The following is a 72,089-nucleotide window of genomic DNA, read 5'->3' as shown; positions in this document are numbered from 1 at the left end:
TTACAGAGAACAATGCAAATGACGTGGCTTGCTTCTATAGGTTCAGACATCAGATGGGTCCAGGCTAAACAGGTCATAGGCTGATTCAATCTAAGGAATCCAAAGGTGGGGGTCGTCTCTCCAGGGGATGAGCTCCTTTCTTCCCGCCAATGCTCCAGTTACAATTAGCATTTCATAGCCAACATCATACAAAGGTTTATTCCCTAATATCAATAACTAAAGTATGCAATGTGCGATCTCTTCGCCGACTGCACCGGACAGCTGCTGATGATTAGGGTTTCAATATGATACTAGGCATGATACCTTTCCTATAACCTGAACCTTGAATATCACTGAAGTGTACATATAATCATTATATATATATATATATATATATATATATATATATATATATATATATATATATATAGACAGACTAATAATAAACCAAATACTATCTGCTCATAAATTACAGTGTAACGGAACCAATATGAATATGAATTATATAAATAATTAAATGTTGTAATGCGAGTGTGTGCGTGCGTATTTTACGTGTTACGTGGCGTACGCTTCGCAATCGCACGGCAAAACAATAATAACCAATATACTTTCGTTCATCCAATTATACGACTTTGACAGTCCACCCTTTGATAGTATAATAAACTATCACCTTAATGATGTTATATGCAGGATCTCAGTACCACGTTTCATTGTTATGTAATACAAATCCCCCTTGGTGTATGACCACGCTGTTTGTAGATCTAAACAAGTTATCATAAGAGAGAGTCTTAATCCTCTAAACGACTTCTTCTTTTACTATAAACCGTACACTTCTGGAGCTTGGAGATAACCTTTTGTATGCCCTTCAAGGGTGCAATAAAACACGTAATACATTATTTGGAAAGGTACAAGGTACAATAGAACATGTATCAGCTTTACAGAATACTCTACTACAGTTCTTCAAGTTTAACATGTTCATCTGTCCAACGCATGTCTTTAAGCTCAGAATACATTTAAACACTTCATGTTCATCAATAGCATCATCCTATGTCTATCAATAATGTCATATACAATCTCCTTCAGCTTGCTGAACCCGGAAGTGCGGCATCCGAACAGCGCGGCGGGGATCAGGTAAGTCCGTTACATTACCTCTGGAACATTATTACTATTGTTGGGAACTTTTTGATTTTCTGCGCAGAAAAGGTGTATGTCGTGTGATTTGTTGACTTTAAATACACTAAGGTTTTTTTTGATCTATTGTTAAATAGAGTGTCAGTTGCTGTCTGACGAGGCAGGTGCCCAACTGGTGTATGGTATACAAGGCAGGTATACTGGCGACGTGCACCCAAGGGTAATCGCATCGTTTACTGATAATCAGTATCTGTAAGCGTTACGATTACACCGCACGGCACCCTATATTGTGGCAGGATATTGTTATATTCCTGAGACCCTATATTGTGGCAGGATAGTGTGATATTCCTGAAACCCTACTGTTCAACATGGGTGCTAAGCATGCGCTAGAGATGGCCAATGTACTGCCTAAAGAAGGCCTTAGGGATTCAGCAAGGTTTCGTATGTGTAATAAATATGGTGCATACGCAACGGCTTATTGCGACACAGGGGTCGAGATGACCAAAGAGTGTGTTAGGCCTTTCCCAACAATAGGGAGTTTTAATGCAGAGGTAATAAATAACGTAAAGGATAAAGTATGGTTGATTAAGTCAACGGAAGTGAGAAATGCACATAATGATTGTTTAAATTCGTGGCAAATGGAAGGTAACACGTGGCAGAGCAGCGAATGCACAGCGGAAGTAAGTGTAGCGAAAAGCAAGCGCACAGCGGAAATCAGCGTACCGGAAATGAGCGTTCTGGAAGTGTGCGTTGCAAAGCGTGGAGAACTGGGCGCAAGCACGCCCCTGACAAATTCGGTCGGGGCGGAAAGTACAGCCAATACCAAAAATGTGAAAACTGTATCTAGGAGAGCCAGAGTAGTCAAACAGGCAGAGATCAGCACACAGGAAGACACAGGAGACTGGAAGACACAGCAATCCACGAAGCACAGGAGCCAGGAACAGGTAAGTGTTGCTCTGACACTCAGCGAAATATTATCTGCTCATAAATTACAGTGTAACGGAACCAATATGAATATGAATTATATAAATAACTAAATGTTGTAATGCGAGTGTGTGCGTGCGTATTTTACCGTGCGATCGCACCACGCCACGTGTACGGATCGCAATCGCACGGCAAAACAATATTAACCAATATACTTTCGTTCATCCAATTATACGACTTCGACATATTATATCCATGACAATTATTTTTGTTATAAGATTTTACCTAGCTTCTATGGTGGTGTTAGTAAGTGTACAAGCACAGTTCTCCAATGAGTAAAGTTACTATTGTATATCTTTCTCCTGAGTAACTTTGCACCTTACAAAACTCTGTTGCATTGAAGGGGGAGGTAAATTTAAAATGTGGGGACAGATTTTTAGTTGGGGTAAAGCATGTCCTAGATCAACTTTAAATTTCAGTGTAAAAATAAAGCTATCAAGTATTTGTGTGCTACGTGAAAAAACAGCCAGTATTTAACTTATGTGCAAAATAATAAACTAATATTCACCCGTTGCATTGTAACATGGTTTCGTCCAGGAGAAAACGTACTCATTTTTTTTAGCTTACTTTCCTTAATGAATCAGGCCCATTGTCTCTATATTGAGTATGATCTCTCAAGTACTCTATCAGAGGGGCAGCCATTGCCACAGTTTCATGACTATCAAGAGCAGCAGCAGCACCATCACCAGTGATATTATCCCTATAGCCATTGTTTTGCTGCATAGTGGTTAAACATATCTGAAGGAGGAATATGAGAGTGATTATCAAATTCATAGCATCATTCCCCCCACTGACTGCATTAGTAGTCGCCTCAAAGAGTTCGAGCAGTCAACATAGGTTTCTCATGATTTTTCATTGCCTAGGATGTAGGTAGGACCCATACAGTAGCAACTGCATTGTTGGTTTACATAATTGTTGATGGCATATTTTTGTGGACAGGTCGCGAGGAATAATCCAATAGGGTTATCAAACAACCCAGACGATCCATACAACATGCGCGGTAAATAGAAGATTTTTTTTTTTCTTCTTCCCCTTTATTACTGCTTCTTTCAATCAAATTAGCTTGTCACTTTTTATAATGAAATAATGCTCAGCTTAGCCTACTATAGGAGATATTAATGATGAGGGTGTGGGGAGTTTCTTGATTGTAGGTGGCAATTATGTGAGCATTTTATTACATTGCTTGCAGTATACTTGGCACTGCGCTTCTCTGCCAAAGCGCATCAGGAAGGCTCAAAAGGTGCCCTGTTAAGATAAAAGGATGACATTCGGTCTCTGCCAGGCCTAGGTTAGTCTTTTGTGAAGTGGCACAAATCCTGTAAATGTGCTCTCTCCACCCATTTATATTATTTCAATAATCTTTTGTTTCAGCACTGTAAGTACACCAGTGAACATACTCCTACTTCATTAGACACCCCACCTAACTCCTGTCTGTTCAAAGTGATTCTCTTCCACAAATGCAGTCCTCTTGCTTCATAAACCTGTGCACACTGGAGCAAGCCAAGGAGCACTTGTGGAAATCAAGGTGCATTGGCGCTGTGGAGCAGGCCTATTGTGGTTCATAAATGAACTCCAGGAAGTACAGACAATGCCCATAACATAATTGTCCCCATTTACAACATGTAGTAAATGCGTCACAGGACATTCTACCACGACAGATGTTCTAACACCGCAGCAGTTTAAAAATTAGACCTTTCTAAAGGATGGCAACCCTTACATTTGTTTTAGAGAATTAGAATGATACTCTTTGGGTCAGAGCCGTAATTTTAAATGTTAGTGCCTGGGGCGAGAAGGAAAAACTAGCACCCCACTTGCCCTCAATTTTAACCAAATTAACCTAAAATATTCAAAAACTGCACCCCCCCCCCCCCCCCCAGTTCAGACTGGTGGCTCTAGAGAAGAGCATAAAAGGATATAGCAGTACACCGTATATAAGGTAAAACTTGAAAACTAGAGATGCTTCAAATTGTTTTAAATTGGTTCTCAAAATTACAATTTTGCAAATTTAAAAATTGTGAGCTAAATATGACCAAGACAGACAGGTCCTACCATACAGGGAGCAGGTTCAAACATATTTGAAGTTTTTGAAACCTAAATGGCCACATTGTGTAGAAGGAACATAGTAATGTTTGCTGTTCAAATTTTATTTAAAAAATCCTGTAAAATGTAGTCATTTAATCTGAACCAGGCAGAAAAGTCGACATTTTATAGCTCATTTTAATATATTTTAACTTTGAATGCTACTTCAGACTTGAAATCTGAACTGAAACTTTCAGTTTAAATTTCAAATTTGAACTTCAAGTTTGAATTTTGAATTTAAGTTATAAGTTACCAATTATAAAATGTACACCATGATGGCTGAACTAAAACTTAGTTTCAATATTTACGAGATTGGTTTGACCAATATTTCGAGGTCATAGAATCATACCAGTTATATTGAATTTGAAACTGCCTTCAAAAATATGAGCAATGCTACGCAGATCCTCAATAGCCTTATAAGAAGTCCTGTTTCTAAATAAGTTATTGACTAACATATTTACTGTCTTATTCTGCTATTTATGTGACTCCTACTAACCATTGAAACTCAGATTCATCAAATGACGGTAATCCTAATCATAGGGGGCTACCTAGGACACCAGCAAATCAGGTACTTTATGTTTCCAAATGATATTGTACTGTCTTCCTTGAAAGTTAAGTTATTCACAGATGTATACAGAAGTAGTCTGCTCTAGTCTTTAGTACAGTACTATCTGTTAAACCTAACCATTCAAAATATGTTCTATCAAGTCACCAATAGCTCAATTTTGAACATAATAATACATTTTTATTTTCATAAATTGAAGTAGCAGGGCTAAAAGTAGGGTTTTGCCAAGGGGTTTCTAACTTTGTCTTTTATTCTACAATAATGCATTTAGCTCTGGTAAAGTATACAGATAGCATTTCACTGCAAAACGGGGCTAGTGTAAGTGAGTGTACAGTGCTAAAAATGGCTGTGAAATAATGAAAAAACTATTTACACAGTAGGTATGGCCTACAGCAGTGCTTCTCAAACTTTTGCCCATACTATTACCTGCGATATTGTATGTAGTATAAATATAAAGAATATTGCCATACTGTGTGAAAATAACAGAACAGCAGCAGTCATTTTGCTTGTGCTAGCTAATGTAATTACCATTTGTCTCCAATGTCCATTGTTATGGGGGGCAGCTGAGACTTGGTTTGTAATCAGAACAATGTCTGAGTTAACTAGTTGGCAGCCCATGTTAATTAGCTAGGTCAACAGATAACCTGAGAGGTAATGAGGTTAGAACTTCTACTCATATGCAATGTGCCTCCACAGTAATATATTGGTTGAAATAGCATGAGGCAAATGTATCAATATGTATCAATATAAATGTAATTGTATCAAAAGGTATCATAGACTTATATTGTGTAACACTGCTGATATAATGTGTCAAAAGTCTTATTGTTCCATGTAAGCGTGCAGTGTCATTCCTTGATGTACTATTGTAACCCCATGTGTAGTGTATCCAGCCAAAACAGCTAATTGAGTCAAGCCATTCTATTGTCTAATCAAGGTAACAGGGACAGTATGTCTAGCAGCTAAATTGTTGACTGGGAGACCCCTTCTGTAAAGGGGAGGTTTGAGACATTGGACCCTACTTCCTGTGTATACAGAAAATAATATAGGGCGAGGAGAATGCCAGGGGGGCTAGGCTAGTTTGGAGGATCCTGGTGTAGAAGACATCAGTGAAAAGGACTCTGGGCCAGGCATCGTGGTGCCACTGGAGGAAACCCTACCAGGACAGGGTCGGTGTGAGCCAGTATCCCAGGCTGGGGGACACCCTGACTGTTTTGCTAATCGGTAGTGGTAATATTGCGGGAGGATAAGACCCTGAAAGAGACAGAGATTATTACTTTGGAGTGCTGACTGCAGGAGACTGCTGGAGGATACATGCTACCATTTACCCTGTAACTTGTGAACGTCTTGTGGTGTTGTGCTGTCGTAATAAAGTCTTATTTTGGATATATCCTGGTCTACCCGAGTGAGTTGAATCCCACAGAGGGTAACTTCCATCCCAGCTAAGGGTGGTATCCTCACATGCGGGATAAAGTAGAGAGGGACCAAGAGTCAGAGAGGAGAGCTGATGTGACAGCCAGGGACCCGGGACAGTGGAGAGGAGGTCCTGGGCTCCCCCCGCATTGTCTGGTAGCTTGTGCACCATGGCTGCTGTGTGGAGACAAACTCTACTGTCCCCTAGGTAGGAGTGTGGGAGCCACATTAGGGAGAGAGTCCCCATATTACTCTCTCCCTAATGTTGAGATGTTGCTATAGGCAACATCTCCACTTTTTCAAACCTGGAGTTTAGCAAATATACCGCCAGGTCTGGAAAGACCAATATAACAGAGAGCACAGAAGTGGCAGTTTGCTTACAGCCTGAATACATTGAAAACATAAAACTATGTCTAGCATTTTTTATGTTACTGTTCCTTTAGTGAATTTATTTGTGGCATACACAAGACTCTTTAATGGCCAATATTTGTTTTATTTACAGAATAATACAGAAAGTGAGTATGAAACCATTTATGAGGTAAGCCACTATTTTGTTTTGTTTTTTGTTTTCTTACCATTTTACTCTATAGCAGGCGTGCACAACCCTTCAGATTGAGAGATGGGTAGTGGCAGCAATAAATCTTAACTGGTGTAAAAATATAAAATACAATGAGCATCTTGCAGGAGAAGAGGAAAAACTTTGCAGTTAGTAAATGTCAATCAATAGTGTCACACCGCCCCATTGGGAATAGGGGGCATGGTTATATCATATAGGGATAACAGATATGTCCCCTAATCACTGTAACATATTTATTCCTCTCACCCCCTTGTATCCCGTTACCTCATGTATCTGTCCTTATTGGTGCGGGCTGTAAAAAATTGCCTATGCGGGCCTCATGTGGCCCATGGTTTAAGCATCAGAGCTCTACAGGACATTGAAATTTGTACCAATACAGTAGATATTCAAATTCAGAATTGAAAATAGTAGGAGGTCAATGTGCTGATTTAGACAATATGCTATATCTGATACAGCATAGACACTAAGGCTGGAGCAACCATGATTTGAACCTAGGCAGTGGTTATCCAGTAACATACTGTAACTCATCCTGTGGTTTTAATGCCCCCAAGTGGAGCGCCGGCCGCTGGCAGGGAGGGGGAGTAGCCAGCAGCTTCTTACCTGTGGACCTGTCGGCTGCTACTCCTCCATGTCTGTGATTGGCTGGATGTGTAGCTTTTGGCTATGATGTCACAGCCAATCTCCATACCTACTCCGAGGAGCAGAGAATGCTGCCCCCCTCCCATCTTCAAAGGTAAAAAGCAGCCGGGGTGGGGGCACAATGCCCAAGAGGGGACATCATTTCCGAGGGGGACAGGAAACCTTATAGGGCTACCACTGTATAGGCGCCAGTCCTGAAGAAGAGGTTTAATGGATTTGTTTAGGCACTGGATATAGAAGTAGCTCAGATGGTGGATGCATAGTGGAGATGATTAACTTGGGATGCTAAAAATGCATGACACACAGAAGGTAAGTTGTCCGTCTAGTGCACAATTTACATTTTATATGACATATGCCTAGAAATGTTCTGCATAATCACATATAAAGAGTACCTAGAAGGAATAAACAAAGTCCAATTGAGAGGACGGGTCAACACCAGATTTGTAGCACATCACTTAAATAATTCTGTCCCTCAAATCCAGGAACTTTTTTGTACCTAGTGTGTACTCAGCATGAAACGCCCCAATCCACACAGCTTCTCCCATGAAAACATTTTGCAAACCACACAGAGAACATCTTGGCCTCTAAATCCATAAAAGTCATCATGGAGTTCCACGACCTGTGTAAAAGAGTTTGCCTGCACCTTATGCCTTTATCTGGTCATGGAACTATATGAGATGCTTAGATTTTATAGTAGAGGGTTGTATTATAATACCTGAGTGGTGTGAATGTCAGCATGAGCACCTGTAAAATATGTTATAGCCAAAATCTACATTGCCTGTCTCCCTAGGGGGTCACACTGCGATCATCCTGACACCTATATAATGTTTCTTGCAGCTCTCTCCTCCCATTTCCATTCCTGCACAAATATATATATAAGATAGCACACTATGGGAAAAGCCCAGCCTGCCCCTGGGCGTGGACAGAATGCCCAGGAACACAGTGATGTGGACGGATTGCCCAAGAACACACTGGCGTGGATGGAATGCCCAGGAATACACTGGTGTGGATGGAATGCCCAGGAACACAGTGGTGTGGATGGAATGCCCAGGAATACACTGGCGTGGATGGAATGCCCAGGAATACACTGGTGTGGATGGAATGCCCAGGAATACACTGGCGTGGATGGAATGCCCAGGAATACACTGGTGTGGATGGAATGCCCAGGAACACACTGGTGTGGATGGAATGCCCAGGAACACACTGGCGTGGATGGAATGCCCAGGAATACACTGGTGTGGATGGAATGCCCAGGAACACACTGGTGTGGATGGAATGCCCAGGAACACACTGGCGTGGATGGAATGCCCAGGAACACACTGGCGTGGATGGAATGCCCAGGAATACACTGGTGTGGATGGAATGCCCAGGAATACACTGGTGTGGATGGAATGCCCAGGAAAACACTGGTGTGGATGGAATGCCCAGGAAAACACTCGCGTGGATGGAATGCCCAGGAACACACTCGTGTGGATGGAATGCCCAGGAATACACTGGTGTGGATGGAATGCCCAGGAACACACTGGTGTGGATGGAATGCCCAGGAATACACTGGCGTGGATGGAATGCCCAGGAACACAGTGGCATTGATGGGATAACCAGGAAAACACTGGTGTGGATGGAATGCCCAGGAAAACACTCGCGTGGATGGAATGCCCAGAAACACACTCGTGTGGATGGAATGCCCAGGAATACACTGGTGTGGATGGAATGCCCAGGAACACACTGGTGTGGATGGAATGCCCAGGAACACACTGGTGTGGATGGAATGCCCATGAATACACTGGCGTGGATGGAATGCCCAGGAACACAGTGGCATTGATGGGATAACCAGGAACACACTGGTATGGATGGAATGCCCAGGAATACACTGGTGTGGATGGAATGCCCAGGAAAACACTGGTGTGGATGGAATGCCCAGGAATACACTGGTGTGGATGGAATGCCCAGGAATACACTGATGTGGATGGAATTCCCAGGAATACACTGGTGTGGATGGAATGCCCAGGAACACAGTGGCATTGATGGGATAACCAGGAACACACTGGTATGGATGGAATGCCCAGGAATACACTGACATGGATGGTATATCCATGAACACACTGACATGGATGGAATATCCAGGAACACACTGACATGTATGGAATAACCAGGAACACACTGACATGGGTGGAATAACCAGGAACACATTGACATGGATGGAATACGCAGCAACACACTGACATGGATGGAATACCCAGGAGCACACTGGTATGGATGGAATAAGCAGTAGGACAATTGGAGAAAAATTCCCAGGATTACACTAACAGAGCCAGGAGCCAAGTAGTCAGGACAATTGACTCAATCTACTGGCACCATCTTGCTGTAGCAGGTGCCTTATATAGTGTGGAGCAATAGGGGTCGGGGTGGAAAAGTCCAACAGGGGATGCAGTCAATCTGTCGATGCAAAAACTGTCGACAGTTCGACAGTTCGACTGTTGACACCAAAATCAAAATGCGTCCCCCCACAAACAGATTAACCCTAGTGCTGCCAGCCTAGGCTGGCACTAGCAAAACTGGCGTGGGGTCTGCCTGATTTTACCAACAGCACTAGGCATTGCCAGCCGTTGCTGGTGGCACTATTGCAGGGAAACCCATAGCATGCGGTCCCCCTGCCATAATGACAACCAACCCCAGGCTAGGTCAGTACGGGACTCGATTCCCTAGGGAGATGTGGCCCAGAAAAAACTGGTAGATTGAGGGATATAATTTTATGGACATGGAGAATCATGGATTACAGATGAAGAAGCTGCATTTTGGTGAGTATTACAGGGTTGGGTGTTTTTTATTTATTTCATTACTACTGCACATGCCCAAGAAAACCAAAAACTCCATCTTATCATACCACGCCATCTGAACAAAGAAAGAAGTGGTGTGACCCAGGAAGTGTATGGGGGGGTCCGGCATGTGACCTAGTGCAGCAATAAAAATAGAAGTCAAGAGCTGCCAGTACCAGGTGGTACTGGCAGCTCTCTAGGCCAGGAGTGATCTCCTGGCATAGTGATGCAGATAATGCAAAGCAGCGAGGGACAAGGTAAGTGTGGAAACACTTATTATAAATCAGGTTGAATTAATTATTGTTAATCAGGAAGGAAATATGATGAAATGGTTTTATATTTGGATAGTAGTGTATTTTATTACATATAATATGAGATGAAAGATATACAGTAGGGAACTGTATTGTAATGAGTAAAACCATTTATGTAATGTGGAGTGCTATAAGTTTGAGGATGGAGGCAGGAGGCACAATATATTACGTTCGAGTGGTAGAGTGGACTTTGTTTTCATTGTGTGTATTACTTGTGTATCATGAAGGAACAATGCGCTCCCCTAGTTTATATCATAAGTATATTAATTAGACACACTTTGGATTTTTTGTGACCTGTATATGATAAGGCAACTCTTCTGTGATATCTAATATTATTACAACTTAAAGTATGGGGACATTATAATATATATATATATATTTACATATTCACTATGTCTAATTGTGTACTTCATATTTTAGAAACAAATTCCACGGAGATAGGATAACGAATAAATGAAAAGCACCAATTAACGGTTAGAACCTTTTCTTCAAGTATGTGTCATAAATAAAGTTGTGTTGGTAAACCTCTCTATAATGACAGTGCAAGCAACATTGACTCTCCAGCTGTTTCATAAAGGGGTTTCCCACTTTTGCTCTGCTTGGGTCATTTACAAATATGAAAGATACAGTACCATGGGCACTATTGTTGTATATATAATATATATATATATATATATATATATATATATATATATATATATATATATATCAGGGGCGGGCTGGGCCGGGGGGCATCGCCCCCCCCCGGGCCGCTCACAACCACAAAATTCCTGCAAGATACAGTTTGTTTGCTACACAGACACAGACTCACAACATGGCAGAGGGGGAGAAGGAGGATTTTATACTGCTGACAAAGCTCAGAGGGATGTTTCAAAGCCTCTTTGCTCACTACATCATATGCCATGTGACTGTGGTTACCATAGTAGACTAGAATCATAAATAATTTATAGCAGGCTAGAGAATGGTAAATACCAACATTCTTCTTATAGCATGCCACAGTGAAGATTGGTAGACTGTGGCCATAAATGGATACATATGGTCAGCAGTAAAAGGTAGACTGTGGCATTTAAACAATGCTCAATTGGTATTAAGGGGTCTAATGTGTGCCAAGAAAACATTCCCCACACAAGTACAGCACCAGGACCAGCCCGTTGATACATGGCTGGATGGATCCTTGAATTCATGTTGTTTACACCTAATTCAGACCCTACCATCTGCATGTCGCAGAAATCAAGATTCGTTAGACCAAGCAATGTTTTTCCAATCTTCAGCTTTCATCATCATCATCATCATCAATTTATATAGTGCTACTAATTCCGCAGCGCTGTACAGAGAACTCATTCACATCAGTCCCTGCCCCATTGGAGCTTACAGTCTAAATTCCCTAATATAGACACACACTCACACACAGACAGACAGACAGACAAAGAAGGAGACTGACAGACAGAGAGGAAGAGACTAGGGTCACTTTTGATAGCAGCCAATTAACCTACCAGTATGTTTTCAGGGGCGGGCTGGGCCGGGGGGCATCGCCCCCCCCCGGGCCGCTCACAACCACAAAATTCCTGCAAGATACAGTTTGTTTGCTACACAGACACAGACTCACAACATGGCAGAGGGGGAGAAGGAGGATTTTATACTGCTGACAAAGCTCAGAGGGATGTTTCAAAGCCTCTTTGCTCACTACATCATATGCCATGTGACTGTGGTTACCATAGTAGACTAGAATCATAAATAATTTATAGCAGGCTAGAGAATGGTAAATACCAACATTCTTCTTATAGCATGCCACAGTGAAGATTGGTAGACTGTGGCCATAAATGGATACATATGGTCAGCAGTAAAAGGTAGACTGTGGCATTTAAACAATGCTCAATTGGTATTAAGGGGTCTAATGTGTGCCAAGAAAACATTCCCCACACAAGTACAGCACCAGGACCAGCCCGTTGATACATGGCTGGATGGATCCTTGAATTCATGTTGTTTGCACCTAATTCAGACCCTACCATCTGCATGTCGCAGAAATCAAGATTCGTTAGACCAAGCAATGTTTTTCCAATCTTCAGCTTTCATCATCATCATCATCATCAATTTATATAGTGCTACTAATTCCGCAGCGCTGTACAGAGAACTCATTCACATCAGTCCCTGCCCCATTGGAGCTTACAGTCTAAATTCCCTAATATAGACACACACTCACACACAGACAGACAAAGAAGGAGACTGACAGACAGAGAGGAAGAGACTAGGGTCACTTTTGATAGCAGCCAATTAACCTACCAGTATGTTTTCGGAGTGTGGGAGGAAACCGGAGCACCCGGAGGGAACCCATGCAAACACGGGGAGAACATACAAACTCCACACAGATAAGGCATGGTCTGGAATTAAACTTATGACCCCAGTGCTGTGAGGCAGAAGAGCTAACCACTAAGCCACCGTGCTTTACAGTTTTCTTTAGCCTCTTTCCACTGTAACCTCAGTTTCCTGCTCTTAGCTCACAGGAGTGGAACCCAGTGTGATCTTCTGCTAATGTAGCCCATCCACTTCTAGGTTCGACGTACTGTGCATTCAAAGATGACCTTCTGCATACCATTGTTGTAACACATGGTCCCTGCCAGCTTGAACCAGTCTGGCCGTTCTACTCTGACCTCTCTAAGCAATTATGCATGTTTGCCCACAGAAGTGCCACCCCCATCTGGCACCATCACTCCTTCCACAAACAGAGTCCCTTAAACCATATTTCTTCCCCATTCTGGTGTTTAGTCTGTACAACAACCGAATCTTGGCTATGTCTGCATGCTTTTATGCATTGAGTTGCTGCCACATGATTGGCTGATTAGATATTTGCCCTAACGAGCAGGTGAACTTAATAAAGTAGTCACTAGATCTACATTACACAGACATGCTTTATGCTCAACATATAAATTGTACTTGTGCATGGTGCTCAGTACATACATTCCACCCATGGGTACTGCCTATTAAATACACTACACATTGGCTAATTAGATATTTGCCCTAACGAGCTGGTGTATGTAATAAAGTGCTCATTAAGTGTATTAGTGGTGGTAACAAACTATGTTATGTTTTTTAGGAGGAGAGTTTGTGAGTGTGTTTGTGACTTATGTGTCAGCCTTCGCATGCATGTGATATAGAAACTTAATGGACAAATAAGATATCCATTGGCTTACAATTGTCTTACATATTTCAGGATTTGCAACATGAAGCAGACAGACTGTAGACCCGGGCAACAAAATAATAATCTATTGAATACTGTGGAGACTGATCATTGCTACAAGAGGACATGCTCCAAGCCATGAACCTTTTCCAATCGATCACAAAGGGAAAGAAATGATCACAGGAATTGGGCTTCTCACTATATTCTATTGTTGTATAAATATTCTATATTCAGTATATCCTAAAAGATAAAGAAAAAGTAATTTCTGATTTGAAGGCCAAATATGTTGTTAGATATAAAAGCTATAGTTAGGAAAATAGTGACTAAGAATTAGAAACGTTTCACTAATAACCTTTGGATTTCCCATCATCTTGTTTTAAGTATACACTGTGTATCTATATTGTGTCTTTTATTCAGATATCACATTATCACTATTCATGAGACAGATATCTTCCTGTATATTTCTGAAAATTATCTGAATGTAAATGTATTTATTTGTATTATGTCAATAAATCTATATTTCTGATGGATGGTCCTTGTGTCTTTGTTGAGAGTTGACTAATCTACATCCCAGTAAGTATATTAGTATTAGAATAGACAATTTAATTCAGATCAATTTTCTTGGGTTACTGGGTATAACTATAGTTACTAGTAATAGTGTGGCCATATTATTTACTTTAATTTGTTAGTATCTCAATAAACAAAATGTACTAATCCCAAAGTTATTAGATAATACATTTTGTCCAAAATCACACACATGCCAGCATAGTGGCTAAGTGGTTAGCACTTCTGCCTCACAGCGCTGGGGTCATGAGTTCAATTCCCGACCATGGCCTTATCTGTGAGGAGTTTGTATTTTTTCCCTGTGTTTGCATGGGTTTCCTCCAGGTGCTCTGGTTTTCTCCCACACTCCAAAAACATACTAGTAGGTTAATTGGCTGCTATCAAAATCGACCCTAGTCTCTCTCTCTCTGTCTGTCTATGTATGCATGTTAGGGAATTTAGACTGTATGCTCCAATGGGGCAGGGACTGATGTGAGTGAGTTCTCTGTACAGCACTACGGAATCAGTATCGCTATATAAATAAATGATGATGATGATGATGATGATGACATGCCAAATCTGTAGATTTCAACCATCAATGGAATAAGCTAAATGTCCTACTTCAATTTTAAACTAAGGACACATTCTCTTCTGTGCCAAATTAGTATTTTAACGGTCATTAGTTTTAATTGGTTCAGCCAACTTTATCCATTAGAGTCTATAACATGCTTACCCAGCATGATTAAGGTACAGTATGTGCATATGTGTGTAGAACTTAGGCCTATGTTAATAGACTCACATTAAATACTAATACATTGCACAGGAGTATTATAGATGTTTAACAAAGTTGCTGGTAACAAACATAGTTTGTGGTTATACTAAGATTTGGAGTGAAATTAAAGCTGTCACTCTTAGGGGCATATTCAATTGACGGCGTGATCACCGAAAATCGAGCGCTCGAAAAATATTACCGTTAATACGGTAATTATTCGCTGAAATCCAGCGAGTAAATTACCGTATTAACGGTTTTTACGCGCAGATTACCGTATTAACGGTAATATTTTTCGAGCGCTCGATTTTCGGCAATCACGCCGTCAATTGAATACCCCCCTTAAAGATCACTTCTAATGAGGACAATAGAATGAAACTGTAGAATGTCTCTTTATCCCTGTTGTTAAAGAGAATCCACTTCACTGTACTATTCTCACTTGTTCCTTATTTGATTGAAGCTGTTAATCTTGATTTCAGCAATATATGACAGAGTAAATGCTCCTCATACTGATTTAAGTAAAAAAATATATATACTTTACTTCTTTTTAAAAAAAAAATATTATATTAAAATTTGTAAATTAACTTTATTTATTAGTTTGCATGCGTTCTTATTTGATATTGTACGTATGCATGTGCATTCAAAGATAAACGAGGCTCTATGTGTGTGATGTAATTGGTAATGCTCCATTGTACACCAATGAACTCCCAGTTTGTGTTTATACACCGTAGAAATTAAGACGAGTACAGAATTGCTATGTTATGAGCCATGTTGCAACAAATTTTTGATTTTCAATGATAGTATTAGCTCTCAGCATTTGGTTATCACATACACTGAACTGCTAGGCACCGTTAAGCACCCAAAAACAATATAACTAATATTAATTATACTACTATTTGCAGAGATAATATTGTGAAGCTGTAGTTCCATATATCTCAGTACTTCAAACGTTTGCATTACCATCTGTATTTCATCCTCATCCATACTAATATTCATTATAAATTGTTCTGTTCAGGCTAGTGAGCTTTATTAAAATTATACTGCACATAGTAGATTATACCCATTGTTTAGTGTTTAATTTTATTTTTCTTGTCTTGGAAAAAGTTAAATTATGATATCTTTCTTTTGGCTCTTAAATTCTTTCACAGAGAACTGAATATATTGTATGCTGTAATTCACACACACTGCATACCAGTATTAGTTATATCATTTCCTTATTGCAATGAGTAATATTGATCACAGGGCATTCATTCCTTCATTCAGATTGCATTAACTTGAAATTATTTCAGTGGTCCAAAATATGCCCTGACCACTGGAATGATTCTTAATATTCTGTCATTCTGTTTGTACTATTACTAATCTCATTTAACGTCTATTTCAGGGACAAATGCAGGAATTCTACAAGGGGAGGTATCATAATCACAGCACCAGAGTCGGCATGAACAGCATGCAAGGGGTGCGGGTATCTTTTTAAACAGAGCTAAGGTGCTCTCCAACTCTTCACATCCCCTTCAAATACACAGGCAATGTTGCTTAAATTGCTTAAATTACTGTTAAATGCATGCAGCTCCCCCTGCAGTGTGAAGCTGGACATACCTCCCAATATCCCTACAGTTCGGACAAAGTGCTCCCAAAATCAGTATTGGCCCAACAGAATCAGGACTGTAAGTAGAGTGCCCTGCTCTCTCCTACTTGCTCTTGTAGCTTTCACTACTGGTTGTTGCTGGAATCTGAAGCTCAGTTGATGATTATCTGAATCCTGGAATGTTGGGTCCCTGTTTGGAAAAAGGATAAGTACATGAAATATGGAAAGCCGAGCAATGAGTGAACCTCAAGGCCTTTCTCCCATAAACATTCCAGACATTGAATGAAAAGCACCCACGTTTAATATTTAGGCCTCTCTCACTGCAGCCAGCCACATCACTAAAGTAATGGCATTCACATTTAATAAAATGAAAAAACTGATAAGCAATAAAAATGAAGTTTATTAAAAATGTATATAAAATGTATATAAAACCATTGATATCATACCATGAACATTGTTTAGACACTTGATTGTACAGTATTGTTATACGCCACACAAATATGGTAATGTGACTCATTTACTATTAACACTAACAAACTACATCTCTAGGCTATTGTGGGGCATAGTTATACACACTTGCTTCATTTGACATAGGTTTGGTGCAAAAACTACTGTTTTTGAGATGCATCCTACTCAACATATGCATGAAAATATTCTGTTTATCCGTGGGTCTTATCCCTGCATACGTACTGAACGCCTATAAATCGACTCTAAATGAGCCCCTTAGTGTACAAAACATATAAGGCAATACAAGGTAATTTTGAGACATCTGCTTCCTGTACTTCTGTAGGGGAGAGTATAAGGGGTGAAAAAGAACCTTCTGTCAAAGATAATTATATTTGAATGTAGTTAACTAAGTTTGCATTTAATAGTAGATTGTAGAATCAATAGAGTTATCTTTATTTTGAAAATGTTTCATTTATGTGTTTTATTAAGAGGACTCTAGAGGCCACTAGGTGTTCTTATACATGTATATAATGACTCAGAAAGAAAAGTTTATGTGCTATAAAGCTAAACTGGCTTTGGCCAGTCTTCAGACTGTTGGACAAAGGAATTATTTTTCAGAAGAATGTCCCAGAATGCCGAGCAGCGAGCCATAACCACAGATCAAGCCCAGATGTAAAACCTAATTAATGCATTTTGAAGAATTAAGAATGATGGGAATGTCTTTATTTTAAACCACTCCTTACTCGTGATTGTACCAAAAGGGAAATGTTGTGGCTAAAGAAGTCACTTTACAGTAAGCACCTCTATCGCCTCCATGGCCATTAATACAGATGGGAGGCAGGACTGGTGGACCCCAGATTTACAGCAACACAGCCTGCACTGCTGCTTACTGCTAGGGGGAAGAGCCAGCGGGAGCTCTCATTAACTTCCAGTTGATAGCTCCCGGCATTCTGATTTGTTCGCAACGTCAGACAGGAAACTGTATAGTTTTCTGATTGACACTATGAACAATTCAGCACAGAGAGCTGTCCATTAGACATAGCCAACAGCCTCCAGTGGCTCTTTAACCGAGCAACAAGTAAGTTGCAGAGTATGACAGACAGTACGTACATAATAGGCAGAGAGGGAGGGTGGAGGACATGAGGTCTGCTAGCTACCAGATATTGGAAGTCGGCTATACATTGCCCTCCAGATCTTTAGGTCTGTGTTATACACCAGATTTAAGGTATGTTATAGACTGGCCAGCAGAGACTAGAGATCGTCCTTATACACTGATCATCATTTTAAACACTTAACCAAGATTGAATATCTAATTTATATACTAGCCACCAGAATGGAGCCTGCTTGGTAAACTATCTACCAGAAATTGAGAGATGTCCTCCCCATACAGGCTTCCTTCCTTATTAAGCTGTGCAGTGTACTTTTGTAATAATAAAAAGAATAGATTTTAAGTTTGCAAGTGGGACCCTCTTACTTCTCTGTCTGTCTTACCCAGTATTGTTTTACTGTGTTTGTTCCCTATTGTAAAGCGCTACAGGATTTGCAGGACCATATAAAAAAATGTTGATGATGATGATAGATCAATGTACACCTCTTGTAGAGCTGTATTTTAAAGTACAAGTGAGGCATGCTCTAGTGGAGACTGGAATCCACCTTCTCGAGGAGTGGATTCGGCACTCTACACTTTTAGAAATAGACAAGCTGTATCTCCTTTAACGAATTATTCCAAAGCAAAAAAATGGCAAATTTATAATTATAGTAATCTTTTAGCATCCAATACATCTGATTTGGTGACGGTTACCAGAGTTTATTATTTCATATTGAAGGGCATGGGTCTTAGGTATATTGTGAATTTAAATGGAAGTGAATTAGAATGATTTTGAGATGAAATGCATAGATAGAAAGAAGTGAACAAATTCCGGCCAAAAGTATTTTGGAGGTTCAAGACATAGCACCCCAGACATTGCACGACTTTGTGGCACCTTACAAATAAATGATGATGACGATGATGTCCAACAATCCCAAATCCTTCCTGCTTGTACAAATTATTAAGCCACACATGGTCTGAAAAATCCTGCCTTTGCTTCTCCCAATTTCTGGCAATACTTCAGAAAAAGAGTGTCACGGGCACTAGGAGTCTTTGCCCAGGATATCACCAGATGTAGTCTTACCAGAGTAGTGTATACACACAGTGGTCCTCTGATAGCAGGGTGACCAGCGGAACAGGAGAATCAGCAGATGGTGAGAGGATGCTAAAGGAAAGTCTATGACTAGCAGCAACTGGTTATAGATTAGGCAGATATGAACACGAGGATCTTGATGGATGTGAAGACGTGAGGAAAGTCAGTGGTCTGCGTACAGCAAGTTGTACCACTGCTATAGTGAGAGGAATGTCCAGGGATAGATAGGAGATAGTGAAGTCAGTGGTCTGCGTACAGCAAGTTGTACCACTGCTTGTAGTGATGGGACTGGTTCCCGGTGCAAGTAGGTAACGGGGAAGTCAGTGGTCTGCGTACAGCAAGTTGTACCACTGCTTATAGTGAGGAAACTTGTAACTGGTGCCAATAGGAAACTGGGAGTCAGTGGTCTGCGTTCAGCAAGTTGTACCACTGCTATAGGTGAGGATAGGCACTAGTGTAGATGAGTGGAACATAGAAGGTAACACGGAGAGCACAAGGAACTTGATCCCAAATGGTATACACGATACAATAGCAAATGACAAGCGCTGCTTGAGAGATACAAAGTCACTACTGAGATCCAGGTCAAATGAGACAAAGTCAATAGCATCTATATCTTCTGAAGATAGAGGACTCCGTAGATGAGCAGGACACAGTCCAAGCGGATATGCAATAAACTAGTAAAGTCAATAGAAGGTAAGCATACCGCGATTCAGTTGAGCAGGCTGTCACGAGAGAAACACAGGGATAGCTGAGCGGCTGAACGCCGACACGAGTAGAGGCCACAGGAGAGTGGTAGCGGTAATCCGTGTCTGTGTAGCACACAGGCAGAGAACTTGACACGAGTGGAGCAATGATTATTCATGCAGAAATCAGCAGGAACTGTAGACACGATGAAACACAGGAGAGTTGAGGCGGTCTGGAGACCGGCAATGTAATAGTCAGGAATCAGCTGGGACTGAAGACACGATGAAACACAGGAGAGTTGAAGCGGTCTGGGAACCGGCAATGCAGTAGTCAGGAATCAGCTTGAACTGAAGACACGATGAAACACAGGAGAGTTGAGGCGGTCTGGAGACCGGCAATGTAATAGTCAGGAATCAGCTGGAACTGAAGACACAATGAAACACAGGAGAGTTGAAGCGGTCTGGGAACCGGCAATGCAATAGTCAGGAATCGGCTGGAACTGAAGACACGATGAAACACAGGAGAGTTGAAGCGGTCTGGAAACCGGCAATGCAGTAGTCAGGAATCAGCTGGAACTGAAGACACGATGAAACACAGGAGAGTTGAAGCGGTCTGGGAACCGGCAATGCAGTAGTCAGGAATCAGCTGGAACTGAAGACACGATGAAACACAGGAGAGTTGAAGCGGTCTGGAAACCGGCAATGCAATAGTCAGGAATCAGCTGGAACTGAAGACACGATGAAACACAGGAGAGTTGAAGCGGTCTGGAAACCGGCAATGCAATAGTCAGGAATCAGCTGGAACTGAAGACACGATGAAACACAGGCGAGTTGAAGCGGTCTGGAAACCGGCAATGTAATAGTCAGGAATCAGCTGGGACTGAAGACACGATGAAACACAGGAGAGTTGAAGCGGTCTGGGAACCGGCAATGCAGTAGTCAGGAATCAGCTTGAACTGAAGACACGATGAAACACAGGAGAGTTGAGGCGGTCTGGAAACCGGCAATGCAATAGTCAGGAATCAGCTGGGACTGAAGACACGATGAAACACAGGAGAGTTGAAGCGGTGTGGGAACCGGCAATGCAGTAGTCAGGAATCAGCTGGGACTGAAGACACGATGAAACACAGGAGAGTTGAAGCGGTCTGGAAACCGGCAATGCAATAGTCAGGAATCAGCTGGAACTGAAGACACGATGAAACACAGGAGAGTTGAAGCGGTCTGGAAACCGGCAATGCAGTAGTCAGGAATCAGCTGGAACTGAAGACACGATGAAACACAGGCGAGTTGAAGCGGTCTGGAAACCGGCAATGTAATAGTCAGGAATCAGCTGGGACTGAAGACACGATGAAACACAGGAGAGTTGAAGCGGTCTGGGAACCGGCAATGCAGTAGTCAGGAATCAGCTGGAACTGAAGACACGATGAAACACAGGAGAGTTGAAGCGGTCTGGAAACCGGCAATGCAATAGTCAGGAATCAGCTGGAACTGAAGACACGATGAAACACAGGAGAGTTGAAGCGGTCTGGAAACCGGCAATGCAATAGTCAGGAATCAGCTGGGACTGAAGACACGATGAAACACAGGAGAGTTGAAGCGGTCTGGAAACCGGCAATGCAATAGTCAGGAATCAGCTGGAGCTGAAGACACGATGAAACACAGGAGAGTTGAAGCGGTCTGGAAACCGGCAATGCAATAGAGAGGAATCAGCTGGAACTGAAGACACGAGGAGAAACACAGGAACACCTTCAGAGACTCACAGGGAATGAGACTCCAAGATCAGGCAACGAGGTAATGACCACAGGTGCTTTAAATAGGGAGTGTTGCCTGATCAGCCAATTAACTAAAAGCAACAGGTCTGAAAGGTTCATAGAGGCTGCGCATGCGCAGACCATCAGGATGGCGGACGGCCACGGTTCATAATAACAGGAGAAGAGGCACTTACGGTCCGGTGAGTGACAAAGAGACTGAGTTTGTTGTATGACTAAAAGCAGTCTCTAGCTCCCTGAATTCTTTCACGGTGCTGGCAGCTCCCAGAAAAGAACCATTTGGGTGGAGTAGCTATTAGAAACACACCACGTCCGGCCAAGTCGCTTAGTCCTGAGAGGACTGTTAGTGAGGTACAAGCTGAAGTCATAGGATTGTAGAAGGTAGAATAGTGATTTATGAAGCCCAAGTCAAGGGATTGGAGAAGGTAGAATAGGGGGAACAAAGCCAAGGTTAAAGCACTGGAGAAGGTAGAATCGTGATGCACAGTCTAATAAAACAAGTCTTCTTCAAAGCATTTCTTCACAGAGATTGTTTATATTCTTGCATTGTCTCAAAGCCCATGTAACTCTGCACCAGAATTTCCTCAGACACTGTTTACAGTTCTTATTTGCAACAAAGACTATGTACTGTATATATCTGTATTGAAACAAAACTCTTATGTTACTGCATAAATTCATGCATTAATCTAGACAATTACAAAAACTCATTCAATAAAAGTTAAGTTAAATAATTATCCTATACTTCTTTTTGTGTAAGTTGTTATTCTTTCTTTGTGCTAGTATTTCATGATTCTAATTCACTACATGATAGATTTACAACATAGCCTTCTAATTCCTGTTATTTACTAAATCACATATAGTTCACGTTATGCTTAGAGTACTACTGCCATCTACTGTATAAAGTTTATATTGTATCTGTCTAAAGTTAGTATTGATTAAATAGGTTCTATTAGATTTGAGAAAGTATTTAAAGACAGCAAAGTGTAGAGTTCATTGAAATCTCTCTGCTGAACAAAGATATATTGTGCCCCAATGTCCTTTATGGGAAGACTGTCTTGTAATTTACATGTTTTCCAAATCTTGGGTCGATTTTTGGGATTCTTTGGGGTTGGGGATTATTGCACTGATCCAGAAAACTACAAAAACTCATTCAATTTAAGTTAAGTAAAATTATTTTCCTGTACATTTCTTTGTTGGTTATTATTCTTTGTGCTTAATTCTCATGTGCTTAGTTAATATATGAAAACATCTTTGTAGACTCAAAATCTAATATTAGCAATGTGGCTGAGGCCAAGCCCACCATCTGAGAAACATATGAGAAACATGTGAGAAACACGTGTGATGAACAAATTAATTAATGTAAAACAGATAAGATTGATAGTTAAGTTAGTATGTCAGATGAGGTACTTCCAGCAGTACCCTGCTTCAATTCTAACTAGTATCAATTCATCTGTCTCCTAAACAGGTTCCCTAGGTGCATCTGGATGCAAAAACAGCTATTATATGTTCTCTTTCTGGTAAGGATTTGTCTTTATGTTATCTGCAGGATACTAAGTGCCATTTACAAATGTTTAAAAATATGCTCCCAGGTCACATATAACTTTTTGTTAGGGATTATATTGATCTGCATGCCTTCATGCCAGGATATCCCTAGCTAAAAGCTAATTAACTTACTAGTATGTTTTTGGAGTGTGGGAGGAAACCAGAGCAACCAATGTAAACTCTCACAAATACGGGGAGAACATACAAACTCCACATAGACCTTATTTTAAATGGTCAGTCGGTGAATGGCAGATAGTGGAAGAGCGTGCAAAAAAAAATAATCAATTGCCCTAAGAAAATAAAGATAGCAACTTGTTCCAAAGGTATGTCACAAACCATGTCAGGTGTGACTCTGTATGGGGCTCAGAAGCCCATAGACACATATATATTAAAGAGGCCACTCTATGAGAAGTATGCTAAAAGTTATCATTCAAAGACATTTGGTAGATTGACAGCTGATCTGGGGCAAAGGAAGCATAGTTGAAGTTCAATGTTATCAGATTGATGGATATTAATGAACAGTAACATTAAACAGATGCCTGCCGCATACCTGTGACTTTAAGATCCCGTCAGTGCAAAGTCACCTTGCCAGATTATTGAGTCTGTCTAACTAGTGTCAACTCTGTTATTCTGAGTTATGATTGCTGCTTGCAAGGTTCTGTGAGTCCAATGTTATATACATGGTTTGAGACTGGGTTTAATAGTGAAGTAAGTTCCTATTTGTAATCTGCAGGCTGTTACTCGTTTGCACTGCAGTTGCTCCAGTCATGTGCTCTAGCTGGATATTACTAAATTTATGCTAATTTTCAGAACTTTCATAAGTGTGTGACATAGCTAGTATTAATGATCTGGAAAACCAGGACTGCTAGTCTAGTTGGGTATTCTCCCAGAATCCTCTGGGAACTGTGCCTGAAAGTTGTTTTCCAGCTTTTTGTCTCTCTCTGAACAGTTCAGTCATTCAAGAGGCTTAGTGGTATAGAGTATGTGATATATGACAACTGTATTTCCAGTTCAACATTAATCCATTAAATCAAATCTGCTGTTTCTTTTACACTAGCTATAGATAATGAAGATTATTGCAACATTTTCCAAGACTGTTAATGGTTATTAAAGGTTACCAGACACAGGGATCAGATCTATTAACAAAGTCCAGACATAAGTCTTTGATTTGAAAATAAATCCAACTGCTAAAAAAAATATTACAACTCAATTTCAATTCTTAATGGCAGCCTTACAATCTCAAGTAACTGTGTAGCTACCTAACCAAATGTTTTGATCAATTCTATGTGGCCAAATTCCTACTTTCTAGGCAACTAGGCCTTGACAGGTGGAACAATCATGGCTAGTGTTAGGCTGCTGGCCTGAATACCAACCCACAGAACTAGATGACGGAGGTTTTCACCTATAGCAGCCGCCGTTCCCTTAGACCTTGATGCGCTCATCGGTACTCAGATGCCCCCAGGACTTAGCTCCAGATGTAGTGTGGGTTGGTAATGCAGGACCACAGCGGCAGGCCAGGAGACTGGTAGAAAGCAGCGGGTAGTCAAAACGATAGCCAAGGTCAAGGGTCACAGACAAGCAGGGTAGTCAATTAACACGCTAGAGGTCGGGGTCACAGGCAAGGTAGCAGGGTCCAAGGTACAGGCCAAAAGGGTCAGGGTCACGAGCAAGCAGGCAGAGTCAAAAATCCAAGCAGGGGGTCATACACAGGAGATCCAACAGAGTATCCACAGGACAGGGTACAGGAAACAGGAGCAGGTCAGCAAGACTTGGTCAGACACGCTATAACCAGCTAAGCCCTCCCTGCCTTAAATACCTAGACCAACCAATCAGGGCTCATCCCTGAAATTACACACAGGCCAGATTTGATTGCACATTAATCAGCCCACAGGCTGGGACTTCTACTGCACATGAGCTCGGCTATTCAGCCTGCCGGAGCGCCTAGAGATTGTTTCCGGCGTCTGGCAGTGCCTCTTCCCACCAGGAAGAGGCACAGCGAGTCGCTGCGGTGCCCGCGGCCGCCGTGGCTGTCTAACAGTAACCCCCGCCCCCCCTTGAGGAGGTTAAGATGTTTAGTAGCATGAAGTTGTCTTTGCGGAACCGAGGACCACTCCTCCAAAACGCGATTCCTCCACTGTACCAGGAAGTGCACCTGACCCTGCACTCTCTTAGAATCAAGAATCTTCTGAATGATATATTTCTGAGATTTGTTCCAATTCTGCACATGCGAACTTGAAGGCTGGGTTTGGTCTGGGTATAGCACAGGCTTAAGCAGAGAGCAATGGAATGTGTTAGGGATCCTCAATGAAGCAGGAAATTTCAATCTGAAAGCTACAGAATTAATCTGCTTGACAATTATATGCTGCTAAGTTTAGAAAAAACACTGATGTCACAAAATATACACAGATAATACTAAGATTATCTAGGGTTTACGATGTTCCAGTAGACTGCTGTTCATAGGCCAGTTCATTTGATCTTCTTCCAAAGGTGGGGCAACTAACTCCAACTGTTGCCTAAGTGTCTCCCCTCCAAAGAACCAGTTTAACTTGATCCATAAGAAGAGTGCTTTTGAGTATTAATCTCATATTGCAGTATTAATCTCATATTGCAGTATTAATCTCATATTGCAGTATAAATCTCATATTGCTCATAACTAGCGACCGCTAGATCCGATCGCTACTCTGTCTAAACCGGGTTACTGCTGGTGAAATATGGATTAATATGAGACCAAACTCTATATAAGAGGACCTGAACCATAAATACCTTTACTGTAATATTATCTGTGTATAAATAACCTTTAATCCATTTATTAAATAATCGAGCGTGGATAGGAACTTTTAGAAAATGTGTACTATTTACATGTGTGAATGTAAATGTGTGTTATTTACCATTGCGATTGCGTCATTACACGTGGCGTACTAATCGCAGCACGGTAAACCAATATTAATTAATTTAGCCGACTTCATCCAATTATTTGACTTACACAATGTTTTCAACTTTGTGGAGTTTGTATTGTGTGAGGCTTTCTAGTCTCTTATAGTCTTCCAGGTGTTTTAGTGAATCTTGTATTTTTGACATTGCGGTGTCTATTCTCTGCAGAAAGATTTTTCTGTCTTTGATTATGAGCTTCATCAGTTGGTATGAGCAGTTATCTAGGGTGCAGTGCCATTAATTTCCAAAGCATTTGCTGTATGGTGCCAAGGTGGGTCTTTCAAGAATTCTGAGTCCACTGGGTATACGTTGATATTCAATGTATTGGCTTTGTGTCGACTTATCCGACCATAATTTGATCTCTGTGATGATGAGGTTTTCGAGTCTCAAAAATTTTGAGCAGAAATTATCTCCTTCTATCCTTTGGACCTAAGCAGAAAATGTTGTTCAACTTGTTCTTTCTTTGTGTTCTCATGTGATCCATGGTAAGGTTTCTAGAAACACCCGACGGTCAGGTAGGTACCTTAATTCTAGAATGGGCTCTGGGTCGCCTGAGCTTTTGGGAGATAGGAGGTCCTTTGTGTATGCTGCCTTTTGGGGACAAAAAGGATTTCCTTTACTGTCAGTCGAAAATTGGTTTGGGGTTCACCTATCAGCGGAGTATTATCTGTTGTTGAGATGGGATGGTAGTCTTCTGGAATGAGTTTCATTTATTTTATCTTGTGGTTTTTGTTGTCTGTGTGAGTGGATACCAGCAGTAGGTTACTAGATTAAAACGGCATACATTTAAACATAGGCATTTGTGCTTATATAGTTGAGAACATAGTTTTCCACAAGACATCCTGGTGGCAGTGCTTTCCCAGTATAAACTCCTGTGAATAGAGTATATACATGTTAGTGGATCATTGTACTATCATTGTTATGTCAGCATGGTCCGGTACATGTATAAAAATGGATTGCCCTATTTGCCATTAGGAAATTGAAACAGTGGCGTAAGCGCCTACTCCAGGTTTATGATATCCATGTATTAATTTGAAATGCAAGGCAAAGCATAGTAACGGCACATCAACTGACTGCAAGTTTCAACACATGGCACAAAAAGCCAGTTTAATCGAAAACCGCCTGACGTGAATTCCACAGAGCATCGCTGGGTTGCAGTATTAAGTTGCTCCTCACCCCGGACAATGCATTCACAAGTTAAGTGGTGCAAAGAGCACTGGCAATGAACTACTGAGCAATGTAGGAAGGGGATGTGGTCAGATGAATCATACTTCACCATGTTCTCAACAAACAGACGAGTGCACAAGTGGTTCCAATTTCAATAACTCTACAGTCTTAGTGCTTGTTTCCAACAGGGGGAGTTCTGGTGGTTCTGTAATGTAGGAAACTTATTTCCAAGTTTGTGCTGCAAACGCAAGTAGGAGAGCTGTGTCTATAGCAGGAGCTATTAAAAAGTCCATTTAAATTATGCTCCTGGGCATTACTTTATTATTTAAGAGGATGATATGAACGGAGACTAGGGGGTAAATGTATCAGACCGAGAATGATAGCTAGAATATGACTTGTTGCTATGGGCAACATCTCCACTTTTTCCATTTTAGAAGGTTTGACACATTTAGCCCTAAAACTAAATCATAAAAAAACAAAAAAAAACTATTAGGGCTGGGGTTCTGAAATCATGAATTGGCATCTTTTAGCAAATGATTTAATGCCACCTAATATACAAATCATAGTTTAATATATTGTACAAGTCCTAAATTTTCTCATCAGTTATTTATATTAACCAAGACTGAAGTAGTTAAAAGGAATTACATTATTATTGAAGATAGAACTATGGATTGTAAAGTTGTTCTACCCTATTTTAATTATAGTTTAAAGACTAAGTCCATTCTTGCATACTTAGGAGTTAATTATGCAAAATAGAGGTGTACTACTAATGCTTAATCATTTTCTAGATATACACTGGAGTACAGTGTACTTAGCACTTATCTTAAATTGGTCAGGTGTATCAAGTCATCGACCCCGTTGACGTCACAAACCCCAACATCATCAGATTTGAACCAAATAGTGCAATCGGCTTTAAAAACTACTTAGTGCAAACTGCCGATGTCACCCATATAACAAGATGGGGAGGGGTGGCAGGCGTGCACAGAGGACTGCATACGTCTGGACCACTGAAGATAAGAAAGCTGCAGGAACGATGTTAGATACACTCTGTTAGACAGTATATCCAGCACTGATTAGGCATAGGATAGAAGTTTTGATTTAAAAAAAGAAATAAAATTTTGCACATATAACCCCTAAAAAAAGTTGACATATGTGGCTTTATCCTTTAAGCCATTTTATAAATAAAAATGTAGAAAATTAAGGCATCCCAAGGTCCCTTACTTTAATAACTTAAAGCAGACCTGGCCAACCTATGTCTCTCTAGGTGCTATAAAACTACAAGACCAAGCATGCTCTGCCAGCCAATAGCTGACATGGTATGCTGGTCCTTGTAGTTTTAAAACACCTAGAGAGGCATAGATTGACCAGTCCTGTTTTAAATCATGAAAGTAAGGGACCGTGGGATGCCTTTATTTTATAAACTTTTGTAATGGAATGCATTGGTATACTTGGGCCTACTTCTGCCAAACTTGGCACGGATGGTGGAAAGGTACAGAGCACCCTGCCTCACTTTCCCCTCGCTTTCAGGATGGCAGAGTGGCGCTGAGCTGTTACATCCCAACTGAGCGACAAATTCCCAGCCTGTCACTGACATGTAGGAGCAGCAGTCGGCAGCATCACAACACAGGGTAGAAAGTGCGTATGGCATGCTTAAGGTAGATGTAATCATAAAACAGACTCCCTATTCCCCAGTGTTAGCCAATGAGAAAGAGGGTGTGTTTAAGTTAAATTCCCAGGATGGCAAGCGCTAAATGATTGACATGATAACTCATAAAGCGTGCCAGAAACGTTGGCATTCGTGGCGACCGCCTTAGTTCCCCTAATGGTAACGCAGACCCTGTCCCCAGGAAGAACACAGCCAGCCAGGTAGTGTATTCCGCTGCACTGGATTCATACATTCATTAGAGGACTTTTCAGGTACAACAAGTTCTGTGGTCCCATAAGGTCAGGCTCTCCTTTGTATATATTCAATCTTTACCTGAATTTTTGTTACATGGCATATTAGCTGTTACACCAACCCGCAGCAGCCACTCTTCCGAATTTGCAGATTTCATTATGCCCATTGTAATGTACAGATCCGTGTGCGGCCCATTTATCTACACATGCCTCCTATAAATATTGTGATGTTGTAATCGCCTTTAAAGGACCGTTTTGTAAATTACCTCCATAATCTGGGTCCAGAATAAAACATATTTTGGAACCCCTGCAATGGACAACTGTAAAGGAGACTGTGGACCACAAAGCTCTGCATCTATTCTGCACAAATCTATAGAGTAGTCAAACCCTGATTTTACATAATCTGATTTAATTATTCCCAGACACTCACCTTTTTTTCCCCCAGATATTACAACTGTCTCCTAATTTTTGCAATTGGATCTTAGGTCGATGTACAGCTGGAAATAGGGGACGGATCAAACTTTGGCACCCCTGCAGATGTCCTTAGCCAAGAAATTAAAAGCCCTGAGCGTTTGCACAAATGTACATCAATACATAAGCAACATTTGTATAGCAGGATTGCACATTTACACTTTCGTAAAATGAGCCTGACTGTGTTGAGTGTATTGTTAGTGTTAGGCCTCATCCTCACTACCGTTTATTTTAAATTGTAAATAAATTTTTAACCTTTTATTTTGCATTTGCATCAGGAAGCCTACAATCTCTACAACGCTAGCAAAAACGCAAGTAAAACACCAGTGGATATGTGGCCTAATTGATTGAGAATTATCTATTATCATCATCATTTATTTATTTCTTTATATAGTGCCAGTAAATTCGTAGCGCTGTACAGAGAACTCACTCACATCAATCCCCACCCCAATAGAGCTTACAGTCTAAGGGGCATATTTAAGAAATCACGGTAGTGCACTATCGTGCACTTACCGTGTAAATTAGGCCACAATGTGTCCTACGCAAATTTATTAAAGGTGCATCACAGCAGATATCATGGATATCTGCTGCTTTGCACTCCTCATCGTTTTTGCGAGCAGTCACCATTCAACAGTATGGTGACTGCTCTGGCCGCAATCTAACAAGTCCCAAAAAATGTTTTTTTCGGGAACTTGTTGTGTTAATGTACGCCAGCTGGTGTACATCATCCGAAATGCTGCTAAAACTTTGGTTCTTGGTTATGTCCAGCTCTGCTCCGGAGAGCAGAGCTGGACAGCGCATGTGCAGGGAGTGATCTAGTGATCCCTCCCTGTCACAACTTCAAGCTCTCCCCGCAGTTGCATGAAGAACAGAAAGTAAGCAGAAGAGGAGGAGATCCGGAGACAGCGCGACCGAAGAGGCAGTGATGAGTATGGTTTTTTTAACACAGAAACAGCAGTTTTTCGGAACTGCTGTTTCTGTGTTCCATTTTTCATAAATTTGAGAAATACATCAATCCTTATCCATGCGATAAGGATTGATAAGTATTTCTAATTTTTCCCGATACATGATAAATGTGCCCCTAAATTCCCTAACACACACAGACAGACTAGGGTCAATTTTGATAGCAACCAGTTAACCTACTAGTATGTTTTTGGATTGTAGGTGGAAATTGGAGTGCTCAGAGAAAACCCACGCAAACACGGGGAGAACATACAAACTCCACACATATAAGGCCTTGCCTCCTGTGTTTATTACTTAGTCTCATTTAAACATGGGGTGTTTTTAGCCATTTTAATCATTTAGGGGTCTATTGGTGGATAGCGGATGGCAGTATCAATTTATAGCACTGCATGCCGCAACGATACAAAATGTACTGTCGTATTTTACCAAGCCAGGGGTCATCAGTGAGCTCTGGTGAACCCCCACCCCCTTAACTAAATACTCCTTCACCAGCAGCAGGGCCGTAACTAGGGCTGTGCGACAGGGGCGACCGCCCATGGCGCTACACTGAAGGGAGGGCGCAATTTAGGAATATTTTAGGTTCATTTGGTTAAAATTGAGTGCTAGGGGGGCAGCATTTGTCTTTCTCGCCCCAGGCGCTAGAATTCTAAGTTATCAGTGGCGCACGCAGGGGGCGTTTCTGAGTCTCTAGAAACCCCCCTTGCGCTAACTAAGTGGCCACTGTCCTATACAGCAGCCGCGGCGCTGTCAAAGAAGCGTCCGCGGCGGTGCTGTAATGTATACAGCACCGCCGCGGACGCTTCTTAGACAGCGCCGCGGCTGCTGTGTAGGACAAACCTGACGAAACGGAGCTGCTGCGCGCAGCAGCTCTCTCGGGTTGTTTTTTTTTTTTTGGGGTCGGGGGGAAACCCCTGCTCTGACCAGCAGTATACCGCTGCCGGCAAAGAGACCCCTGTGTGGCTATTGTACATGTGCAACTTTGGAAGTTGGAAGGATAAGCTAAAGATGGGGTTAATTTTTTTAAGGCTACCTGCAAACAGCGAAGCGCAGTCCCCATAGAAATCTATGGACACTGCAGTGATCAGCAGACACTAGGATAAGGCAGGAGAAGGAGTGAAGAGCTGCACTGTCACATCGCAGCTTGATAAATAACACTGAAGTCGATGTTGTACCAGTTCTTGGCCGCCTGGAAGGAGTGAGATCGGGATCAGACTCTAGCTCAGCCACACTGAGCACATCCACCCTCCCACACAGCCCCGTCCCCTCCCCGGCTCCCTGGGGCCCCCACCACCCCCCAGCCCGGCTGTCAGTCACTCCATGACGTCACGACAAGATGGCGCAGGGCGGGGAGGGGGAGGAAGGGAGAGAGAGCAGCGGATACACAAGTGAGTTATCACCTTATGAATTATTCATATGACCTGAGTGTACATGTGTGTGTGTGTGTGTGCGCCTGGCATGTGGAGGCACGGGGTTTCCTGTGTGTAGCGGCGGCAGCAGGGCGCTGACATGTATGTAGTATGTGGCAGGATTATGTCGGGGTCTCCCCTGTGCCGGGCTATGTACCAGCTGGTGACCGGTCATGTCCTGGGTGTATCCATCACCAGCAGCTTAATGTGTGTTACTGTGTATCATTGTGTGTATAATTGTGTGTTACTGCGTGTTATTGTGTGTTACTGTGTATTATTGTGTGTTACTACTGTGTGTTACTGTGTATTATTGTGTATTACTGTGTGTTACTGTGTATTATTGTGTGTTACTACTGTGTGTTACTGTGTATTATTGTGTGTTACTACTGTGTGTTACTGTGTATTATTGTGTGTTACTACTGTGTGTTACTGTGTATTATTGTGTGTTACTGTGTATTGTGTGTTATTGTGTGTTACTCTGTATTATTGTGTATTACTACTGTGTGTTACTCTGTGTGTTACTGTGTATTATTGTGTGTTACTACTGTGTGTTACTGTGTATTATTGTGTGTTACTACTGTGTGTTACTGTGTATTATTGTGTGTTACTACTGTGTGTTACTGTGTATTATTGTGTGTTACTACTGTGTGTTACTGTGTATTATTGTGTGTTACTACTGTGTATTGCTGTATGATCTGGGAGTTGCTGTGTATTATTGTACTGTCTGCGGGGTAGCTGTGTAGTGCTGTATGGTCTGGATTCCTGGACAGCGACAATTGAAGTTGGTTTCCTGTGTAGTGGAGGGAGTGGGGACACCTGTCACTGAGTGGACATAGCTTGTCACTGAGTGGACATAGCTTGTCACTGAGTGGATGTTGCCTTCATATGGGAGCAGCCATGTTTGTCATAAATGGGCACTGACATTGACTGAACAAACAGAATTGTGCACAATCATTTTAAAACTGAGTATTCCTATTAAGATGTGTTCTTGCTGTCTGTCATATGTAACCAGATTAGAGATGTCTGTCAGCTTTACTGGCTGGTTGTGATGTGGATGATGATCAGCAGGATTCTATATGGATCAGACTTCTAGCTCAGAGAATTCTTCAAAAGCCCTGCACTGTTTCATTTTATTCACTAGATGGTGCTGCCCTAATTCGCCCATGGGCATACTGTATGTTATGACAATGTGAGCTACTTTTATCTACACTAATATAGGAAAGTAATTTTAGAATATATATCAATTATCTAAGTAAAATATACTATGTACATTAGATTATTAATCTCACTTTTTTTTTCTTCTAAACATGATTTAGTTTTCCATGAACATTGTGGACTAAACCTTTTTTTAAACAATTGTTGGTTTCATATTACCCTCTAATGTATCTTATATTGACCATAATACTTACTAATGCTCATGTTTTTGGGGGAAGAATAGTTAATGCGTCTAAAAATCTCAATTCTGTCAATCCTCTTGGCTCTTGGGAAAGACACTGATAATCATTGCTGATCTTTATATCACTTTCTCTAGCCTATTCCAGAGCTTGGCAAGTGACGAATGAACGGTAGATGTTGAAACAGATCAAAGATAAATGTAGAAGAAAACAGATAGTTTCTAGATTCTAATCATGATTGAGGGGTTCTATCTGTGTGTAGGGGGAGATACCCACCTGTCATTGGGTGTATGTACCTGTATAGTACAATAGGCACACCTGTCGGTGAGTGTTTGACGTGTGTAAGGGGGGCAGACGGACCTGTCGGTGTAGGTGTGGAGGTTCCCCTGCCATTCAGTAGATCTCTGAGAAAGTTGTCTAGTGGCTATCTGTTGGATGAAGATAAAAGTATTTTGCTCTTGGGACTGGTAGATTGACTTATCTTATTTAAAGGAGTTTGCTTCCTAAAAACTATTATTTTTCATTGGTTGTTGTAGAGCAGGCATTTGTTAAAAAAATAAATATATGCCCGCCTATCCTGGTGTCTTTCCTGCATAGGTACCAAACGCAAATTACAGCTAGCAATATCTACTGTGGCACCAGATAAGATGTACAGCCACTGACTCCCAAAGGTTAGGTGTCAACATTAATATCTTAGGGCATCACAGTGGCTTAGTGGTTAGCACTTCTGTCTCACAGCACTGGGGTCATGAGTTCTATTCCAGACCATGGCCTTATCTGTGCGGAGTTTGTATGTTCTCTCTGTGTTTGCGTGGGTTTCCTCCAGGTGCTCTGGTTTCCTCCCCCACTCCAAAGACATAGTAGTAGGTTAAAATTTTAAAATTGACCTTAGTCTCTGTGTGTGTGTGTGTGTGTGTGTGTGTGTGTGTGTGTGTGTGTGTGTTAGGGGATTTAGAATGTAAACTCCAATGGGGCAGGAACTGATGTGAGTGAGTTCTCTGTACAGCACTGCGGAATTAGTGGAACTATATAAATAACTGATGATTGGCTACCTGGCTTTTTAGTTCCATGCATTTAGTTGATAAGTGCCCTTATTCTTACGTTTGGGAAGTGGAAAAATAAATGGAAAATTTTAAATTGATCAAAGAAAATCATGTAAAGGAAAGTCAGAAAATAATGTTCATCTACAACAATTGTGCACATGTTGCACTGTCGGCAGATCAGGAATATAAAATGAGAGTATAATTCTCATCTGAGCAATGGTGCAAGCAGACGGCTTTACACTAAATCATCATCATTTATTTATATAGCGCCACTAATTCCATAGCGCTGTACAGAGAACTCACTCACATCAGTCCCTGCCCCATTGGAGCTTACAGTCTAAATTCCCTAACATACACACACAGACTAGGGTCAATTTGTTAACAGCCAGTCAACCAGCTAGTATGTTTTTGGAGTGTGGGAGGAAACCGGAGCACCCGGAGGAAACCCACGCAAACACGGGGAGAACATACAAACTCCGCACAGATAAGGCCACGGTTGGGAATTGAACTCATGACCCCAGTGCTGTAAGGCAGAAGTGCTAACTACTACGCCACCGTGCTTCCCCAAAAATACTGCAGTTTTACCATAGGAAACATTACATCACAAGTGCCAATATACAGTCCCAGAATTGAACTGGAGCCTAGTGGTGTGCCCTACTGTACAAAATGATAATGATTGGGCCCAGGAGCTCACACTTCACCTATAGACTGCCACAAGCTTATGATAAATGGCAGTCAGTGGAACATCTTTTACCCAGTAACAAATATGAGATCACACTTCTTTCATCCATTCGTTTAATACTGTCACCATCTGTAAACTGAATTGATGTCTGCAAGCCTTGCCAGGGGGTTGTGAATCTGACTGTGATCTATTGTTTTTAGTAAAAGATCAAATAAAGTTGTTGTTTGACATTAATATGTATCAAAGTCTTAGTATCATTGAACATAATACCTGAAGTGATGTGGCGCTATATAAATTATGATGATGTGCGTCAGGCTCACTTTCGCCCCCTTGAGGCAGGTTGCCACAGTAGGGGGAGGGGCTTCTCTATTTGAGCAAGCAAGTGTGAGTAGCAGACTTGCTCTGCAGAAATACACTGAATTAATCTGCAGTATGGCTGTCAGAACACAATAAATATTAAATTATCAGAATGAAAGATGTCCCATGTGGATGCATGCACCAAAGGCTGAAAAACTGTGTCTTATATGTCAGTCTGTTTTGAACAAGAAATGGACACACGATAATGTAGGAGAATTAAACTATGCAGCTTCCATAATGTAAATAACTCTATTTAAAGAGTTCTAAAATGAAATCAAAAGAAATGTCAACATCCACACGCATGGTCTTTCATTATACCGACCATACAGTTTTCCTATAATATTTCAGCTCTTGCCAGTGAAAAATGACTGTACGGTATTAATGTCCACAGCCCAAGGCTGAATAACACAGTTTCACAATAATCAAGATATTCTCCCTAGAATATGTGAAGTTTTTCCTTGGACTTTGGCTGTTCTCTAGAGGGAATAGAGCAGCAGTTTGTGAATGGATCTTGTTTCTCTGATGCAGTGAATTAGCTGAGTGAAGCTGGGTACACACTACAGGGTTTTCGTCCAATAATCGGCTCAATCAGCTGACATACGACGCTCGTTCAAAAGTCGGGTCAGTGTGTGCAGTGACATGATGGTCGAAAGTCTGCCCAGATGGACGATTGTCGCTTCATACCGTTAAATATTTTCGTTCAAATCTCGTTTCCGTTGTGCAGTGTGTATAAACTTCCGACCGATCCACGACAATCCTCCGATACACACGCCCCCCAGGTCCTGGAAGTATGTAAATTTGTGATGCCTGTACCAGTCCCACGTGGTGCGGTATCCGAGGATCACAGGCTTGTGTTTTGTATTGATGCCTATTGCACCTGTCTGGCTGCAGACCGTTACACGTGTATAAAGCACGTGTGTTATTACCCTTTGCATCGATGTTGGCAATCTATTCACATTTAACTTTTATAAACTATTAAAGTTATATTAACCTTTATTAACTAATATTTGTAAAATACCATGAATAAACCACACAGTGTTCATGCAACAGTTTTATTGCAGGAAAAAAAAGTACAACATTTTTGACAATATGACAGATAAAAAAAAAAAATAGTATTACACTTTAAAGGTGCTACTGCTTTGTGGCAGAACAGGTCTTGATGTCGCTTGGGTTAATAAACTTCTATTTTATATGAATGAATGAAGAGACAGTGTTGCCTTCTCTTTTTATGCAGCTTTGGGTGTTAACTATAGTGAAAGATCTGCCCCATTATGCTAATGTCTTTGGTATATCGTTACATGCCCCCCGCAAATGATGCTTCAGTGTGTACGAAATTAAAATTATTGCTCACGACAACATGGCTGTAAAAAGTCGCTAAAGGGACGACCGCTCTTCCCTTTATCGTCCTAAACCAATCTCTAGCCCAAACCTGCCGCTTCCAGCTGCGTAACATCGCCCGCATCCGGCCCTTCCTCTCACAAGATGCCACCAAAACCATCATACACGCTCTCATCATCTCCCGCCTCGACTACTGCAACCTTCTCCTTACTGGCCTCCCCCTCTCCCACCTCGCCCCCCTTCGCTCTGTTCTCAATGCGGCTGCCCGACTCATCTTTCTCTCCCGCCGCTCCTCCTCCACCTCCCCTCTCTGCCTTGCCTTACACTGGCTCCCCTTCCCCTACAGGATCCTTTTCAAGCTCCTCACCACCACTTACAAAGCCCTCTCCCAGTCTACTGCCCCCTATATCTCCAACCTCCTCACCAATCACACTCCCGCCCGCTCCCTGCGCTCGGCCAATAACCGTCGCCTCTCCTCCACTCTGATCACGTCTTACCACTCCAGAATCCAAGACTTCTCCCAAGCTGCTCCCCTCCACTGGAACGACCTCCCTCGCTCCATCCGTCTCTCACCTAGTCTGTGCTCCTTCAAACGGGCACTCAAAACTCACCTGTTCCTCAAAGCCTACCAACAATCCACTTAACCCTTACCTTGTTGCTCCTTCGCTAACCTCCTTCTCTCGATCTCCCCTCTCTCCACCAGCCCCGCCTTTCTCTCCCTTACTTTAATGGTTTCCTCCTGTGCCTGTTTGTCCACCCTCCCTTAGGATGTGAGCTCATATGAGCAGGGCCCCTGTCCCCTCCTGTCTCCATACCTGTTCTTCTACTCCATCTTCGCTCATATGTCTGCCCGGAGTTCTGAAGTATTGGTACTTTGTGTTTATTGCTCTGTACTATGTCACCCTGTATGGTCTCCTGTTTGTATTATGTACGGCGCTGCGGAAACCTTGTGGCGCCTAACAAATAAATGATAATAATAATAGTGTGTATGCAGTCCATGAACCGAGCGATCGGACCATCGATAGCATGTAAAATCGATCGGTATAAGAAGTTGGTGGAAAATTCTGTAGTATGTACCCAGCTTGAGAGACTGTACACACCTAGCAGATCTCTTCCATCTGTTATTGAAGCTAGACTTTGTTTATTCTGGTATACATACGTCTCTCCCTGCTTTAGAAGTCTTCCTCTATCACTGCAATGGTGCAATGTGTCCAAGGGTTTTTCAGATGTATTTCTACTAGAGGTGCTATTTGATTGGAGTATTGTAAACACATTTTTCATATCATCATGTGGGTTTCATAATTTTAGAATTTTTGGTTATATTTTTACAGGCCAAAAGCAAATCTAATATTTCTTCTTCAACATATGAATGCGTATTGTGTAGGAGTTGGGGAACGTTTCAAATTTCAGTATGGCTACAGTCCAAAATGAGAGTTTGAAAACTCAGGTTCTGCAGCTTCAAGGCATACATGAAATAACATTAAGATCGGAGCCGTTCCGTTCAAGCTCTGATAGAAGATCCCCAGGTGTTGTGCCCCAAACCAGTCGTCACAGACGATGCCGGGGGTGGTATTGTCAGGCTACATCACAATGAAAGAAGACATCATGAAGTCCGAGAGGTGCCCAGTTTGAGGTGTGAGCAGAAATTTAGCATTATTGGGGAGAACATAGAAACTCCACACAGATGAGGCCATAGTCGGGAATCGAACTAATGACCCCAGCGCTGTGAGGCAGAAGTGCTAACCACTGAGCCACCGTGCTGCTGACTCCAGGGCCAAACCTGTTTCTTCTGAGACTGGTACCTAAAAAATATAAATGAATTGCTCTTAGCAGCGAGATCAGCTTCAGTTGGTGCTTGAAGACATCTGAGCTCCCTGCTCTTTGCAACTGTGGCAGAGATAAAACCAATTTAATTCAGTTTTGTGTGGTCGTGGTTTCCCTTGACACAGTATCACAACGCTTTTCAAAGAGAAGTATAGTTTGGTCGTACGTCCTAGTAATAGTTCCCTTTATTTATTTGTCTCTACTATGGAGTATGTGTCTGGTGTATTTGTCTTCTCATTGTCTTGATCTCCAGCTTCCCTCTGAGGTCCATCTAATTGATGTTACGAAAGCACTTTGCAGTGATATAATTAGCCTTTTGTGACCTATAAAGTTGATTCATGTGATGATTTGATATGGCCGAGTTCTCTTATTATCGTAAACTGTATTTATTTGCCTATTAATGCCAAAATATTTTGTATTATGGCTATGTTCTGAGGTTTTACTTGAAAATCAACATTTTCTACAATAATAATGAATGAATTGTATCTCAATAAGTCTCTTGATTGTGGTTAAAAAAAAATGTGTGATAGAGGAAGCAATTGATTCTCTATGGACTATTTTCTGCCCTTTTTCACTTGTATAAAGCTGAATCTCTCCTATGTATCAGCATGCAAGAGGTGAGGTATGGTGACTATGGTGGGCTGCACAGTGGCTCAGTGGTTAGGACTTCTGCCTCACAGCACTGGGGTCATGAGTTCGATTCCTGACCATGGCCTTATCTGTGTGGAGTATGTATGTTCTCCCTGTGTTTACGTGGGTTTCCTCCGGGTGCTCCGGTTTCCTCCCACACTCCAAAAACATACTGGTAGGTTAATTGGCTGCTATCAAAGTTGACCCTAGTCTCTGTCTGTCTGTCTCCCTCTCTGTCTGTGTGTGAGTGTGTGTCTATATTAGGAAATTTAGACTGTAAGCTCCAATGGGGCAGGAACTGATGTGAGTGAGTTCTCTGTACAGCGCTGCGGAATTAGTGGCGCTATATAAATAAATGATGATGATGACTGTAATGACATGGTCAGACTGGCTGAAGACCCCGGGGCTTGTTCACACACTGGAGATGTTGGATGTATTAAGTGATGCTTTTTTTAATGCATTTTCCATGTACTTTTTACCAATACAAGCTGTTGTACTGATAGCCGAAATAGGTCGAGCCACATACTAATATTAATGTTTTAAACAAATCCATTCATCTTGTTTTAATGCAATTTTCTGACATTAGTTGCTGAAAATCACATTAACAATCTCAGCCTCAAATCTCTAATAAGTTCAGCTCCAGCTACCGCTAGTAACAATTATTAGCTGTCACAGGATGAGGGTAATGGATTTGTGGATATTGAAGGAAGCGGATTCTTGTTTCAGGATGTGGGTGATAATTATTGAGTAATTGCAGACTGGATGTGTCTCAGCTCACTGTGGACCAGGTTGAAGATATACTGATTAAATAGCAGGGTAAAGCATAGATAGCTGTCACCTGATCTTGTAGTGTTGAGTTCCAGTGTTGTATATAATATTGATGAAGGCTGGTCCATGCAAAAACCTCAAGACTGCTAGAGAGCCCAGATGTCGGAATTAGAATCTCATGATGGTAATTATTATTATTAATATTTATTTATATAGTACCAGCATACTCCACAGCGCTTTACTATTGTCATGCTAACGAGAGATCTTAAGATACGGAGCAAACAATGTACTAGTATGGAATTGTTACAATGTGTTCTGTTCATTGATCCAGGCAGCACTAAAAGGGCTTCAGCGCGTTCCTTTTACTTGAACATGTGACTGTAACAAATTGGGGTGCACAATACTACTTTACTCATGTGTAGAGTTACAGGATGTTGATCTGTGTGTAGGAGACCTGCAGAGAATCATTGTATTATTTTTATTTATTTTTATTGCATTTATTTTGCTGCATTGATGAAGATCAGCACGGTATTTGAGGAACTGTAGTAGACATCTGTTCATTTACTGAGCTGAATTTCTACATCACCAATATTGTTATTGATCCTGCTCTTCTCCAGCCATTATCACCATCTCCTTGTGACAGTGTCCTGTGACTGCTGTCATAGGGGCTCCATAGTGCTGTACCCTTCCCCCTGCTATGGAGTGACCAGGAGCCTGCCCCTCGCACCACCACAGACAATCCCTCTATTGGCTGCCTCTGACCTTTCACTCCCATCCAAAACACTGAACAGTTTACATGCTGCAGCTCAGTGTAAATGCAATCATTCCGATCGTCATTTACTCTGTAAGTAGACACATATATCCAGCCATGTAGTTTATTCTGCATTGCATTTGCTGTTTCTGCATAAACTTGCTGCTAAAAACTAAAAAAAAAACAAAAAAGCAAATTCGCTCTTTGATATATTTGCATGGATTCTATCTAAGTATATTTTTTGCACAATGGGCATGTTATATATTGACCTATTGCTTGCACTCTACCGATTCTATCATATTTAATTTGTATCCCTCTTTTCATACCCTTCTACCTATATTTTATTGGGGTGTTTGTCAAGTGTCATATTGTGTCTGTCATACACATACCTTTGCCACTTTTTAAATTTGTATAAAATAACTTGTGGGAAAGATAACAATTACATTGTAAACAGCATAGGTATATTAAATTACATGGCGCTATATCCTTCTGGCACCTACAGCAACCAATCAGATGTCGGCTTTTTATCTTGTGTGGCCAATTGGTTGCTATGGGTTACAGCATGTGGCTCTTGTTAGCACGGTCCTATTAAATAAGCCTCATAAGTTTTATGTTTCCTGATTACAATCAGTAACTCACATGTAGAGGCGCAATGTCCCAGTTAAATACCCGTTTTATCTATAAACTAGCAAAAGTTACCTGGTTGTTGACTAACGAAAATATGAACTGTAAAGAGAGATTATATTTAAGTGCATATGTAGTTTTTACAATATAATGATATGCATGCGTAATTGCCTACTCTTCCGAAATGCATGGGAGACCCCCAGATTTTGGGTAGTTCTCCGACCTCTCGGGAAAGTAGGCTGCCCTCCCGCATCCTGCCCACTTCATATTGATGGTGGTGGGGGGGGTCATTTTACACAATTGGCTTCATTTTGGTCCCGCAGTGCAATGATGCGATTGAAGCTTTGTGCCTGGGGTTTGCAAATCTCCGCATCACGTCTCTCTCCCAACGCTGTCGCCACTTGACAACTCCTCTGGGATATCCCAGAGGGAGGTTAGATGAAGCTGGCAATTATGTATGCATGTTATTACTTCTTATTTTATTTAATTCCCAGTAATAATACATATACTCTTCGTAGTGAGCAGTGGGGCAGTTCAGATTAATGTCATGTTTTCAGGAAGAGTTGTTGGTGGACTGATTAGTGGAGAATGTGTGATGGGAAATGGCGAGAATGTAGTGGTGTAAGGTTGTGCTGTTCTACCTATTCTCACATACATTTTGTATCCCATACACAGGGCCACCTTAACAACAGTATGGGCCCACGGGCACAGCAGTGCACTGGGGCCCCTATATATAAATATCTAAGTAGAAAAAAAAGGATTATATCTAATATATATATATATATATATATATATATATATATATCTATCTTACCCTTCAGTCGCGATGGGTTGAATCCTCTTCTGTACTTCGTCGCTGTGCTCCTCCATGCTGTGCTCGCAGTGAATGTCGGGCGTGATGACGTCATTACGCCCGACATTCACAGTGAGCGCATCACGGAAGAGAGGACCAGTGAGTGAGCCGGATCGTCACCTGACCTAAACGGTCAGGTGACCGCAAAAGGTAAGTTTCTTTTTTTTTTTTTTTTACAGCAGACCTGCCAGGGCCCCCTTTCCCCCTGGGCCCCCGGGCACCTGCCCATCGTGCCCAATGGGAAAGACGGCCCTGCCCATACACACACGTGTGTCATGTGTACTCCCCAATACACTGTGTCTCATACACACACATGTATTCAACAAACATCGTGCCCTATTCACACATGCACCATACATACATGAATTCTCTGGCACACACACATGCATTCCCCCACACACACACAATGCCCAATATATATATATGCATACATACATAACATACCCAAAACACACATTACACCCACGTGTCCTACATTCAGATAAGAACTCAATATGCACACAAATTGTGTCCAAAACATGCAACATACATACATACATACATGCATTAAACACAATAAACACACATGTTGCTTACTACATACTCAGTGGCCCCTTTATTAGGTACACCTTTCTAGTACTGGTTACTGGTTACTTTGTCCCCAGACCATCCTGACTGCTTTGTGGCATGGTCCTACAAGGTGCTGGAATCCTTCCTTAGATATTCTGCTCCATGGTGATATGATCGCGTCGCTCAGTAGCTGCAGATTGGTCGACCGCACATTCATGCTGACGATCTCCTGTTCCACCACATCCCCAAGGTGCTCGGTTGAATTGAGATCCGGTGACTGTGGAGTCCATTGGAGTACACTAAACTCATTGTCATGTTCGTGGAACCAGCTTGAGATGACGTGTGCTTTATGACATGGTGCTTTATCCTGCTGGTTGTAGCCATTAGAAGGTAGGTAGATTGTGGCCATAGCGGATGCACATCATCTGTAACAATACTTGGGTAGGCTATGGCATTTAAAAACTGCTTATTTGCTATTGCGGGGCCTAATGTGAGCCAAGAAGATTCCCCACACCATTACACCACCAGCAGCTTGTATCACTGACACCAGGCGGGAGGGATCCATGGATCCGTGCTATTTACACCACATTCTGACCCTACCATCCGCATGTCATTGCAGAAATCGAGATTCGTCAGACCAGGTAATGATTTTCCAATCTTTGACTGTCCAGTTTTAGTCAGCCTGTATCCACTGTAATCTTAGTTTCCTGTTCTTAGATGGAAGGAGTGGAATCCACTGTGGTCATCTACTGCTGTAGCCCATCCACTTCAGGGTTCTACATTCTGTGTGTTCAGAGACGCTCTCCTGCATAACACTGCTGTAACACATGGTTATATCACTTACTGTCGCCTTCCTGTCAGCTTGAACCTGTCTGACTAATCTTCTCTGACCTTTTTCATTATCAAGGTGTTTTTGCCCACAGAACTGACGCTCACTGGATGATTTTTTGGTTTTGCGCATTATTCTCTGTAAACTCTAGAGACTGTTGTGAGAAAATCCCAGGAGATCAGCAAATTCTCAAATATTGAAACCACCTGGCCTGGCACTACCAATCATTCCACAGTCAGTCACATTCATTCCCCATTCTGGTGTTTGGTCTGAACAACAACTGAACCTCTTGACCATGTCTACGTGCATGATGCTGCAGCCACATGATTGGCTGATTAGATATTTGCATTAACAAGCAGGTGTTCTTAATAAAGTGGCTGCTGAGTGTTCATTACATAATCGTGCTTTATGCTCCATACAGAAATTGCATTCATGCTTAGTGCCAAGTACATACATTGTTCAATTTCAAATGTTTTCTGCTCAACACAGACTCTGCACATATTGGGCAGAACGGTGGCTCAGTGGTTAGCACTTCTGCCTCACAGCACTGGGGTCATGAGTTCAATTCCTGACCATGGCCTTATCTGTGTGGAGTTTGTATGTTCTCCCTGTGTTTGCGTGGTTTTTCTCTGGGTGCTCCGGTTTCCTCCCACACTCCAAAAACCTACTGGTAGGTTAATTGTCTGCTATCAAATTGACGTCTGTCTGTGTGTATTAGGGAATTTAGACTGTAAGCTCCAATGGGGCAGGGACTGATGTGAGTGAGTTCTCTGTACAGTGCTGCGGAGTTAGTGGCGCTATATAAAATGATGATGATATTGCCTTGTACATATCATCATCATCATTTATTTATATAGCGCCAACATATTCCGTAGCGCTTTACAATTGGGGACAAACATAATAAACTAATAAACTGGGTAAAACAGACAAAGAGGTGAGAAGGCCCTGCTCACAAGCTTACAATCTATGGGACAATGGGAGATTGACACATGAGGTTAAGTCTACATTTTGCATCTTGGCCCAGTCAGACTGCAAAGGTAAAAGTGACTCATAAGCTAAATGATCCCGTCACACAACAATGTTGGTCAGGGGGTAGATAAACAAGCAATCTGCCCACTTCTTGCATTACATACACACGTGCCCAGTACATACATCACACAGACAAACATCCTTTCTCCTCTACACACACTTTTCATCCCAAGCACTTTGTACCCTGCACCTCTATACCTGACACACAAAGTCTTAATACAAAGTACATTGCTCCGTTCCTGAGGGAGATGTTGGACAACTACACATAGCAGAGGAGGAGGGTGAGGTGGAGGTTGAGGGTGGCAGAATATGCTGATAGACCATGCGGAGATACTTCAGCAAGTAAGAGACGGTCCTGTCTGTAAATCCAGGACATGTGGCCTTGTGGGTAAGAGCGGGGCTGCTTAGACTGGGGAGCAGGTGGGATTCTGTTCTAGTATCTGTGTTCCTGAGTGGCAGCGGGTGGTGTATTATATCTGTGCTGGGTTGAGGTGGAACCGGCACAATGGACTGAGGGTTCTGATTTTGAAGTGAAGCTCATGACTGCCTAGACTGTAACTTCACTTGGCAGACACCAGTGGAGGTGAATGTAGAGGAGACCTGGCTGGCCATTGTGGGCTGAAGGAGAACTGATGGGGGAGGCGTTGGTGGAGTGAGGGGACAAGTGAGCAGACGGGAAGATCATGGACAGCAGAGTAGAGAGAGGGTAGCGGGGGACATGGGATTGTATGAAGTTACTGCTCTGCAGAGCAGGAGCACTCTGGTGTGGACGGACTTCAGGCCAAATCATCCCACCCCTATCTCCAATTTTCATTGGCTGCCAGTAGTGCACTGTTACATTGTGTCATTCACTACCTGAGTTCAGCTTCTGATTGGCTCTAACCCTTTTTTATTTGCGTACAGCACAGTTACACTTAAACCTCACAAATGGTAATATAAATATTCCAATTAAATCAGCCAGTAACAATTACAGGAACAAGTGCAGGCCAAGGTGATTGCTATTAGACAGTACTTCTAATCTGTGATAGAATGTATATTGCTCCTTTATAATACAGCGAGTGTATTGAATCTCTACATTATTATTATGCTTTAACCGTGTTTACGCTAAACACTGCTTATTTCACATATAACATTGCAATGTTAGACTAACATAACGCTCCCCAGTTTTTGATTGAAGAAATGCATCCCGGTGACCATAGCCACTTTCCTCCCTGTACTAATTTCACGTCTGTTGATGTCAAAGGATGCATATATCACTGACTCTTAAATTCTATATTTTGTCCATTTGTGCAGTAACCTGTAGACACCATTCAGGATGTTTACTTTAATTATCTAAACAGGATTAAACAGTGAGGTAGCATCTGACTAGTTGCCACGGGCTGCACCCCTTTTTCTGCGTAGTTATTGATTCTTTTCATAAATGACCTCTAGTTTGTTTTTCCTGCAGAGATATCTTTATAATGGGCTTGTTTGCATGGTTTTCTTCTTAAATCATCTCTGGTTCTGCATTTCATTCTTCTAATCTGTCATCAGTATGTTGTTGTGAAGATAACGTTGGCAGTATACCATGTCCCCTAACTCGTATGTAGTTCACTTGAACCCTGCCAAGTGGTCCCGTGTTGTTGCTACTTTTTTTGTCCCATGGATTCAAGTCATTCTCCAGCATGCACGTGGCCTTGGGTGTTGTATCCATTTTTTGCCAGGGCTCTCTGTACAGAGGACACGACTGGTTTGTTTGCTTCTACATGTCTTAAGCCACAGAGGACAGCTGGGACTATGACCTTTTCCAGGATTGTGGGAACTATTGTATGATTCCAACGTTCCAAGTAAAAGAGTATGATACCGTATTCTGCAGAATGTGGGGCAGGGAGCATTGGTCTGCTGGGATGAATGGAAGATGGATAAATGGTCACAGCATAAGCCAGGCATTAAGATGGATATTGGAGAAATTGGACCAAATTTGTCATGATCCAGGAAAACTAGATCAAATAGAAATCTGCACACTGACTAGATAGGGGCAGATTCAATTGGCCACGATGTTCCTGAGAACATAGCGGCTGCACTTTATCATTGTTTATATGGTAATGAGTAGCGCTTACTTTTGCTCGCACCTCTATGGGGTGTGAGCAAAAGTGATCGTTGCTGTCACTAAAAAAAAAAAATCACCCCGTTCTGGGACACTACTCAGCGATTTATTTTGTTTTAGGATGGAATCTGCCCCATAGTATCATTTAAATAATACTGATGTTTCAGTGTCGTTGTGATTATCAGCCACTCTAATTATATTATTGGGACATGCTGAGACTTGTTTCCAAAGCAGATTGGCAATGAAAACATTTCTTTTGGAGATTTTGCATTGTACTGCTAAGAAATAACAATAGACTATATGGGATAATGCTCTCTGTACTGTATATTACTGAGTGTTAGCAATCACAAAGGAGATCTCTGACCATATAAAAGTATGACACCATAGGCGAGTGCTTTTATATGGAAGTAGGAGGCGACTTCTAATATCCAGAATTGTTTACATTAGACTTTGCATTACTCCTTCTCATACACAAGTTTTCCTTAGAACTCTCTGGTCATAACCGGAACTCACTGTTTGCGCAGATCTTATCTACAGAATTTTATCGTACGGTTGATTTGCTACACATAAGGACTGCAATGCAGGGCCATCTTAACAACATTATGGGCCCCTGGGCAAAGCAGTGCACTGGGGCCCCTATATATAGATGTATAGATGTATAGATATATAGATGTATAGAGATATAGATATATATAGATAAAGATAGATGTACTTGCTCAGTGACCCTTGAAGGTTTTTTTTTCAGGATTATTTATTCTAATTAAGAGCCCTGCCTATGGGGCCCCCGGGCACCTGCCCATCGTGCCCAATGGAAAAGATGGCCCTGCTGCAATGTGCAGATCCTGGTTGTGTTTTCTGTAGTAGATCACATTACATTCACCCCTTGTACCTTGTGCACGGTCCTTTCTCTGAAGCTCCCTTTATGTTTCCACGTCAGATGCAGTGTTTTGATAATACCTCCATCCTGTTTACAAATCTATAAGAGGAAGTTTTCAGGGCAAGTGTAGATGCGTCACCACCAAGCGGCAGAACATTTACATTCGCCATTTAAAAATGGTTTGGAGGGGAAGTATAAGATCGGAAGCCGCAGTCACTGAGATTATGGATTCTGATTGTTCCTTTCCTCTGATTCAAAGCAAAGATCTCTTTGGGTATGTATGGTGGTCTAGGTGGTCTCTCTAGGGTTGTATGACATGGTCTTTGCATTGCTGTACTGCTTTGGGGGGTCTGGCAGCTGAAGTATGATTTATTGTATATGAGGATGGCTCTGCTGCTTGCGATCCTTTATATATATTATTCATGATGTGGTCATTTAACTTCTACCTCTCAGCAGCGGTAATAATAAATATATATAGATATATATCATACTTGCTGAAGTTGGCTTCCGGGAGCCTGCCGGGAAAGGTGGGCGTAATGGGGTCGGGGCTCCAAAATTTACGTCATTTTGGCTCCACCCCTGTGATGTAATGACGCAAGCGTCATTCGACAGCAGGGGCGGGGCCACACGCAGCGATTCCCGGTGAATCATTGCGTTTTGGACCTAATTCTGCCCACTTCACTAGGTAGTGGGCAGAATTCTGCCAGATGCGGGAGATTGCCGCACTCTCCCGGGAGTCCTTGAGATTCTCGCGAAATGCTGGAGACATTCCGGGAGAGAGAGTTGGCAAGTATGATAATAAATATATATATATATATATATATATTTATATATTATATTATATTATATTATACACACACACACGTCCTTCCCTATGCAACGTACACAGCCCGGGTTTTGTCCGAGATTAGGAGGCGAACAGCTGAGCTGCTGTGTGAGAATGAGGGATGACACTTGTTCTGCTGTCAAATACTCTTTTGGTCTGCCTCTACAGGGGGCAAATGCAGGATTTGCAGAGGGGGGTTTTCACACCACGCAGAAAGTGTGCGTGACCAGCATGCATGGGGGCGTGGCTATAATATTAGACAGTGCTTGGCTGCTCTCCAACTCTTCCTATCCCCATAATATACATGGGCAATGCTGTGTGCACTACTGTTAGGTGCACACAGCTCTCCCTTTTCAAGCAGTCGAGTCGTGTGAAACGGGAGCAGGGTCCAGCCATCTCCATTACACAGTGCCCCAGGCTTGGAGGGGGGTTTCCAGGCACTAGGAACCCCCCCCCCCCCTCAGTTTGCCTATGCTCTTCTTAGCTGTGGTATGATGATCTATATCTTTATATAGGTAGAGTTGGTGCGAAGTGTCACACGTCTTTACAGATGCTTATGTTTTCCTACTTGTTCTATGCTACGAATTTCTATTCAATACTTTATTTGTAGGGCGCCACAGAATTCCGCAGCACCTGAGGATGTAATGGAGTGTTCAAGAAAACATAATGCTAGGTAGACGAGGACAGAGGGGAGGGAGGGCCCTGTAGTTTGGTACAGGTTGTATAGCCGTTCCTGTGTAATGGAGGTGAATCTGCTGGGCCTCCTTAGCTCCTAGCTTACATGTGGCTTCCTTTGATTTCTTCTGCTGTCAGATTAGCTGCGATGTTCTGTTGTAAGAAGTTCTTGTTTCCTGTTTGTGTTGTTGTCCTAATCTGTACAGAGAGCAGTGTGAGCAGAGAGCACCCAGGGGGGAATGTGTTCAATCTCCATCATGTGAGGCTGCGGTGCCAGGCAGGGGCCGCACTGACCCCTGAAGTCCAAAGCCGGACACAGGGGACTCCTTGTTTACTAATCCCCAGAATCCGCATGCGATAACATAACCTGACCCACAGATAAGGTAGGAGGGCCAGATGCGGATCCAGACTTTAGATTGGGTATCAAGTGACAGATTGCAATGCTGACATAAATAGCATTATTACACAGGGAGGGGGCACCCATGTTTTATATCATCGCTGTTGGAGCAGACCAAGGACAAGTGATGTGACGGTGCCAGGAGATCCCCATATATCACTATGGAGGGTCCTGCATCCTCTGGAGAGATGTGGTTTCCCAAATGGGCTGGGTCCAGCTGCAGTTCCCTCCTCCTCCTGCTCCTCCAGGTTTAAAGCTCTGTCAGGAGGAGTCTGGTAGGACAGTGAGATGTGACTCTATCAGAGAGCAAAGTCTCTGCTTGGAAGTAACCAGAGGAGCTCCCGCCGCAGGTACAGAGAGAAGGGGATATTCAGTTTCCTCTGTTTGTTTTCTCTGCCTTCTGTACAAATACTCTATTTCCTCACCTGCCCGGTGTGTTTCTCCCAAGTCCCTCTCCCTCTCTGCTCCTTGACCTTTCCTCTCTTGTGACACTCATCTAGTGGATCAGCTTCAGTATTTATTGGTTAGATAAGACATTGGGAAAGTACAGCTCTGCTGCCTTAGTAAACAGTTCCTGTGGTTTCTCAGGAGAGCGAGGTCAGTCCTGAGTGTTGTCCCTTTTGTTGTCGTACTGTGTGCAGCACTTTGCTTGAGTGAAGGGTGTCCGGAGCTGTCACTGTCTATGATCCTCCTAGATGACGGATGTGGGACGAGTAGCTAGAGCTGGCACTGCCAGTAGTAATTCACTGTGTACATGGCATTACTGTACTGTGAAAGCAGGCTCGCAAAATCACTGTGTGTTACTGTAAGGATGCACAGTGTGTGTTACTGTAAGGATGCACAGTGTGTGTTACTGTAAGGATGCACAGTGTGTGTTACTGTAAGGATGCACTGTGTGTGTTACTGTAAGGATGCACTGTGTGTGTTACTGTAAGGATGCACAGTGACACTGCTCTATCATCTATGTGGAGCTCCGTATTGTCGCTCTTGGACAGACTTGGGTAACCTGTGTCTCTCCAGCTGCTGTGGAACTACATGTCCCACAATCCTCAGCGTGTGGCTGGCAGGACTTGTTGGGGCATGCAGTTTGCCCCTAACTAAGAAAGAAGCAGAGATATGTTTGTTTGTTTGTTGTACTTTGTTAAACTCGGTCTAGGTGGTCTCTCCAAGGCCGTATGACATGGTCTTTGCATTGCTGTACTGTTTTTGGGGGGTATTGCAACTAAAGTGTGACCTCTTGTAGGTGAGGATGGGTCTGCCGCTTGTATTATTCATGATGTGTTCAGTTAACTTCTACCTCTCAGCAGCGTTAATAACCTAAATATATGTGTGTCTTCTTTAAAAATGTCCTCTAAGCCTTAAGCCGGTCACACACTGATGCAATTATCCTGCAGATCACACGATAAACGACCGTTCGGTCAGATATTGCATTAGCGCGTACTCTTCCATGATCATGTTTTATCGTACAAAAGCACTTCGTATCGTTTGTTTTTTTTAAAACTTTTTAAAAATCATTATCGATGATGGAGCAATGTCGGGCAAATGTGGACATGTGTACGCACTCACAACCAGCAGTGTAGGCAGATATCTGTAGAGGGGGCAGAGTCACCATCTTATCAGCAGATGGTTATGATAGATGAAGAGCACAGATCTTAGGGTAAATCGTGAAGGTGTGTAGGTATGAATCTGCATGCTGATCGGGACTTTCAGTCGTATGTAAAATCGTTACAGAAATCGTGTCTGAAGTCCGTTTAATAATGTGTACCCAGCTTTACTCTACAAGTAAATATATCCCCTTTTATATGCTTGTATCAGACTTTCCTCAAAGCTGTGTAAAACACAGCTGGCTCCTGTGCTGTTTATATGCTCTCAGCATAGTGGTCTATGAATATTGCTGAACTGTTATATGTCATTCACAATACAATAACATTTCTATGCACTAGAAGCAGAACTTTATAGACGTTTAACTCTTGGCAGGATCACCTGTAATAGCACAGAAAGACTAGTACCTGGGGCTGCGAAACCTTTTATTGTAGATGCTCAGTGTCTGGTAACATTAAATATTAAACATTAAATATTTTTTACATTATTATTTATTCTAATGTGGAATAATGATGACACAGATATCACAATGCTGGTCGGGTAGATGTATGAACAAAATACTCTTTTTTTTTTTTTTTTTTTTTTTTTTTTTTTAAATCCAAGTGATTCTATTTGAATTACATTTCATTTTAAGCTTAATTTTAAATGTTAACGTTTAAATGCGTTTTCTGTAATGCTTGAATATACAGTCCAATACACTAAAATAAATGCTTTTTAGTTATGCTGATTGTCCTATTGTATTTGTCCTATTAATGAAAATAGTCAATTTACCGAAACTATCGAGCACAATGGTATAAGAGGTATGAAACGGGAGACCAGCAAATCTACAAGCCTTTTATTAGATCTTAGAACGCTTCATACACGGAGCAGATACCGAGAATAACATCCGGCAATACACAGATATTGAGATTTACATCCAATTTCAGGACTAGAGAAGTGGTCCTGTGCAGTTCACATCATTCTAAAATTTAATTATCAAGTGGTGATTAGATGTGCAGTGGGGAGAAGTACCAGTGTGGCACACCGCTGTATGAACACATATCATGTGTACATGTACAGTCCTACCCAGATCTTGACACAGACTCTTCAGGCTCACTGTTCCTGATTGGTCAAACTCAAGTTAGTTTTTGGGGCATATTCAACTGTGTGCGGAGGGCCTCCGGCGCGCACTCCACGTTACCGCAACGTCGCAGATTTCAAATCCACGATGTTGCGGTAACGCAGTGTGCCTTTGTGCCCGTTCCGGAGGCCCTCCGCGCACAATTCAATATGCCCCTCAGTGACTTTAAACTGGGGTCACCAGCAAGACATTGTTGTGTATTCAGTGCCCTTACTCGCTGATCTGCTACCTCTATCTATGAACCTTTAAATGTGTTCAAAGTAAAATTAAACAGGTTTATTAATTGTGATATGTGGAGTTATCTACAGATTCTCCATCTGAGCTTTGTTTCTCTCTCTTTCATGAAAGCATAACAAAGGGATTACCTTTTTGGATGCTTATTACAGACTCCAGCATAAATTGAAGAGACCTGTAACACCTACAGCCAATAACGGGTAACATGGGGACTTATTTTTGTTAAAAATGAAACTTCCCTGGGACTGACTGGTGATTAAAAGCTGATAATACTGAATTCAGTGACGGTTTAGGCTGCATGCACTCGACTCGAACTGTGTTCAGCGTAGACTTCACCCTAACCCTTCCACCCGAGTGATGCCCGCTCCCAAACATAGCGCTGCCTTTTTCTAGCCTTACCCTGGTCTCCGCTGATTAACAGAGGTAAAACAAGCAATTTGTTCGTATTAGTAAATTGAGCCCAGGTCACTCAGGAAAAGAGTGAATGTGAAGTTCAGGAGCAGAGAAATATCACCCGGGTGGAATGGGTCAGGTTGTGGTCTATGCAGAATCTTTGGAAACCTGGACCCAGAATTCTTAGTTGTGTCTGTTGGGCACAATGCGTTACTCCTCTGTCATCACCATTATTTATATAGCACCACCGAATCCGCAGCTCTGTACAGAGAATACTTGCCATTCACATCAGTCCCTGCCCCAATGGAGCTTGCAGTCTAACTTCCCTAATACAGACACCCAGACTAGGGTTAATCTTCTCAGCAGCCAATTAACCTACTAGTATGTTTTTGGAGTGTAGAGGAAACCCACGCGAACAGGGGAGAACACACAAACTCCACACAGGTAAGGTTCTCGTCGGGACTCAAATCTATAACCCCAGTCCTGTGAGGCAGAAGTGCTAACCACTGAGCCACCTTCTATAATGACCAATGATCCATATACCTGGTAATGTGTGTTCTGCATGTGTCTGGATGTAGAGGAACCATTACAAATGCTCTGTGTATACACAACCTTGAAAAAGAATAAAAATGGCCGGAGTAGAAATGCTTTTTTAAAAGACCTTGTAATGACAAGTGGGGGTTACATGTAATCTGCTTTAGTCGCTGCTGCTGGGTCTACGGAGACAACAAATATTTATCTTGAAAATTGTTTAGAACAGGAAGTTATAACCGTTATATATAACAAGAATTATAGCAGTTGTGTGTTACATTGACCTTACATTGTGTGTTACGTTTTGTCATTCTAGGTGTGGTACTTGTGCCTCCCGAGCAGATGGACCCTCGGCCCCTATTCCAGGCCGTGGACGCCCTGTGCAAGGACAACATCCGTCATTTCGGGGAGTCTAGCTCTGAGGTGGGCTCCCGCCTGGTCCAGGCGTTCTTCCGTATCCAGAACCAGGCCCATGGACTGGAGCCAGCAATACGCGCCCTGGCGGCGGTGTGCCCGCTCTTTGACCTGGACCCGGACACGCCCGCCAATGGGTACCGCAGCCTGCTGAAGGTGGTCCTAGCCTGCACCCAGCACATCCTGCACAAGTGTCGCTACGTCACAGCCAGCCGCCGCAGCCTCTTCTTCAGGGCTGCACACAACTGCGCCGAGCTGGAGGCCTACGGAGCCGCCCTCACCCAGCTGCGCGCCCTTCTCTGTTTTGCCCAGCGCCTGCTCACCGCCAATCGGCACGGAGACCTTTTCTTTCGTCAAGAACGAGGCTTGTCTGAGGAGTTCCTGCGGGAGTACAGCACCATGCACAAAGGCTGCTTCTATGGGCGCTGTCTCGGCTTCCAAGTGAGTGCGCTCTTTTGTACGTTATTTATGTTACAGACATGATGGGAATGTTGTAAACCAAAATGCATCATCTGTTAATCTTATCAAATGCTCTAACAGTGTTTCACACTAATGTGCCGCTAGGTGTCGCTGTTCTAGTGCTAGGTATGGATAAAAGAGGATACTTTGGCTATATTTATGAAAGCTGAAGTACAGGTAATGACAACAAATGTTCTGTAACCCTTAGCAACCTTATTGTTTGCCCCACTTCACAGCACCCGTTTTGGCAGTTACCGGTGCACATGATCTACTCTCTGTGCACGAAGTATCTCCTTCCACCTCTGTCCCTTGTCCTGTACCCACAATCTCTCTCCTTTCTCCCAGTGTCCTACTCTGTGTGTACTTTCCCTCCGTCAGTAATTCGCTCTCTTTTCCTGGCACTGTGATCACTGTGTGATCTGGACCTTCCCAGCAACCTTGATCTTCTCTCAGCATGTGGGATGACATCAGGCCTGTTATCTGTGCCGGTGATAAGATAGGACAGAGATTGTAGGAATGCTGTGTGACTCAGCTGTGCTCACCTGTCACTCCTGATCCACCTGGGTGACGGGAGGAGAGGAGAGGACACTGCCGCCAGGTTATTTAAGGTTTCATAACCGTAAATGAAAGATAGCATTGTGCTGAAACAGTGCGTAAATAAACCACAGATAGGAGAACAGACTTCTGGGTAATATACTGCGTAAATGTTTTTTCAGTAATTGCCTCTCGCATTATTCACAACCCTATCTGGCCCCCTCAGAGCCGTAACTGGGGCTGTGCGAGAGGGGAGAGCCCACAGGGCACAGCGCTGAAGGAGGGGCGCAGTTTATGAATATTTTAGGTTAATTTGGTTAAAATTGTGGTCTAGTGGGGCTGGCAGTTTTGCTTCTCGCCCCAAGCGCTAACATTTTAAGTTGCGGCTCTAGGAAAAAAGCTCTACTTTCAAAGCTACCGTATGTTCAATATGGTATTGGTTAGCATAGACTTTTCTCTTTGTTTTCCTAAGTGGAGTCAACTGGAGTCCTGCAGCAGAATGACGTGTTTGTAAAACTGAAATATGACTCTGTTATATATAAAGACGCACATGTGATGTTACACAACATTGTGTCTTTCCGTTTGTACAGTTTTGGGCAGCATGCGGAGGAATGTAGCCTGGAAGTGTCTCTGAATCTAGTGAAACATTAGTTATAATATTCAGTTTCATGGTTTTATCTATATTGAATCCAACAACCGTACTCTCGTCTAAGAAAGGTTTTTTTTTTTTCTTTTAATGTTCTGGATATTTTTTTACTGCTTTCATTGATGATTTGAGTTATTTGGGGCTTTTTAGTTGTGTGCAGACCAGACAGGGGCTACTAGGTGCAGAGCATTCCCCCGGGGTTTATATCTCCTGGTCTAAGCCCGGACAGAGTGCTCCAAACGTTAGAGCCAGTAGATCCGTAACGTAGAACCAATGCTACAGTACAGTACAGCAGTATTGTTTCTCCCCAACAAGCTGTTGCTTCCACACAGTGTGCACTAGACATAAACATTTACCCCATCCCCATGCAGCTGCCTGACCAGGATTTGTGTAACATCACCGACCTATTGCTGAATAAAACAAATGCCCCCGTTTCTGGGAAGTGCTTTGTTCACAGTTTGGCATGGTAAATGTGATGCAGACATTCTGCCATTATTATTGGTAATTTGTCCAGGAATATACATCATTTTGTCCTAAAGCTGGCCTGCCTTTTATTGAATTTCAGAGCAGAATATCCTTTAGAAATTGCTTACTGTATGCTGCCATATTTCTTTGAATCTCTGTCCTGCATCACTAGTCATGCACGAGGATTCCTAGATATAACAGCAGTGTCACAGCAGATTCCTAGATATAACAGCAGTGTCACAGCAGATTCCTAGATATAACAGCAGTGTCACAGCAGATTCCTATATATAACAGCAGTGTCACAGCAGATTTCTAGATATAACAGCAGTTTCACAGCAGATCTTTTACCTGTATAGTCAACATTTCTGTCACCATAGCTTTTATCCTGGCTGAAATTGTGTATATATTGCACGTTTACTATTTTCACAATTAAACACCACAAAGTTAAACAATAACTTATTGTTTATTTCCACTTATCTGAGCAATTAATATGGCAGCTTCCATTCATAGTAATGGCTACAAGCACACTGAGAACAAATGGTGTTCTATTCTATGTAAGGTATAAAAATACCCCTAAGATTGAAGGGGCACCTCTTTGCTGCTTTGGTTCCACTAGGAATTTATTTACAGGGGTTATACATTTTTGAACAGCTAGCTCTTAGTAAAGTCTGGCCGCAAGTAAAGAAAATAAGGAGGGTCCCCGAAGACGTGTGGTTGTCATACTTTGCTTTGATATCCAGCGACCGTGAGCGAGCGGCAGCGCAGTCCGGTCGCAGGTAACCAGGGAATAGATTGATACACCTTCGTATGTGATACACTGGGGCAGGGTTTAGTTGGGAAAGTTGTCCTTTCAATTTCGGTTTTGTTTTGTTTTTTTGTTTGCTCAGTATATATTGTTTTTTGGGGGGGGGTTTTTGGTAACAAATCAAAATAAAAGTATACTTTTCCAGAACGCTTTCCATATTATTTGTGCAGACTTAGAGCAGAATACTGTAGAATTGGCAGTGAAATCTGATAGCCAGCAGGATCTTTTAGGGAATTGTAACATGTGCTTTCATCGGCCTCTATAGAAACATCATCATCATTTATTTAATTCCGCAGCTCTGTACAGAGAACTCGCTCACATCAGTCCCTGTCCCATTGGGGCTTATAGTCTAAATTCCCTAATATAGACACACAGACAGACAGACAGACAGGGAGGGAGACAGACACAGAGGTAGAGACTAAGGTCAATTTTGATAGCAGCCAATTAACCTATTATTATGTTTTTGGAGTGTGGGAGGAAACCCACGCAAACACAGGGAGAACATGCAAACTCCACACAGATAAGGCCATGGTTGGGAATTAAACTCATGACCCCAGTGCTGTGAGGCAGAACTGCTAACCACTGAGCCAAGAAATGGACCCCACAGTTTAGGCGCTAGCTGTCATATTTTAGGCACATTGACTACCTAACCCAAACTTTATGCAAACCCCCAAAAAATCAACTGAAATATATTAGTGTAATTCTCCCAAGTATAGAGATAATAGGTGTATTTTGAATCAAGGTCTTGTTGAGTTATAGGGGTAGAAAAAGGGGGTATGTTTTGGTTTGTTGGTTCTTGTCATTATCAATCACCAGAGAAGCAAGGTCGTCCCTGTTTTTATTACTAGCGGATGCAATGGAAAGCAGCTCTCTAACAGTACTAGTGATTCCCTACGTAGGAGAACAGCCAGCCCATGCCCATCTGATGCCAACTTATCTGATGGAAGTCACGGTGACTTTCCATTACAGCGAGGAAGCGTCGCTGTTTCTATTATTAATAAGAAGCTGTCTGTCGTTATATTGCTGCAATCTCTAGTTTGTCTTTAATATCTCAACATTCTACTGACTCCTCATTCCAAGTGCACTGTGCCACTGTGACTGCAGGGCGATGCCAGTCACCAATGACTGCGTTATTACTGGTGTCTGATGATGCTTCTCCCACAGGCTCTTTATCAACCGCTGAAATTGTCATTCTGCTGCTTTATGTATCAATTGTTCCCAACACCTAATAGATTGTAAGCCTAGTTGTCATCTGTACTGTCTGTTTCATGTCAGTATATGTTGTTTATTTGTATTGGGATCCCCTCAATGTATACTGCTGCACAATACGCTGGTGTTTTATAAATAAAGGATGATAATAATAATATTATTGTTTATTCCTAAAATGACACCATAATATACAGCCCTAGATAATTTTAATCATTTACATGCACCATTGGAGCTTATGGTCTAAATTCTCACGTACACACATTGTGGCGATTTTAAAAGGACACTAAATTAGTCTATAGTTTTATATTATCTGTCTTTGCAGGCTTTAAGTCATTTTATGGGGTATACAGCTGCTCCCTCTGTACCTACTTTGTCACCGTGTTGGACCATTCCGGCTCTGGCCACACCCCAATGATATCTCTCATATCCCTGCTATGGGGGGAGATAAGGGGATTTTGGAGAATAAAAACAAGCAAGAGAACTGTAAGGGGGGGTGCGGAGCTATTCAAGTAGACTTTTTAGTGCCAGCATGAAAACTAGGTAAAGTCCTATAATTAGAATATATTATACATTTATTCCATGATATTTACATTAGACCTATATAAAGCGAAAATAAAAATGTATAAGGTTACAGTCCCAATTTTTCACTGTCATTTATGTCATCTAAGAACATTCCATTTAAATCAGTGCGTGTTAAAGAAAATGTTAATGGTATACTGTAGGATCCGACCGTCTATATTCCAACACACTACAAGAAGTTCATAGAGGAAGAGGAATTCAATTGCCAAACAAGCATTCTTCAAATCTCTAATATCCACCCAGTCTTCTAACCCACTTCACCTCTTTGCCACCTTCAGCTCACTCCTATGCCCACCTGCACCTCCTCCCACTGCCCATGATTTTGCCACCTATGTCAAAGACAAAATTGACACCAATCGACAAGATATTTCCTCATGCCAAATTCCACTTACTATACTCACTTTATCCACCCTTAGTTTATTCTCACCAGTAACTGAAGACGAAGTCTCCGCACTCATCTTATCATCTCACCCTACAAACTGTCCACTCGCCCCAATTCCCTCCCAACTACTCCGCTCCCTCTCCCCCACTGCATGCCCACCTCTAACTCACCTCTTCAACCTGTCTGTGCTACTCTCCACTTATGGAATTCCCTACCACGCTCAATCAGACTTTCCCACAACCGTCAAATATTTAGAAGCTCTTTGAAAACCCATCTCTTTTTTTAGAGGTGACCTTATCCTCAATAACACTATTCACACTAATGCACCCTTACAACTATCCCAATCTCCACTCTGAGCCACACTCGCTCCTCTTGTTTCAGCTGTGCCCTCTTCTACTTAGAATGTAAGCTCTCTACTGAGGAGGGTCCTCCATACACTTTGTTTTCATGTCTGCATTTATTTTGTCTTTTGTTTGTCCCTGTTTTATGCATGTTTGTTTATGTACCGTTTTCCCTACTGTACGGCGCTGCGGAGCATTGTGGCACCTTACAAATCTACGCTGATAATACATGAGTGTTACTGGTGTCCTGGGCAAGTCATCTTCCCATCCATAGCCTGTGTTTTTCCTCTCTTAGCCATGCCATTGGGCTCCAGCACCAGTTCTGTCGTCTCGGACGTACAGAGTGTTGAATTGTACTTCCAGCAATCCCCCTGTCCGCCCTGTGATTTTCATTGGTTATTTTGCCCAATACGGCTGACGCAGAAACAATATTCTTACATTTACGTTTTTGATTTACCAGACAGCTAGAAAGTATGTTGTACGTTTGAGTAAAATTCTAGTTATTTTCTGCACACAAAAGATTTGAGTACATGAGCTAATAACGCATTTTGCTGTCATTTAAAAAGGGAATAACATAATGTGACACTTTATTTGTAGAATATATTTGCTTATTACAACAATCCAAATACTTCTGGCACATTTCTTAACGTATGTTGACATTTTCCCTTAAGCTTAGTTCCTACTGATATGACCTTTGACGCTCCTGTTCGTCCTGTCTCATGATTCCTTTATCCTATCCTGTGACCTTTGTCCTGGCCTCTAGAGCCTTTTACCATTTTGACTTTGTTGCTGATGTCACACGTAGCCTGTCCGTTCATTTCCCGTTGTTCCCCTTCTACCTGCAGTTTACTCCATCCATCCGCCCCTTCCTACAGACTATCTCCATCGGCCTGGTGTCGTTCGGGGAGAACTACAAGCGCCATGGATCTGGAATAAGTGAGTCTCCATAAATGGAGGGGGTGGTTTGTGGAGGGGGAACAGCATAGCCAGATGCTTGTATTGATATCATTGTTTGAATAGCTTCATGTTAGGATGTTATTTTCTACCTCTTCATATTACATGGGAGGTTGTGGGAATAATTGCACCTTTTTTATTGCATGTACACAGATAATCCTATCAACATACATTAATCGGTTCTTTATAGAAGAGATCATGATCACTGGCGCCCTCTAGTGGCACGCAGTTACTAGGGACTTGTCTGTGCTTGTTACTGCACGTCAAATAGAAGAGCTAATCCTTTAGTTGGTTACTTATGCTGCTCAAGCACGGCCTAAGGGAGTCGCAGAAATAATAATAATAAAAAAAAGGCAACACATCTGACAGTGATTGGTTCATTTTATTTTTATTATTATTATCCTCCTTTATATAGTCTACTATATAAATGCCTAGTGGCATGTGTGGGAAAAAAAAAACCAAGCTGCAGCGCCACCTGCTGGGCAGAGTTATACACTGACCTATCTATTTGTTGAAGGTGAACTGAAAGTTGGGAGTGGTTGGTGGTTGCCGGGGGTGACAGTGGGGAGTTTTTAACACCTTAAGTCGCTTGATGAAGGAAGTGGCGATGAAGATGAAGGATGAGGTGATGGAGAAAAATGATGAGGTGGTGACATGTGGACAAAACCACGTTAAAAAATGGAGCTTGCGTGGGGAAGTAACGCTCTTCCCTTGAGGAGGCCTGGGCTAGGCCCAAATGCATGACAAGAACCTTTTTAACACCTTAAGTAGCTTGATTTGACTAGAATGCATGAGTATCATGCACGGGTTAACTTGTACAAACATATTATGCAGAAAATGTTTAATCAGCCCCAGCGGAGTCTAAATTCTCTTCCACCCACACACTAGGGTCAGTTTCATCAGAAGCCATTTAACCCACCAGTATGTTTATGAACTGTGGGAGAAAACCGGAGTGAACACGGACAAAACATACAAACTTCCTGGAGCTCACGGCCACAGCACTGCGAGACAGCAATGCTAACCACATAGCATTAGATCATCATCACCATTTATTTATATATCGCCACTGATTCCGCAGCGCTGTACAGATAACTCATTCACATCAGTCCCTGCCCCATTGGAGCTTACAGTCTAAATTCCCTAACACACACACACAGACTAGGGTCAATTTTGATAGCCGCCAATTAACCTACTAGTATGTTTTCGGAGTGTAGGAAGAAACTTGTCTGCATGCTGACCATCTGATGGCTCTTATTATGTAAAGCAGATGTATAGTTGCATATATGTGTGAGGAGGACGCCCTCTTTGCTTTAATGTGACCGTTTCCCTTCTTCCTCCTTGTTATGCTCTCATTGACAGCTGAGGGAGCTCTTTCAGCCTACTACGGTAAGTGTGTAGCATGCAGGCAATGAAGACGATTCAATTTGTTGCTGCCTCTCTCCCTTTTTCTGAGTGGCTCTTATATTAAATGCAGGGATTGTAGTCTACTGTGACGGGTAATCAAGGTAACTAATCTCACATCTCCTGGTCATGCAGGTGTAGCAGCCAGCTCCTTCTTTATCAGTGGGAGATATGCCATTGACCCGGAGCTACGAGGGGCAGAGTTTGAGAGAATCACACAGAACCTGGATGTAAACTTTTGGAAAAACTTCTGGAACATCACAGAGATGGAAGTGCTGACGGTGAGTGATGGGTAGCGGTGCCCGCTGGGTGTTATAGATGTGATGGTTTGGTAGGTATGAATGTTATGGCTCAGCACATGGTGTTGGTAGTGGACTTGTGCATTGGGTAGTAGTTCGGTGGTATCTGATCGTAGAGACTGTGCCGTTTGCTAAATGAGTTTAACAGGAGGAAAATGTAAATAGAATTGCAGTGAAAACAATGGCCAAAAACCGGGCCAACTTGGGGATAGAATGTGAGAAACTAATGTAACCTTTATCTGAACGGGCTGTTCGGAAAGGTTGAGAGAGATTAGTCTGCACATGTGCAAGAGGTGAGATAACAATGACAGAACCGTTATGTTGACCAGACACCCGGCGATATCAGCAGTGACCTCAACATTGGCCTGATAATTATCCTGTCTGATCCTGTCGCTCGGCCCATGTGTGGGCAGCATTAGAGTCAGTGAGACGGTGTGTGCCAACGTTCTTAGTGTTGTAGCACAGTATTTATTTAGGGTTTGCTGGGATAAAAAGTGACTAAAATCCATCCACTGCATATGATATCAGAAGAACCCAAAGTTAAGAAGTCCATCTCATGTTGTTGTTGTTGTTGTTTATTATTATTATTGTTACCATTTATTTATATAGCGCCACTAATTCCACAGCGCTGTACAGCGAACTCATCAGTCCCTGTCCCATTGGGTCTTACAGTCTAAATTCCCTAACATACACAGACACGTCAATTTTGTTAGCAGCCAATTAACCTACCAGTATTTTTTTGGAGTGTGGGAGGAAACTGGAGCACCCGGAGGAAACCCACGCAAACAGGGAGAACATACAAACTCCACACAGATAAGGCCATGGTCGGGAATTGAACTCATGACCCCAGTGCTGTAAGGCAGAAGTGCTAACCACTTAGTCACTGTGCTGCCTCATGTTCTCATTTAGTACAAGGCAAAATTTCCACAGAGATCCAACAAGTTAAAATCTTGTGTCTGTGAATTTAGGATTTAGGTTTAGACATCTATATAACCACCTTGTACTTCCATTATTCCTATGCAGACTAAACACTGCAGCCATAAATATAAGTAGACCTACAAAGCCAGGGGATCCAAACCTATTGGAAAGGTATTAGATCTTTTGCTAAGGTCTTCCCGATCCTTCTCCAGCTGATGACAGAATCCACATCTTGTAGTGACAAGAGCTAATCATTTTGAAACAGCCTTTAATGAATTGGAGCTTTAGATCTGTCAGACTAGACGTATGCAGGACATAGTGTGAGGTTGAGCATTCACTAATCCAGTTTCCTTCTCTTTATACTTCTGTGCCTCTTACTTCAACTCTTTCTGTAATTTGTGTATATAATTCTGTATATTAAATGAACTTTCTCCCCATGCAGTCTTTGGTTGGAATAGCTTCCACAACCGTCCGCATCAACAAGACCCTAACTGTGCCACCCCAGCCTTTGGAGATGCCCCTGTCTTCTGACCCACAGCGCACGGTCACCATCAACCCCCCTGTAGCTCATACCGGACCCGGGCCAGTGCATATGCGCCTCATCTCTTACCAGCTGCGCGAAGGACAGGTCAGTGCCTGGGAGAAAATCTATAGAGCCCAAGAAATAGACCTGTGACTGCTAAAAGTCTGACATCATGGTGATGGTTTAAAGACGGCATCCACAGTGTGCAGTTCTCCATGTTCGGTATTCGCCTATAGACTGCAGCACAATGACATTAAAGCCCCGTCTCAGAGACTTCTGCATTACATATGGTGACTCTTTCCTGCCTATAAAGAAGAGGCAGTGATCACCGTTAGAATCGCCGCCTGTTACAGGAAAATGTGTTTTAAATAAAATACATGGTCACACCCCAATCAATACTGCCATATGTTTAGCCAGGTTGGATCCGTTACTGCAAGGCTTTTAATAACAACACTGAGTATATAGACATATATTATCCGATTGCCATAAAAACGACTTGCTTGAAATGCGGACTTACATTAATAGAGACACAGGACATGTCCGAAAACACTACCTTGCAGACTGCTATCAATTCCAAACTGTCTGCGTGCCGGCACTTCCGTTTTACAACACAAAACAGACAGACATTCAGCTTTGTGAATTTAAAGCATCAAAGGCAGGACCCCACAACTTGACAGTTTATTTTAAGGGTTAGGGTCAAGCTTGCTGCTTTAAATTCACAAAGCTGAATGTCTCTCTGTTTTGTGTTGTAAAACGGAAGTGCCGGCACGCAGACCGTTCGGAATTGATAGCAGTCTGCAAGGTAGTGTTTTCGGAGATGTTCTATTAATGTAAGTAAAGCATGTCAAGCAGGTCGTTTTTATGGCAATTGGATTATATATTTCTATATACTCAGTGTCGTTATTAAAAGCATCGGATTTACCATTACCACCGGTACAGCCGGACTTTTCATACGTTTAGTACACGGGTACTTCACATACAGCAAACAATTCATTGAGTTCACGAATAGGTTCAGTTCAAAAACCACCAACCAATTTGTGCCAGAACAAACGGTACTCTTAAAGTAGACTGACATCGTAGTCCTCTCCTTTGACATGTGCGTTTTTATTTCAGGAGAGTGAACAGCTGAACGCTTTCATGAAACCCGAAGGCCCCCTGAGCCTAGAAATTCTCCTCCGATCTCGCCCGGCTGCCCTCTCTCCTGACCTGATTATCCACTTCCACGGTGGGGGTTTTGTAGCCCAGACTTCAAAGTCTCATGAACCGTACCTGAAGACGTGGGCTCAAGAGCTGGAAGCTCCGATCTTGTCTGTGGATTACTCGCTCGCTCCCGAGGCTCCTTTCCCGAGGGCTCTGGAGGAATGTTTCTACGCTTACTGCTGGGCCATCAAACACTGCCGGCTGCTAGGTTAGTACGGGTCCTGTCTTTTAGTGTTACTGGTTGTTGACAGCAGCACAGTGGTAATCAGTGGGGCCTTAGGTTCGGTTTCTGACCCATTTCGCTATCTGTGCGGAGTTGGCGTTGGCTCATAAATCGTAAAACAATTTCTAGTAGACGATGGCTCTGCCAACAATGTGCCGTGATTATTGTTATAGCTCATATATTGTGTAATAGTAAATCAGGCCATTGACTATATACTTCATGTGTTTGTATCTTCGCAGGTTCCACGGGGGAGAGAATATGCCTGGCCGGTGACAGTGCCGGTGGTAACCTGTGCATCACGGTGTCTCTCCGCGCAGCCTCTGTCGGGATTCGCTTACCAGACGGCATCATGGCCGCTTACCCGGCCACATTGTTACAAGCGACGGCATCGCCTTCCCGCCTCCTCACTCTCATTGATCCGCTGCTGCCGCTCAGTGTGCTGTCAAAGTGTCTTAGCGCCTATGCAGGTATTGGGTCTCACTGAGATGGGTTTAACGGCACCTTTCTCTAGGACCCAGCTGGGATTTCTCCTAACCCGTTTTCACTGAATATGTTGTCTTCCTACAGGCACCGACCACGTTCCGATAGATGACCGAGTGAGTGAAAAGCAGAGCGCCGTGAGTCAAGTAAAGCGAGGAACTGCCTTATTCCTCAGAGACATCCGACAGGGCGCTGCGTCCTGGCTGAGTAATCTAATGGAGGGTAACAAGGAGAAGGACAGCCCTGGTAAGTAGCTTCGGCTATCCAGCACATTTTCATTAAGGACGAACGCTGAGGTAAACTCAGACTTTAACCGCTGTTCTGTATCGTTGTCGTTTCAGGAACGGTGAGGAAAAGTGTGTCGGAGGCGGCTCTGGCAGACGAGGACTCTATAAACCGTAGGGTGTCCTTAAAGAGCAAGACCTGCCAGGATCTCAGTCGGCATCAGTACAGCGATGAGAGCGCGGAGCAGGACAGTCTGAGCCAGCACAACGGACGAAGCGGAGCACAGAACAAGCTCACAGATAACGGAGCACAGATTGGATCTCACAGCACTTGTGCGTCCTCTGTGAACAACCAGCAGTCACCATCCGCCTTGTCGGTGCAAGCCACTACGAGAGCCAGAGAGCCGCCGTCTCCGAACAGCCCACAGGACCAGGTCAATTTCTTCCTAACCGAGAGTGAGAGCGAGACCGAGCACTCCTACGATAGCGATCCGTCTGTGCACTGCAAGGAAAACATTCGACCTGTACACCCCAATGAGGACAAGGCCTCCCTGCACTCCAACCCCAATTCCCACCTGCTGGGCTTCCCAGAGGGATTTCAGCCACTGCGCTCCCAGAATGGTTTCGCTAATATGACCTTGCAGACGTCTGCTATTGTCCACAACCCCTACATGTCGCCTCTGCTGGCTCCTGACAGCATGCTGCAGGGTCTCCCTCCTGTTCACATCGTTGTGAGTATGGTATATTGTCTCGTTAATGTCCCTTATTCATGGACAGACATTCCAGTACTCTTATTATGCACGGAACCCCTGTATATTATTAATGTGTCTTTTATGTGCCTAAATCTATATCTAGCAACATTGTGTTTTGAAGTCACCTTATATAAAGTATTGGGCGCATTATTCCTTTTATTATATGTGAGTAGTATATGAGAAAGAAAAGAATATTAGTTTTTATTTTTTAGGAGGGGGTGCTGAGTGTACTGTGGTCAGTGTAATCTGCGGCCAAGGAAACTTAAATAGTAAAATTAGTAATAACCAAAAAGGTTGGATGTATTGTTGAAACATAGTATATCATGGAGTGAGAAGTAGGGTTTGTTACTCTCTCGGACACAAAAATTCGACACCGTAATGAAAGATGTTATCTTTGATCGAAGAGTGACAAGTAAGAATATACTCTCACTCCTTGTGTATTTTATGATAATGATACCGTTCTTATAGTATAGAGCAGTAGTTCCCAAACTTTTGCAGTTTGCGGCACCCTTAGAGTCTCCATAATTTTTTCAAGGAACCCCTCCAAAATAATTACCGAGCAGTACTATTTTATTAGTAGTTGGGTCAAAAAAATGTAATAAGTATTTAGGTCAGGACAGAAATTTATTTAGTTGTATGCAAAAATAATACACATAAATCCAAGGAAAAAGAAAAAAATATTTTTATATATTTTTTTCAATTATATTTCTGTCAAAGAATAATTTACAGCTAAATCACACTGTGCCCTCCTTCATCTCGACACACTCTGTGCCCCCTCTGCGTCTCCGCACACTCTGTGCCCCCTCTGCGTCTCCGCACACTCTGTGCCCCCTCTGCGTCTCCGCACACTCTGTGCCCCCTCTGCATCTCGGCACACTCTGTGCCCCCTCTGCATCTCGGCACACTCTGTGCCCCCTCTGCATCTCGGCACACTCTGTTCCCCCTCTTCATCTCCGCACACTGTGCTCTCATTCGTTCTTTTGCCCCTCCATTGCTGATCCTATCACCATTCCCCTCCGTTTCTTTACTTACCATACTTGACCTTCTTTCTTCTATTTCTTCTGTCTTTTCTTCTGTCTTCTTACCAATTCGGTGGTGCCTGGGACCTGCCGCTTCTCACTAAATGTCACGCCCGACATTCAACGAGGAGGATGCTGGGTCCTGGGCGCTGCCGAATTGCTAAGTTTTTATTGTTGTGGTTTTTTTTTTGTGTGTGTGTGTGGGGTTTTTTTTTTTTGTGTGTGTGTGGGTTGTTTTTTCTCTTCCTGGCCACGGCACCCCTGGGAGCCACGGCGCATACTTTGGGAACCGCTGGATGGAGTATAATGTACGTGATTCTGGGCATCATTATATCTGACACCGTCGTGTTTTTACGAGGGTAGAATTATAAAGAGGGCGTCATAATGCCACGAATGCAGCATTGTAATGCACTTTTGTACACAGCATATACCTGGTTGCAAGGAAGGATGGCCTCTAAACAGGTGGCATTAAGGGGAAGCCCTGTAGGTCACTGTCCCTAAAGTTGGCAAACTACTTGGCATCAAATAAAACATAGAAATTGCTTAGTATGTTGTATAGTATATTCCTGGGACGCAGAATCCTGTAACCCTCATGTAAAATGAGCACTGCGTAACGCTATAAAAATCCCCATCCATCATAAAATAACTATATAAAATTAATGATATGGACTAACTAACCACTTTTAATCTGTTGTATTTAAATATCATTGTTATGGCCTCTTAAACCTGCACTGTAAATTGTAGTCACAAAGTGTTGTACTCTCTTCTGAACTTCCTGATTGCAGTGCAGAGCCCAAAGTGTACACCACTTTCCCCAGCAGAGGGCAGCACAGAAGAGACCGGGGGTCATAATGTGGTTAAAAGAGTTGCTTAGTAAAAGCATTAAAATTAGTCTTGACACTTGCAGAGCGATTCATGATATTGGCTTTCATGTGGTGATCTTCCCTATACCCAGCGTTCCTCTGATCTCCGTCTCATGCCAGGTTTTCCTCTCCCTACAGGCCTGTGCTCTGGACCCCATGCTTGACGACTCCGTGATGTTTGCAAAGAGGCTCCGCGCTCTCTCCCGCCCGGTCACCCTCCACGTGGTTGAAGATCTCCCTCACGGCTTCCTTAGCCTATCGCAGCTTTCCCAAGAGACACGAAACGCCACTGCTGTGTGCGTACAGCGCATCCGTCAAATATTGCGGGAAGAGCCCCCAGCGCCACCTCCCACAGCTCCCCGGAAACACCGCAAGCTGGAGAGGACACACGGGAAGAGCGCAGCGACTGAGCGAGAGATTGGAGCTTGAGGCCACGAGAGAGCGGTCTTTATAGTGTGCAATAACGAGCCGCGTTTAACATCACCGGTCACTCCCATCACACACGCTACTTTTATAGCAATAAGACTGAAACATGAGCCTAGGGGTCATTGAGTAGCTTGGCTTTACTAAGGGCTGAATGTGTCTGGTTAGAGTGTCTTGCAGTATATGTAACCGGTGATAAACAAGACAAGGAACCAGGAGAAATTGTGTGAAGCTGATCCTGTGCAATAGTAATTAATGACTGGAAAGAATCGGGGCAAGTTGTCCTGTATCCTAGAGCTGCGATTTTCAAGCCAGCCCTCATTGTATCAGGTCCTGTTCTAAGGGGTAAAAGTGATGTATTATAGTTATAAATCCATTGGGTGGCCTGCAGACAGATTATCGTGGGTTTTTAATTGCAGAAAACATGACGTAAACAAGTGCATAAGACAATTGCTACAACCAAATAACAACATCCCATTACAAACACCATGGGCTAGATTTACTAAACTGCGGGTTTGAAGAAGTGGAGATGTTGCCTATAGCAACCAATCAGATTCTAGCTTTCATTTTGTAGAATGCACTAAATAAATGACAGCTAGAATCTTATTGGTTGCTATAGGCAACATCTCCACCTTTTTCAAACCCGCCGTTTAGTAAATATACCCCCATATCTTGAGTTCCGGCCAGATCAGGAAGCTGGTATAGACATATTAGAAGAAGGTTACATTAAAACATACATACATTGAAAGTCCATGTTCTTTTAATAATTAACCAATATAATGCAGACTGTCTGTGGCTTTAGTGGTTGGCATATTCTCACAGGACCTGTTGGTAAGGACTGATAGGAAAACCATTGTTCTCTACTCCTGTATTATTACCTCATTATTCTAGAGCGAAGCAGCCTGTGCTTAGAGTGATTTGATCTACTTTATTATCTGGAACGAACGCATTGACAAGCAGAGCCCTGTAGCTGTGCGAGTACAGGTCTCGTTGTTGTCGCTGCAATTATAAGGATTGATTATACATTGTACGCTGCTCTGTCGTCATGTGCTCCCATTGTGTTTTAGAGCCTCTGGCTTCCACAACGTCATCTCTAAAAGGGAGTGTTACAAATCGGCTTTACTGATGCACCGAAACTTATATTGTAAAGTAAAATGTGACAGAACAATGCAGCATTCCAGCAGCATGCACCTTAGCCCCGTTACGTCAAGGCTTTAGAAGAATATTATCATGTATAAAGATTTCACAGGGCTACCACCTTCTCTAGCACAATATACCGGCCTGCTTGTCTCTCTGATGTTTTCCGCCCTATCAATAGCATTGGCATCGGTATAAATTACTGGTCAAGTAGTATATCTGAATCACAGGTTTGCTGTTTTAAAGTACATTGGTCGCCTAATGCAGCCAATCCGGTCACTTTGAGTCAGTGACATGATTGATGCCTGAACGTGATTGAGTAAATGCAACGTCACTTGGTCTTGGCGGCTGCGTTGTTGGTGGCACGAATGGCTGCCCTCACTGTGGTGATGATGGGTACATTTTAATAGGATTAGTTTGCAGAGCTGTGTTCTATGTTTCCCTCTCAGCTTATGTTATTGTTTGTTTTATATATAATATATATATATAATATTATGTATGTATTACTTTTACATTCGTTACACTCCTCCTGGGTCTGTATATCTGTATGGGTCTTCATAAAATGCTCAGGATCAAATAAAAAGCTAAAGATCAAAGGTTTTAGTAATAAAAATGGACTGACTAGATGGGCCGGTGGGTCTACTCCACTGCCACATTCTATGTATCTCTTCTTTTTTTGGGGGTTTTCTTAAATGTACATTTATATTTTTTATCAGAGGGCAAAGCAGTCTACCGTTTGTATTGCCGTTTGTGATGATTTTATGTATACACAAACCTTTTGTTCTGGTGCGTTCATTGTGTGATCCGGAGCGGTCAGCCGATCAACACTGTGTTTTATTACGTCATTAGAATTGTATATGTAATATTTACGCAATCTCTTAAGTTCTTTGTTATTATGTCTTATACTAATGACTGGAAATGTATTTTAAGGTTTGCAGTTCAACAACATCTGATAAGTTTCATGTGGATGAAAGCACTTTTATGAAAAATCATTTGTGGATTGTGTCCACTGAACCGTAAAGCTGTGATGTCCCACTGACTCCTCCTCTATGCGCTTTCCTCATCCACAGGGACTTTATCCGCTTCTATAGTCCGCACGTTGGCGCCGGTAAGAGAGTACCGGTCCTTGTAAGGCAGGAAGCCAGCGTTTGTATGCTACATGTTCACACAAGGCGCTGACATAATCCAGAGCACCAAGCACCAGCGTGGCACTACCAAAAATGACTTTTCAATATGTTAAACATACCTACAGTAACTATAAGAAATATTGGCTCATTCAACACAGTAAGAACAAGTCAGTGGAAAGACCTAAACAAATCTAAACCGATACACAATAGCCGTGCACATATATATTGTATTAAAATTAGTTATTAAAAAGCACATCTGTGTTGGAAACACTGGGGGTGTTCTCGAATTCCCGTCCTTGTGTGTTAACTACCTGCCCATTCACGGCGTCACACTAAGGGCGATTGAGCATTATGAATGGTAGCGGATTAGTTAGCTGCATTGTCATTAGTCCGCCCTGCAATACGGCTGCCTCATCCGGTGCTTTAACGTTATGTAACCACTAACGAGGAGTTCTAGTAATGGTAAATATACGTCAAACTCTTCCACTTAATCCTGGATAAAGGGAAAAACCACTCTTAAGTCATGAAATACTTACCTGGGACTTTGCTGACGTCATTCCCTTTAGCTGCGCTCAGCAGCAGAGGGGTACAAGTTATGTAATATATAGGACGAGCACTATTTTATATTATCTGCGGCAGCACACTGCAAGTTATGCACTCGCACTGTATATACAACACGTGCACTTTTATATAGGCACCTTCATCCACGGGACCATGGTCCATCTGTACATCTACGTCCTCATGCTCTTATACATACATGTAAACACACCACTTTATATGTCAGTGTTTGTACACGCAGAAAGAAGTGTAAATATCTATATATGTATATACACGTCTTCACAGCTATTTATATCTGACGTCGACGCATTTATGTAAAATGTATTTAATCAGTGGGAATGTAAGTAGGGGGGGGGGGGGGGGAATTGTGTTCTGTAACCACTAGGAATTATATATATTTCTGTGTACTATTTTTATCTGTAAATTAAAATAACTGTTTTCCGGAAAACAATGTGTCCAGTTCTTTGTATTACAATCTGGTATCACTTCTCAACTAAGACAAACTTCATACGCTGAGTACTTGTATCCCATTTTTTTATTTCATGTTAATAAGAGAAGTCAAGTATATTTAAATGTAGAGACCAGAGATGAATGTATAATAATATTCCTACTGCAAGACTTTTCCCTACTGTCTATAAAGATGTTACTAAACTACTGGCTAGTAACTAGGGTGCTAGTGTTTTGTTTATTATTATCATTTATTTATATAGCGCCACTAATAACG

The 72,089-nt window shown here is 42.4% G+C and overlaps 1 protein-coding gene across 4 annotated transcripts; it reads left to right on the top strand.

Moving 5' to 3' along the window:
- The first annotated feature begins 31,939 nt into the window (after nucleotides 1-31,939).
- On the top strand, nucleotides 31,940-71,336 carry LIPE (lipase E, hormone sensitive type). 4 transcript variants are annotated; one of them, XM_075190905.1, is made up of 11 exons: nucleotides 31,940-31,997; nucleotides 53,747-54,285; nucleotides 60,110-60,200; nucleotides 61,578-61,604; nucleotides 61,755-61,900; nucleotides 63,279-63,464; nucleotides 64,473-64,767; nucleotides 65,022-65,249; nucleotides 65,350-65,508; nucleotides 65,604-66,217; nucleotides 68,259-71,336. In XM_075190905.1, the coding sequence occupies exons 1-11, from the start codon at nucleotides 31,946-31,948 to the stop codon at nucleotides 68,547-68,549; spliced, it is 2,628 nt and encodes an 875-aa protein (XP_075047006.1). In that variant the 5' UTR covers nucleotides 31,940-31,945; the 3' UTR covers nucleotides 68,550-71,336. The 4 variants fall into 4 exon arrangements, with proteins under 4 accessions (XP_075047006.1, XP_075047004.1, XP_075047005.1 ...); XM_075190903.1 differs by lacking the exon at nucleotides 31,940-31,997 and adding an exon at nucleotides 49,643-49,900; XM_075190906.1 differs by lacking the exon at nucleotides 31,940-31,997 and adding an exon at nucleotides 52,625-52,706.
- The last annotated feature ends 753 nt before the right edge of the window (nucleotides 71,337-72,089 follow it).

Source organism: Mixophyes fleayi, chromosome 11, assembly GCF_038048845.1.
Source record: "Mixophyes fleayi isolate aMixFle1 chromosome 11, aMixFle1.hap1, whole genome shotgun sequence".
NCBI lineage: Eukaryota > Metazoa > Chordata > Amphibia > Anura > Limnodynastidae > Mixophyes > Mixophyes fleayi.
This window is presented reverse-complemented; position numbering and strand designations above follow the sequence as displayed.

What these genes read in the sequence shown, in the direction of transcription:
- LIPE (XM_075190903.1), top strand. Translation starts at nt 49,753, where the DNA reads ATGGGCTGGGTCCAGCTGCAGTTCCCTCCTCCTCCTGCTCCTCCAGGT. An exon ending in CAAACACTGCCGGCTGCTAG is followed by an intron (nt 64,768 to 65,021) that starts GTTAGTACGGGT and finishes GTATCTTCGCAG; the next exon opens with GTTCCACGGGGGAGAGAATA. An exon ending in GTGTCTTAGCGCCTATGCAG is followed by an intron (nt 65,250 to 65,349) that starts GTATTGGGTCTC and finishes GTCTTCCTACAG; the next exon opens with GCACCGACCACGTTCCGATA.